Here is a 72,089-nt window from a genome sequence, read left to right on the forward strand (position 1 = left end):
AGCCACCCCAGATCCGTTAGGCTGTGTTTCACTAACTCTATCTGTTCTAACAGAAGACTCTCTGATCCTGCTGCTATTAGAAAGTCGTCTAAGTAAGGCACAACTAATATGTCTTTTAGATGAAGGTCTGCTATCACCTCGGAGAAGACTCTTGGTGCTGACGTAATGCCGAAAGGAAGGACTTGGAATTGATAATCGTGTTACACCGAATTTTGTTGTACTGCAAATCTGAGGAATTTCTGATGTTCTCTGCAGATTGGAATATGGTAGTACGCGTCGGTGAGGTCTAGGGTTGCCATAAAGATGTTTTTTTGTAATAGACTTATCGTGGATTTTATGCTCTCCATCTTGAATCATTTGTAAAGCAGATGTTGGTTCAGTCCTTTTAAGTTTATAATGGCTCTGTATGAGCCGTTTGGTTTTCTGACTAGAAATATAGGAGAACAATAACCTGTTCCCTGCTCTTCTGGGGGAACTGACACTATAGCTTCCTTTTGTAAAAGAATCTTTATCTGATCTAGAATTAACGCTTGAACTGGATTGTTTTTTTTGGTGATGTGGAACACCTCCTGGGGAAGAGAGGAGAATTCCAGTTGTAGGCCTGATGAGATTACATCCAACACCCAAGGGGAGTTGGAAATATTCTCCCAGACTGGGAGGAAGTATTTTAACCTTCCTCCTACCTTGCTTCTGGCGTCATTGTTTTGATGACTTTTGGGAGGAGTCTGAGGGGTTGAATAAAAAACCTCGCCCTCTTCCTCTTCCCGAACGCCACCGGGAAGAAAAATCTTTTCTTTTCTGGTCTTGTCTGCCCCTAGATGTAGGAAAAAATCGTCTTTGATGAAAATTCCTTTGTTCAGAGGGAAATCCCTTCTTTTTGTCTGTGGCCTTTTCTAGGATGTCGTCCTGGACTGACCCGAGCACCCTATCACCTTTGCAGGGGATGCCACAAAGCTGGTTTTTAGATGCCACATCACCTGACCAGGAACTAAGCCACACCGCCCTTCTGGTGGAATTTGAGAGGGCCGTTGATCTGGCTGCTAGTTTTATAGAGTCGACCGAAGCGTCGGCCAAAAAATTTGCCGCCTGCTTAAGAACTGGCAGAGATGCTAAAATATCCTCTCTAGGGGTTCCTGTTACTAGGTGTTCTTCTAACTGGTTTAACCAGATGGACATGGACCTGGCTGTATAGGTTGAGGCTACGCTAGGTCTAAGGATGGACATGGAAGCCTCCCACGACTTTTTTAGTAGAGCCTCGCTTCTCTTATCCATTGGGTCCTTTAGGAGACCCAAATCCTCAAAGGGTAAAGCCGATTTTTTTGTAATCTTTGCTACCGGGGCATCCACTCTAGAACATTTGTCCCAAAAGGACATATCTTCCTCTGAAAAGGGATATTTCCTTTTCAGGACCCTAGAGACGCTCGGTCTTTTTTCCAGATCGGACCATTCCTTACTAATTAATTTTGTAATATTAGAGTGGAGGGGAAACACCCTTTTCCTCTTTTCTCCTAAGCCTTTAAACATCAAATCCTGTATAGTTTTGGATTGTTTAGACTCCTCTTAGTTTAGGGTTGCTCTTATGGTTTTCAATAATGCTTCGGTGTCCTCTATGGAACAGAGAGGCTTCCCAGATTCGTCCTCAGAGGAAAGAGGCTCAGACTCCGAGGGGAGCTCCCCTTCATCTAAATCCTCTTCCTGATATTACGACTCTAAAGTAGCAGACATCTTGGTCATGGAAGTAGAGGGTTTATGGGACGTGGTGGCTAGTCTTTGATCCACAGCGCTGCCTACTTCCTCTTTAATTATATTTCTAATGTTGTCCAATAAGGAAGGGGACTCTTCCGAAACAATTTTCTCCAAACACTTTGAACAAAGGGGTTTCTTATAACCTGACGGTAAGGCTTTTTTACAAATGGAGCATTTTTTGACTCGCTGAGATTCGGTGGACTTCTGAGCTTCCCTGATCTATAGATATAAGTCAGAAAGCTTGTTTAATGAAGGGGGCTGTCTAGTCTATTAAAAAAGGGAGAGGTACAGTCCCTTATCCAGTGCAGTAAAAAAGGTAAGAAAACTAACCCCTCAGTTATCACAGGCTACCCCAGGCATTTTTCATTTCCCCCCAGAGGAGGGTAGCTTACCGGGCTGCCGGTCTTCGATGGATCCGTGGGTCTGCGCATTGCGTCCTCTCCTGATGCCGACATGTTGCAGGCTGAATCTCAGGACGCCGCCGATTCCCGCAATTTTTTTTAAAAATCCTAGGGGAAAGGACGTCACTCTTCTGCGCCTGTGAGCTTACGCTCACGTGACCCGTGCCTTCCTCTCGCGAGAACTGTAACCAGGAAGCGGTGCCCGGGGCTGCCTCCACTGGAGGACTTGCACCTGAGAGACAGGGAGGACCGCACCACAGTCCCGCGATCCTGCTCCCCTATCCGAACTGCCGGCGGTCTTCTGTAGGGAAAAAAGAACTCCCACAGGTGAATCTCCACGCTAGTCCCAGAGGGATAGGAAACAACTGGAGCAGGTAAGGGGAGTATTTAAAGATCTCCACGTTGTTTCTTGTCCCTGGGGAGGCAGGGTATCCTCCTGTCGTGCCACTGTGGGGGCATTTGGAAAAGTGTGGGACACATGCTGGCTATTATTAGGGCTCAACAGGGTTCTTCCTATATAGGGTGTAAGCGAGATACGATGGGCGATTTGATAACGGAAAGTCCAGGCACACGCAAGGTATTCAGTGATTACTATAAACAATTATATTCCAATAGATTGCAGCGTAGTGAAAGTGAGATTCAGAACTATCTCGCGCCTCTAAGACTGCCAGTACTGACAGAAGAACAGAGAGCAAGCCTTGAAGAACCGCTAAGCTTAGAAGAGTTTGAGGAGAGGGTGAAGGGAACTTCCAAATGAGAAGACTCCAGGGTCGGATGGCATACCAGGGGAATTCCTAAAGAAATATAAGGATTTTGTATTGCCACAACTTTTGGCAGTATTTGAACAGGCAGAAACAATAGGCAAATTACCTGACTCCACAGAAGAGGCAATAATAATAGTGTTGCCTAAACCTGGTAAAGATCCTACCTGTCCGGACTCCTATCGGCCCATATCCTTGCTATGTACAGATGTCAAACTTTTGGCCAAAGTCTTGGCTAATAGATTAGTGAGAGCGATCCTTAACCTGGTTCATGGTGATCAAACTGGCTTTATGCCGGGTATGTCTACAGCCATTAATATTCAGGAGACTATATCTCAATCTGCAGATGTCTAGAAGTGAGATGGGGGGGCAATAGAGGTGATGGGTTTTGGCCCTAAATTTATTTCTTGGATACAATTGTTGTATGGCCAATCAAGGGCCCGTATACGAACAAACGGGTTGCTATCTGATGCATTCGCCTTGGAGAGGGGCACAACACAGGGTTGTCCCTGGTCACCCATGCTCTTTGCGTTGGCTATAGAACCCTTGGCCCAGATGATACGTATGGATCTCAAAGTGATGGGTCTAACATATGGAAGTATAAAGAAAAAAATAGCGCTTTACACTGACATGTTGCTATTCTTAGGTAATTTAAAACAATCACTGCCACATGTAAGGAAACTAATTAAGGTTTATGGTACTTATTCTGGCTTAAACATAAATTGGGAAAAATCTGTGATGCTACCTTTAGACCCTGTGACTGAATCCTTCAAAGAGAAGATCGCCCCCTCACAAATAGATACCTTTAAATATTTAGGTAGGCAAAGAAGGAGTATAGGCGTGCTCAAATCCTGTCACACCAGGCATGGACCAGGCCAAGAACCATAGCGTTGCTTGAGTAAAAAGAGAAAAAGGTCCAGCTCGGTTAAAATGTTACCTTTATTTTTCAGTGCAGATAAAAGCCAGTTACAGTCCAGTCTACATGTTTCGGATCAGAGACAGTAGCGATCCTTACTCATGACATACACATACTGAGGAGGGGGTTGGCTATAGAGCACCTCCACTTGAAAAGTTTATCTGCACTTAAAAACAAAGGTAACATTTTAACCGAGCTGGACCTTTTTCTCTTTTTATTTAAATATTTAGGGGTGCAGGTATCGTCTAGACTGCAAGATTATAGTAATATGAACTTGCTTCCATTACTTGACAGAAGCACTAAGAAAGTAGCCAGTTGGTGTAAACTGCCGCTCTCATAGGACAAGCAAACTTAGTTAAGATGGAGCTGATGCCACAGTTCCTCTACATACTGCATGATAGTTCTGTGTGGATACCTATGCGCCATCTATTTAGATCCCTGATACGGAACAAAAAATCTCAGAGAATCAGTTTAGAAACTATACAAAGAGATAACGACAATGGGGGGTTAGTGATTCCTAACCCATGGTTGTACTTTCTGGCGGCACAAGCCCAACAGTGTAAAACTTGGGGTCAACTGGACAGCCTGGGTCCGGTGGGCGAGTTGGTGTCTTATTTGATGGGAGGGAGACCACCTGGATATATACTAGAAGTTTGCTCAGTAATACGTCCCCCAGACAATATCCCAAGTATACATCTCATCTGCAAAGATTGGCAGAAATTGAAAGACCTCACAAAACTTTCGGGATATCATGCCCTTACACCACTCTAGAATAATCAAAACTTAGCAGAATTAAAGGGATTAACTGGTTTTGGTACTTGGGAGAAAAAAGAAATATATTGGATGTCACAGTTGTACATTAATGGCGCAATTAAAAGTTTTGAGCAAATAAAAGCTGAGTTTGATTTCCCAAACTCTGTTTTCTACCAATACCTACAACTTCGACATGCCTTAACACCACAGAGTAAGGTAACTGACCATACCATACATACATCTATGTTGGCAGAACACATTAGAAGAGGGGGAGAAACTAAAGGGGTGATCTGTTTTTTTTATAAACTACTGCTGTAATTTCACCAGGAACATTTCCCATCATCAGTACAGGAGAAGTGGTCTCGAGATCTAGGTCCCTCAACTGATTCACAGTGGTCGAAGGTGCTAATTGAGCCCCTCGTTATGATTGTGCGAGACGCACAGACTTTCACAACTATATTTGATACATAGTGTCTATAAGGTGTGGGTATGGTGCCGTTCAGGGGAGGTCTTTGACCATTGCTGTACCCAACTGGGTATACATTTTTCTTTACAAATTGCAATGTGCTACTGTCTTTTTATTTCTTGTTTATGTATAAAACCAAGAAAATCAATAAAAATGATTAATAAAAAATACCCTAGGTCGGGTCCCTGCTGGCATTCCCATGCGGCCCTTGCAGCAGGGGATGTCCCTCCCCTTACTTCCGGAACGCTCCTTCAGTGTAGCCACATGCATTCCAAATACTGGAAGTTGCGTCCCACAACTTCCAGGTCGCCATGAAAACTCTAAGCCCACCCACTGCCTCTAAGTTGCTCCAGGCGCGGGAGGAAGGCAATGAAAAGGCCCCGGACCTCCTGGACACCGCCAGGAGGATCTAGCATGCCAGCATCACCTCCCGTTTATGCTGGGACTGCCCAGGAACCCCGGCCCGACAGAACACATCCAGAACCCAGAAGGATTGGCCCCAGACTTAGCAGGCGACTCCTAGTAGAGTCTGAAGCCACACCAGGTAACCCTATAAATGCTACACCTGATCCTAGCTCTCCACATAGACGTCCTATCCACAGGACAAGAAAAAAGGAACTGGTGGTATAGGGGCAGAGCCCCTCCTTAAAAGCTCTACGTGAAAGTTCCCTTTTCCTGTTCTGGATGGAGACAGTCTCTCAAGGGTACTGTCATGGGCGTAAGGGAAAATCGTAACTAATCCTAACAATGAATTGAATTCCAATATGACAGAAGTACTGGAGGTTGCCTTCTTCGCCCCGTTTCCCAGGTCCGTTAACACGGAAGGATTCCATTGATTACTGTATTTTTTGCTCCATAAGACGCACTTTTATTCCCCCAAAAGTGCGTGTGGGGTAGTGGCAGTGCATCTTATGTAGCGTATACACAATAGGACCGGGGAGCAGTGAATATATTCACCTCTCTGGTCTTCTGCTGGTGCTGCACTATGCTCTGTCCTGACTGCGTAGACCGACAGAACGTGCACCGGACCGGACGCTGTATTACGTCAGGTTGCAGTGCAGCACTGCAGGAGGGCGCCCTAGATCTCCTGAGAGGTTTGGGGGTCTGATCTGATGTCTGATCTCTTGATGAAAAATATTGTTTTCTTAGTTTCCTCCTCTAAAATTTAGGCGAGTCTTATTGAGGGGAAAAATAAGGCAACTTATAAAGGCAGTATACTTGAGAAAGGCTACTGCGTAGCCTAAACGTCATATTGCTGTGTGTGCACTCTTGGTACCCAATAAAAGTCACACTGTATATGCTGCTGTGAAACCTTTTCTTATCTACCATCCTGTGGATAGGTCATCAGTATCTGGTGGGGGTCCGACACCTGGGACCATCGCCGATGAGCTGTTTGAGACAGCAGTGGCGCTCACAGTAGCGCCACGGCTTTCTCCAGCTTTTCCTAGGCCATGTGATGTAACATTCATCGATCACATGGCCTAGACACTGCTCAGCCCCACTGAAGTGAATAGAGTCAAGTTGTGATACCATTCATAACCACTTGCTCACCGTGCTGGAAAAATATTTTTATAGTCTGATAGTTTGGACATTTTCAGACATGGCGATACCCATTAGGTTTAGTTTTTATGTAAAATTGGGAAAGGGTGCGATTTTAATTTTTAAAGGGGTTATCCAAATTTTTATACTGTACTGATGGCCTATCCTCAGGATAGGTTATCAATATCAGATTGGCAGGGATCCAACTCCCAAAACTCCTTCCGATCAGCTGTTTGAAAAGGCTGCTGCACTCACTGGAGCTCTGGAGAGCACTGCTCTCTCCTTGCAGCTTACCAAGCACAGCGCTGTCCCTTAGATAGCAGCTGTGCTTGGTATTGCAGCTCAGCTCCATTCACTTAAATAGGACTGAGCAGTGTCTAGACCAGTGATAGGCAAACTGTGGCTCTCCAGCTGTTGCAAAACTACAACTCCCACCATGCCCTGCTGTAGGCAGACTTTGCATGCTGGGAGTTGTAGTTCTGCAACAGCTGGAGAGCCGCAGTTTGCCTATCACTGGTCTAGACCATGTGATCAATGTACGGTGACATCACTGGCCTGGAAAGAGGCCTAAGTGCTCACACAGCACCATGGCCTCTTCCAACAGCTGATCGGGTGGGGTGCCGGAATCATTTCAATCAAGTACCAAACTAACAAAAAACTACCGTAGACAATTCAAATTCAGGTAAACATTTAAAATTTATTAAACTTTTTTGGTCAAAATAACTGAACAAATATATACAATCCTGTTGTATAGGCCTACTTGTGTTCTTTAATGTATGTGGTCAGATTTCATGGCCAAAGGAAAAAAAACAAAAAAAATAAAAATTCGCATTTGGAAATAGTGTCACAACCGATATACAAGATTTTACCACCTCCCGCTTCCATATTTTTTCTTTAAATATTTATTTAAAAACTCTGAATTTCAGGTTTTAGCTCAGCCATATGTGAAGAGTGGCATTCTAGAGATTAATCAGGGATGAGGTACATATTTTGTTCTTGCATATTACCATAATTGACCATTGATCCTACTGAAGACTGCAGGTCGACACATCATCTTGTCATCATGGAGTCACAAAACTGTCAAACTTGGTACCAGTTCTTGCTACTGAACTGTACTACCTAGCTTTAGGAAACTGACTTGAGCGTTATGTTTTTTCCCCAACAGTTAAACCCATTTGTTCGTTGTGGCTATCTTTTTATGTTTGAAGGAAAAATAAAAAATAAAAAATAAAAGTTTGGCATTTGCAAATTAAATAGAAACACTGACTTGAAGTGCAATGACAGAAAAGACATGAAAAAATATATATAAAAAACCTAGAAAAATATATAAATCATAAAATAATGCACATTAGGTATGATTTAGTCAATGGTGGTCTACATATTATAACAGTTATGCATAATACTGTGCAAAATCCCCAATTTTTTTTATTTTCATTCATCAGGGTCTATGTAATCTATGTCTACTCAGTAAAGAAAAAAAAAAAAAAAAAAGTTAGTTATTTAATTTTTAAATGCTGACCATGCAGCAAAATGGTTTCCCCACGTGTTTCGGCTATGGCAGGTGTATTCCATAAAGGAACTGCGACTAAATTTTCTTCTGAATAATTGCACATTTGGAATGCAACATATCGTAAAGAAAAACAAAATATAGGTCTGTAATGCCTTCACGTCTGTAGGAGCTGACCAAGGAACATGCAAATGAAAAAAAATGTAAAAGACTGAATACGTAAGACCAAATTTAAAAACACTTTTTTATACTTTGTTATTTTATTAAGTGGTTTCCACAAGGAGGTGTGGTTAATTAATACAGTAAGTATACACTGGACAAAAAAATAAAATAAAACATGAAAACCATAAACTTAAGCCCAGTTTTAAGTGCCAAAATGTAAAAATATCTAAGAAAAAGCCAGAGAAGGAATGTTACAGGCATTAACACTATGCATGTTAAGACCCAATTAATGTAAAGCAGAGGGGGGGAAAAAAAGAAAAAGAAATCCTGTTTTCCCTGCGGTAACTATTGGTCTATGAAATGGGAGAAAGTCCTAGAGTGACTTCCATGTAGAGCACCAGCCTCAATCGGATCTGCACTTTGAGAAATGGACACTGGGCCATCTCTTTCACACCACTGATAGCATAGCGCTACCGTGAAAGAAAATCCAGGTCAGCTTCTACAATTATTTTTTTCCTTTTTTTTTGTTATTCTTTTCTACAGAGGGAAGTGCATCCATGCTCTTTACTGGAAGGACAGCGAGATCTGATCTTTTACAGATAAACTAGGTTTAACTATGCAAGAACAAGACTTCGCCCTCAAAAAAAAAAAAAAGAACATAAAAAAAAAAATAAGAAAAAAAAAATGCCATCTTTAATTAATTTTGTCCTGAAATATATACAAATTATTGGTGGCAGCAACAGTGATAATATTTTCTTTTGGGTGCCATGCAGTGTGTAGAATCTTTTTGTTGAAATCTAGGCTGTCAACGTTGATCTCGTCTTTCTTCCTCTTACCGCCGGTACAGACTTTCCTTGGCTTTAAAATGGCACGAGGTTTGCTACTCTCTCTAGATGCTTCCAAGGTGATATCCCGGCGGGTGTTTCTGTCAAACATTCTGAAGAAGTTGTTGTAAGAGCCAGTCATAATCGCACTGGTGAAAGACACATAAAAAAGGATCATGAGTGGGGGCAAGACCTTACACATTGCATTATTTATTTTAAATCCAATAGTTTTTCATTGACAGAGAATCAAGATGATATTACATCAGTCAGTCATACAGCTTGCCCATCATACATTGCAAATAAATTGAAGACAACTCATTGTGTACTGTCATAGTTTAATCGATTACAAACGTAAAATACACAAACTGCGAAAATAACCCCTAATCACCTCAGAATAGGTCATCAAGATCAGATCAGCAGGGTCCGACACCCAGCACTCCCTGCTGATCAACTGTTAGAGGAGGCCGGGCACACAGTGATCCCTGCAGTCTCTTCCTAGGCCATGTGATGTCACCGTACAATGGTCACATGGCCGAGGTGCAGCTCAGCCCCATTGAGGTGAATGGGGCTGAGCTGCAATGCCAAGCAAAGCCGCTGTACTACATACCGAGTTGTGTTTGAAAGGCTGGCTGTGCTCCCCAGAACAACAAGGGAGCATGGTGGCGACTCCCTACGAAACAGATGATCAGCATTGTGCTAGGACTCTACCAAAAAAGTACTATGTACTATATGCAAGTCTAACCTAGTAGATAACGTATTAGAGCCAAGCCAGAACCAGTGAACGGATGCTTTTTAAGTCATTACTTTTGTTTTAACCCACTGAGCCCTTTCCTAAAAATTATTCCGCACTCTACAACTGTTTGGAGAAAACGCTCGGTAACAAACCTGTCAGATCCATTCCAGCAGCATTCAAACTTGTCAAAAATGCAGTCATTTTCATAGAGGGAACAAAGCTTACTTCGAAGATATTCATGAACCTATTAAAAAATAAAAACATGCATGAATACATCTCATTTATTAACCCCTTAGGGCTCTTTCACACAAGTGGATGCAGTGCATGGAATCCGCTGAGTGTAGGATAGCCAAGCCCCGCTCCGGACAGCAGAGACACGGAGCCGCATCACACAGAACAAAGGCCGCTTTATTTTTTATTTTTACACTGCTAGGCAGAAGCTTCAGCCTAGCAGTGTTCCCAGTGACTTCACTGGCACTAACGGGCAGGCTTTAGCAATGCCCTTGCAGTTTTACAGGCTAAGGGCAGTGCTAAAGCCATCGCATTAATGCCAGTGGTGTCAATAGGCTCACAGATTTATTTTATTTTTTTCATCCTCCAAGAGCTATGTTTCTATTCTTCCATCTATGTAGAGATTTATATTAAAATGTTTGTGGGAGATGAGACAAAAAAAAGTTTTTAGGCATTCATTTTTTTAGCACAAAGGGAGTCCGTCACCACAATTTGACAATATAAACTGCTTACATGGCGCTCTAGCACAACTACACAAGATTCCAATGGTACCCTTCTTTTATTCTTCTGACTTCAACAGCTGAAAAGACTAATGTTTAATCCATATGCAAATGAGGGCTCACAAGTTCCCAGGGACAGGGTTATTGTTGTAGGTGCAGAGGCTGCTCTGCCTTCTTTTCATATTACCCCTCCCCAGCCTCTTGCTGGTCCTGCCCTGTATGGCCGTTTAATCATCCCAAGTAATGTCCGAGATGCGGCGCATGCGCAGTTCACCCCCAGCCCGGTCATGCGCACAGTGATGGGGATATACTTGCCTCTCTCTCGTTCTGCTTGCCTCCGCTCCACCTCCTCGATGCTGGTTTTGCGCAGTTTGCCGGTGCACAACATAAAGCGAAGCCAATGCCCAAAATGGGCATCGCAGTGCGCATGCCCAGGCCACCGGTGAACTGCGCCGGATCTCGGGATGATGAAACGGCCATACAGGGCGGGACCAGCAAAAGGCTAGGCCCATTAGTTTATATTGTCAAACTGACAGACTCCCTTTAAAAAGCAGAACATTTTTTGCATCGCCACATCCCAAGACTCAACTTTTTTATATTTCTTTTGATGGAGCTGTGTGAGGGCTTGATTTTTTGCTGGGCGACTTGTTTTCATTGGTATCATTTTGGGGTACATAACACTTTCTGATCGCTTTTTATTCCTTTTTTGTGGTGAAGAGATTTTATTTTTACATTGAAAATCTTATTTTTTTCATTAATGGAATTGTCAAATTTGTAAGTTAAAAAAAAAAACATTTAATAGTCTTACAAGGGGAATATAATAAGCCATCGCTTCTAAAGTACATTGCAGTTTATTGCCAGAGAGGTACAGTCTGCTAGGAAATTCTGGAGACAGGCCTGCACTGGCATCGGCACCCTGCGATCTCATTTGCGGTGGCACTGATGAGACCAAGGGAGTCCGCGCCCTTTGAAACAACTTACATGCTGCGGGCGCCATTGCCTGTGGCACGTAAGGGGTTAAACAGCCCGGATCGGCGCTCCTGCCAGTTTGGGCAATTAGAGTAGGAGCGTGACTAACATTACAGCCGTGCCCCCATTCTCCGTGGCACAAAAGACCCTTGGCAGCGGTCCAGCCTGAGCATTGCTTTTTACGATGGCCTAGTCTAAGGCTCCTTGGTGACCGCTGTAAAAAGTCGTGTTGGTGGTCACTAAGGGGTTAAGCAAGAAACACAATATCTGTATTAGTATACAAACCTGATATGTTTCTACTGGTCTGCTCTCCATGTTGAGGTCCCACACTTTGACAGACAAGTAATCTCTTGTCATCATATAGCGACCACTGTGACTGAACTTGACATCAGATATCGAAGAGATGATTTCAGAGAAAAATGACCTGCTGCTCGGGTCTTCAGGTTCCTCAAAAACTGAAATAGATAAAAACATATGTATATTTACACTGGAGAACATGCCCAATGTCTTACTGCTTAATTTCTTTAAGCATCTTTAGAATAAGGGTACTTTCACACTAGCGTTATTCTTTTCCGGCATAGAGTTCCATCCTAGGGGCTCAATACCAGAAAATAACTGATCGGTTTCATCCTCATGCATTCTGAAGGAGAGCAATCCGTTCAGGATGCATCAGGATGTCTTCAGTTCAGTCTTTTTGCCTTTTCCAGACAGAGATAATACCTTACACTTTCCGGAATGCCGGATCAGGCATTTTTTCCCATTGAAATGCATTAAATGGCGGATCTGGCCCGAGTGTTCCGGCAAAACGGATACGGCATTGCGGTCTGCGCATGCTCAGACCGAAAAAAAGAAATGCCGGATCCGTTTTTCTGGATGACACCGGAGAGACGGATCTGGCATTTCAATGCATTTGTCATACGGATCAGGATCCTGATCCGTATGACAAATGCCATCAGTTTGCGTCCGTATTGCTGGATCCGGCGGGCAGTTCCGGCGATCGCCCCCGTGTCGCAGGTCAATTCAGACCTTCTGTTTGCGGCTTTACCTGTGGTTTGCGGCGGCGATGCCATCGGGTCCCCATGCGGCTGTAGGGGGGACCCGATGGCATGGAAGGCAGCACGATGCCTAAGGAAGGCATCACACTGCCTTCCGGTGACAAGACTGAGATCCAGCCCCCTGGATCTCACAGGCCGGAAGCTGTATGAGTAATACACACAGTATTACTCATACAGCCAATGCATTCCAATACAGAAGTATTGGAATGCATTGTAAAGGATTAGACCCCCAAAAGTTCAAGTCCCGAAGTGGGACAAAAAAAAAAAAAAAAAGTAAAAAAAAATAAATAAGTCCCCCCCCCCCCCCCCCCAAAAAAAAAATTACATTTCAAGTAAAAATAAACAAAAACTTCATTTTCCCCAAATAAAGTAAAAAAAAAAAAGAAGAAGTAAAAAATAGGGGGGAAAAAAAATAAATATTGAGTTTGGTTTGGCTGTTAACGCTTGCTTTGTAACTAGAAAAAAATTAATAAAATGGAAAATCTGCCAAAAAAGTGAAATTTTTAAATTGTATCTCTATTTTTCATTAATTCTTGTGAAACACCTAAAGTGTTAACGACGTTTGTAAAATCAGTTTTGAATACCTTGAGGGGTGTAGTTTCTAGAATGGGGTAATTTTTGGGTGGTTTCTATTATGTAAGCCTCGCAAAGTGACTTCAGACCTGAACTGGTCCCTAAAAATTGGGTTTTTGAAAAATGTCAAGATTTGTATCTAAACTTCTAAGCTTTGTCACATCCCCAAAAATAAAATATCATTCCCAAAATGATCCAAAAATGAAGTAGATATATGGGGAATGTAAAGTAATAACTATTTTTGGAGGTAGTACTATGTATTATAGAAGTAGAGAAATTGAAACTTGGAAATTTGCTAAATTTATTAACAAATTTTTGGTAATTTTTTTTTAAATAAAAATGCTTTTTTTTTTTTTAAACTTCTTTTTACCAGTGTCATGAAGTACAATATGTGACGAAGAAACACTCCCAGAATGGCCTGGATAAGTTTAAGCGTTTTAAAGTTATCAGCACTTAAAGTGACACTGGTCAGATTTGCAAAAAATGGCCAAGTCCTTAAGGTGAAATAGGGCTGAGTCCTGAAGTGGTTAAAGTAAAAATAAATAAATAGAAACCCCAGCGAAAATCAGAGGCCAAAAGAGTCATTTTGTCCTGCCTTGGGGTTAGAGGAGCCTATGGCTTAGAGTGTCAACACTTTTGTCCATGGTAAACTAGGTAGGGGCTGCATACAAAAATGCCCCCCGTGTGCAGGTACTGTCAAAGTTCATATTCACATTAGTCCTGATGCAAAAAGCTCCACAAAAGGCACGTCTGTACTGCTCTCCAGCCCCTACATGGTGCATACTGCTGACAGACTCATTAGCCTATGTACCAGTGAGTAAGGTAAACGCACATTGCAGCAGCTGTGTGAAAAGACCCTTTGCTCTCGATAATAAGATCATAGTAAAAATGAAAAATGGGCTACTTTCACAGTGGTGTTTGGGTTTCCGTTTGTGAGATCCGTTCAGGGCTCTCACACGCGGTCCAAAACAGATCAGTTTTGCCCTAATGCATTCTGAATGGATAGGAATCTGCTCAGAATGCATCAGTTTGCCTCCGTTCAGTCTCCATTCCGCTCTGGAGGTGGACACCATAACGCTGCTTGCAGCATTTTGGTGTCCATCTGATGAAACTGAGCCAAACGGATCCGTCCTGGCACACAATGCAAGTCAAAGGGGACGGATCCGTTTTCACTGACACAATCTGGAACAATAGAAAACAGATCCGTCCCCCATTGACCTTCAATGGGTGTTCAAGACGTATTATCTTTAACATCGCCAAGATGGATCCAAACGGATGCGTTTGTGCAGATCCATGACGGATCCGCACCAAATCGGAGTGTGAAAGTAGCCTAATCTGTATCTGACAATACATTCCCCAAAACAGAAATCTCTATACTACACAACCCTTGTATTCCCTGCTCTATTATCAAACCCCTTCTGCTGGTGGAACGACAGATTCAATAATATATAAAAACTTATAATAAAATGTAGGTCGACTACAGGTGGATAAATAAGCTCAGAACTGCTCCCAACTGCTATTACAACTTGTGTTAATTTCTGGTTCTAATTTTGTTGCCCATTCATACAGAGCAGCTAATTACGAGGGGCAAGCGATTGTTCAAGACTAGAAAAACATGGCTGCCCTCTTTAACCACTTCCAGACCGGGCAATTTACCCCCTTCCTGACCAGGCCTAATTCTGCAAATCTGACATGGGTCACTTTATGTGGTAATAACTTTGGAACACTTATCAAAGCCATTCAGAGATTGTACTACATGTTAATGGCAAATTTGATTCAATATGTTTTACTATAATAAAATTTATATATATATCTCTATCTACACGGAAATGTGAATAAATTAACTGTTTTCTAAATTTGAATAGTGATGCCTCAAAATATTATTACCCATATGTCTACTTTATGTTGGCATCATTTTAGTAATGTAATTTTATTAGGACGCTAGGTTTAGAATTTTAGAAACAATTTTAGAAATTTTTAAGAAAATTTCCAAAGTCAACTTTAACCCCTTAAGGACACATGACGTATCGGTACGGCATGTTTCCCGAGTCCTTAAGGACACATGACGTACCGGTACGTCATGTGTTGTTCCGATCACTGCCGTGCGGCCGGCTGTGATCGGAACAAGGTGCCTGCTCAAATCATTGAGCAGGCACCTCGGCTAAATGCGCGGGGGGGTCCCGTGACCCCCCCCCATGTCCGCGATCGCAACAAACCGCAGGTCAATTCAGACCTGCGGTTTGTTGCGCTTTCTGCAGTTTCTGATCGCTGCGGTCCCTGACCGCGGCGATCAGAAACTTTAGTGTGGCGAAAATATATATTTATCACCCCCCCTGCACCTCTGAATGATTTTAGCCCGGTGGGAGGTGCAGGGGGGGGGGGGGGGTGTTGCGGGCGGTGGGGGCGGTGCGGGAGGCGGGCAGTGCGGCAGGCGGGATCGCGATCCCCCGCCCGCCTCCTATTGCGTAATCGTTGGTGTACAGTGGGTATACCAGGGTGCCAGCACATTGCTGGCACCCTGGTATAAACGGCTGACATCGGTGATGCGATGTCAGCCGTTTAACCCTTTCCATACAGCGGTCCGTACGGTGCTGAACAGATCTGTGCTGAAAGCATAGATCTGTTCAGTGTAAGTAAAATACAGTGCAGTACCCTATATAGAGTACAGTACTGTATTATACAGACATCAGACCCACTGGATCTTCAAGAACCAAGTGGGTCTGGGTCAAAAAAAAAGTGAAAAAAAAAGTGAAAAATCCAAAAACACATTTATCACTGATTAAAAATTAAATTCCCTACACATGTTTAGTATCGCCGCGTCCGTAACGACCTGATCTATAAAACGGTCATGTTACTTTACCCGAACGGTGAACGCCATAAAAATAAAAAATAAAAAACTATGATGAAATTGAAATTTTGTCCACCTTACTTCCCAAAAAAAGGTAATAAAAGTGATCAAAAAAGTCGCATGTATGCCAAAATTGTAACAATCAAACCGTCATCTCATCCCGCAAAAAATGAGACCCTACTTAAGATAATCGCCCAAAAACTGAAAAAACTATGGCTCTTAGACTATGGAACCACTAAAACATCATTTTCTTTGTTTCAAAAATGAAATCATTGTGTAAAACTTACATAAATAAAAAATAAAAAAGTATACATATTAGGTATCGCCGCGTCCGTATCGACCGGCTCTATAAAAATATCACATGACCTAACCCCTCAGGTGACTACCGTAAAAAAATAAAAATAAAAACGGTGTAAAAAAAGCCATTTTTTGTTATCTTACGTCACAAAAAGTGTAATAGCAAGCGATCAAAAAGTCATATGCACCCCAAAATAGTGCAAATCAAACAGTCATCTCATCCCGCAAAAAATGAGACCCTACTTAAGATAATCGCCCAAAAACTGAAAAAACGATGGCTCTTCGACTATGGAGACACTAAAACATTTTTTTTGTTTTAAAAATGAAATCATTGTGTAAAACGTACATAAAAAAAAAAATAATGTATACATATTAGGTATCGCCGCGTCCGTAACAACCTGCTCTATAAAATTACCACATGATCTAACCTGTCAGATGAATGTTGTAAATAACAAAAAAAAAAACACTGCCAAAAAAGCTATTTCTTGTTACCTTGCCGCACAAAAAGTGTAATATAGAGCAACCAAAAATCATATGTACCCTAAACTAGTACCAACAAAACTGCCACCCTATCCCGTAGTTTCTAAAATGGGGTCACTTTTTTGGAGTTTCTACTCTAGGGGTGCATCAGGGGGGCTTCAAATGGGACATGGTGTAAAAAAAAAAGTCCAGCAAAACCTGCCTTCCAAAAACCGTATGGCATTCCTTTCCTTCTGCGCCCTGCCGTGTGCCCGTGCAGCTGTTTACGACCACATATGGGGTGTTTCTGTAAACTACAGAATCAGAGCCATAAATATTGAGTTTTGTTTGGCTGTCAACCCTTGCTTTGTAACTGGAAAAAAAATATTAAAATGGCAAATCTGCCAAAAAAAGTGAAATTTTGAAATTGTATCTCTATTTTCCATTAAATCTTGTGCAACACCTAAAGGGTTAACGACGTATGTAAAATCAGTTTTGAATACCTTGAGGGGTGTAGTTTCTTAGATGGGGTCACTTTTAGGGAGTTTCTCCACTAGGGGTGCATCAGGGGGCTTCAAATGGGACATGGTGTAAATAAACCAGTCCATAAAAATCAGCCTTCCAAAAACCAAACGGCGCACCTTTCACTCTACGCCCCGCTGTGTGGCCGTACAGTAGTTTACGGCCACATATTGGGTGTTTCTGTAAACGGCAGAGTCAGGGCAATAAAGATAGTCTTGTTTGGCTGTTAACCCTTGCTTTGTTAGTGGAAAAAATGGGTTAAAATGAAAAATTAGACAAAAAAAAAAAATTCTCAAATTTCCTCCCCATTTGCCAATAACTCTTGTGCAACACCTAAAGGGTTAACAACGTATTCAAAATCAGTTTTGAATACCTTGAGGGGTGTAGTTTCTTAGATGGGGTCATTTTTGGGTGGTTTCTATTATGTAAGCCTCGCAAAGTGACTTGAGACCTGAACTGGTCCCTAAAAATTGAGTTTTTGTAAATTTCTGAAAAATTTCAAGATTTGCTTCTAAACTTCTAAGCCTTATAACATCCCCAAAAAATAAAATATCATTCCCAAAACAATTCAAACATAAAGTAGACATATGGGGAATGTAAAGTCATCACAATTTTTGGGGGTATTACTATGTATTACAGAAGTAGAGAAACTGGAACTTTGAAATTTGCAAATTTTTCCAAATTTTTGTTAAATTAGGTATTTTTTGGTGCAAAAAAAATAAAAAATTTTGACTTCATTTTACCAGTGTCATGAAGTACAATATGTGACGAAAAAACAATCTCAGAATGGCCTGGATAAGTCAAAGCGTTTTAAAGTTATCAGCACTTAAAGTGACTCTGGTCAGATTTGCAAAAAATGGCCTGGTCCTAAGGTGTAAAAAGGCTGTGTCCTTAAGGGGTTAAAGGACCAGTTCAGTTCTGAAGTCACTTTGTGGGGCTTACATAATAGAACCAACCGATACATAACCCCATTTTAGAAGGGATACCCCTCAAACTATTCAAAACTGGTTTTAGAAATGTTGTTAACCCTTTAGGTATTCCACAGGAATTTAAGCAAAATAGAGGTGAAATTTCAAAATGTCACTTTTTTGCAGATTTTCCATTTTAACCAATTATTTCCTGGAACTCATCAAGGGTTAACAAAACAAACCTCAATATTTATTACCTTGATTCTGCAGTTTTCAGAAACAGCCCATATGTGGTCTTATACTGCTGTTTGGGCACACGGCAGGGCACAGAAGGCAAGGAGCGCCATATGGTTTGGTTTTTCGGAGGGCAGATTTTGCTGGAATGGTCTTTGGGCACCATGTTTCATTTGAAGAGGATCTGAGGTATAACCACAGTGAAAACCCCTAAAAAGTGACCACATTTTGCAAACTATACCACCCAAGGAATTTTTAAGGGGTGTAGCAAGCACTTCGCTCAACAGGTGTTTCATAGAATTTTTAAGACTTGGGTGTTTTTTTGTTTTTTTTTACAAGAAACCGGTGAGCAATAACTTTTATTTTTTGCTGAATGAGCTGCGTGGGGGCTTATTTTGTGCGAGACACTCATTTTTATTGGCACCATTTTGGCATAGATTTGGCTTCCTGGTTGCTTTTTCTCTCATTTTTGTGAGGTGAAGTCATAAAAAAAAAAAGCTGTTTGGTGTCATTTTTATATTTTTTTACACCGTTCACTTCATGAGGTAGGTCATGTGCTATTTTTATAGAACCAGTTCTTTTATAGAACCGATCCCTTGTTTTTTGTGGGACGAGGTGACGTTTTTATTGCTAACATTTTGGGGTACAGCCGACTTTTTGATTGATGTTTTTTGTGAGGTGACTTTTTTTACACCGTTCACTCGATAAGGGGAAGATCATGTGATATTTTTGTAGGGCCAATTGTTACGGACGCAGCGATATCAAATGTGATTTTTTTTTTTTTACATTTGACATAGTAGCCCCAGTTACAGGGGAAATACACCCCCCAGAGAGGCTGTACAGCAGTATGCTGCAGGACTGATCGAGGTCTGTGGAAGACCCGACAGCTCCTACACCCTCCCAGGCCCGGCGATCACATGACCACTGGGATAGGAAGCCCTTAGTGCTTCCTGATCTGTATACACAGGGCTTGTTGAGCGCTGTGTATACAGCGATCTAGAAGGCAGGGACACAGGAACAGTCCCTGCCTTCTCTCTGGGGTGCCCTGCTGTCACAGACAGCGGGTCCCCCGCTTGGCAGCTGCAGGATAAGCATGCAGCTGCCATCTCTGAATGGACATTCCAGAACATTCATTCAGAGATAAACTGACCGCCCAAGGGAGCTTATAGTCAATGGGTGGTCGGTAAGTGGTTAAGAAACATCGCTATTTTCTTCCATTAAAAGCCTTGTATTCGGCAGGAGAGACTGTAGTATTTGGTGTTGCGTGGGGGCGCTTACATACTTTATAGATTTTTATGGTGGAGCAAATTTAGAAATAAATAATAAATTCTTTATATTGTATACTGTCCATGTTTTAATCTAACCTCTTAATTCTTCAGGTTAAGGTCGCGTGGACAGTCATTGTATGCACAAGAAAATGTACCGTTTTACTTCTATAAATCGTCCTTCATAATCATTTCAAAATTTTTATAATTTTTTTTTATCTCACTAAGGAATTACAGTTAAATATTTTTATTTCACACTTGTGCATTAGCATACCCCTATATACATTATGATGTGGGTCACTACACTGGATCCTAGGGTCCAAGGAACTGACCATGCAGGGATTCCCAATGGAAAAAAAAAAAAAAAACACGATTGTAGAAACCTTATTTAAAAAAGGCATATTGGCAGCTAATGGGGTTGTGCCAACAATAAATGTTATTTCACTATCATTCAGTTTGGAAAAACTTACTAAGGCTACTTTCACATCTGCGCTATGATCTCAATTGCGATGGAAAACGCTTCCCCTTTGTCCCCATTCATTGTTAATGGGGACAAAACTAAATGCACCAGAATGCATTCCATTCAGTTTGGTTACGTCCCCATTGTGGACAGAACAACGCTGCAAGCAGCGTTTTTTGTCCGATGTGGTGCGGAGCAAGACGGAGGAGTCAGGACTCACAATTTAAGTCAATAGAGACGGGTCCATTTTCTCGGACACAAAAGAAAACGGATCCGTCCCCCATTGGACTTTCAATAGTGTGCATGATGGATCAGTCATGGCTAGTGTAAAGATAATACAACCGGATTTGTTCATAACAGATGCAGACGTTTGTATTATCATGACGGAAGTGCTTTGGCTGATCCATGATGGATCAAGCAAAAATGCTGGTATGAAAGTAGCCTAATTTGGTTACAAAGATGCTCCAAGTTGTGGTATGTTCTCTTTACTCCATTATAATCTGTACTGTAATAAGCACATACACCTACCAAGCTCATTGAGCATAGTCACACATGCTCAGTTCCATCCTTCTACTGCCATCAGTTGCAACTACTGATAGATGCTCTGACTGATACAGGGAGAGCTAGACCATAAAGGACACCCCTTGAGTTGTGATAGAGATGCAACAGCAAGGACACCCCCCTGAGCTGTAGCAGAAAGGACATACCCCTGAGCTGCCAGCCTGAAGAGAATCTATTAGAGCAATGAATGGAGTGATCTCTGGATCTATGTAATGTACAGGGCTGCTTTTAGCTTTGTTAGAAAGAGACTCATGTACTAAATGGTGTCTAATTTTTCATTTGAAATCAGTCATAGCACAACCCCTATAAAGGGGTTATCCAATCACCCAGACATCATAAAAAGGACGCTCTTTGGGAACTTACATTTTGAATGTCTATCGCAGAGTGCAGAGTCCCGCATGTCACAAAGTCTAATTGTTCCTTTGCTACTGCTGTAGACAAACACATTGCATTGGTGAGGGTGGAATTCAGCAGCTGTGATGACTTCTGTCAGTTCCTCCATGTTAGCAGGCTTAATATCTACAATGTCTGGCAATGTGGTTAAGGTCTTTATCCTCCGGGCTCGAAAAGAAACATAGGCGGGGAAGAATAATAGGTTTAAAAAGCCACTGGGAGGTGTCGCACGCAGCTTTTGTGTGGCAGTTTGTGCCAAAGCCAGAGGTGGATTAAGAAGGAAGGAGAAGCATCAGTCCTTCCTTTTCAACCCACTAATTACTTTGGCTCAAAAAGATGCATCAAAAACTGCCGCGCAAAAGCAGAGTGTGGCTCTACCCCTAAAGAGATCTACTACTACAAAAAAACAAAACAAAAACACAGGAACCCAGAGACATTACAAGCAAATACAACATCAAGTCAACAGCAAATATAGACAATTAAAATGTGAATTTTGAAGGGTACATATTTTCACAAGCTTCTGGGAATTTATAGTGACACGTTAGATATCTTTCTCCACTCTCAAAGCAATTGGATGTAGATTCAGAGAAATAAAATAACTAAATTCCTGGGACGATACACTTCATCCAGGATCCTCTGTAGAGTCTTCATTTACCAAAGGTGGCAATGTAAAGTGTAAGGAAAAAAAGCTGGAAGCCAAAAGTAAAACAAAAACTTTACAAACGGTCTTCACCAGAAAAGGATACTAAAACTTCTATCTGTAATTTCTAAATGCCATAAATTAATTCTCAGGTCATCTGCAGAGAGGTATGTTTCATGGTCACTATTAACTGAAATAGAGTTTATATGATATGTATGTGCATTTGCAAATATCCTCCGTGGACTTGCTTCAACCATTAGGTCCATGGGTTTCAATATTGGCACCTAGAATGAGAAAAGGGAAATATGAAATAAGTACAAGTGAGAATAAAATCCCTGTACAAAGTTTATTAAATATAACACCTTATGCCATAAATTTCGTCTAGATCTGGGTTCCACCTCTGGGACCTGCAATCTATCCCAAAGATTTCCACCCACCCAACTCCTGGCATTTCACTTCTATGGGAGTTCCATAAAAATAGCTGGGCAAGCTTGCTTGGTTTTTTTTGGAACAGCAGCCATGTGTTGGGGGTCAATGGCCTCCTTTTTGGAGATGGGAGTTATCCCCTCCCTTAAAAAGGGTTATCCGACCCCTGAAATGCCCCGGCCCCTCTCACACAATGTACTTACCTCGCTCCCTGGCAACCTCATTGCTTCTGAAGCCTGCACGGCCAGTGCTGCATCTCCTCGTTGCGTGGATGAAAACATCTGGCGTCGCAGCCAGTGACAGGGACGAGCCTCCCTAGCATCGTGGGTGACGCTAGGGAGGTTCGTCCTCATCACCGCCTGCCATTAAAGTCAATGGGTACGTGAGCTGCCCATGGAGATGAGCAATTTCTAAACATGTGCAATCGCTTACCCGTAGAGAAGAGATTCTAAAGGGATCGCGTAGTCTGCCATCTTCATCTTTTAGGTTGTAACCTTCTGCTCTTTTATCACGTTCACTAATTTTCCACAACTTTATAGTCTTGTCTAGAAAGAAACCATGTTTTATAACAATCTGAAGTGTCTGTATTAAGAGCTCATGTTTGAAACTAAACAAAATCCCTGCCCCATAACTAGATTCTTAACTGACTGAACACAGCATAAATACGTAAAGTCTGTGTAGTGTCATAAGATAAATGCAAGTCTATAACTGTTCAACCTGAGATGCCAAAAGGGCAATACAACATGTTCCTGTGAACTGCGAGACTTACAGGTTCTACGCTGCTCTGAGTACACTGTGAACACAGACAATGAAAACGCTCCATGAGGGTATGGCCACGTGTTGCAAAAATCTGTCACCACAAAAACCTTCAGAAATGAGATGGTTTTTAAGGGTAGCATTGCTGGAGGAAGCACAGCAGGTTTTCAAAAAGGCAAAGGATAAAGGGCATCTGTCAGCAGAAACTGGCTGACCTGTTACATGTTGAAGGCATCTGTGTTTGTCCCATGTGCATGTGTGTCCACATTACTGAGAAAAATGATGTTTTAATATAGGCAAATGAGTCTCTAGGAGCAACGGGGGCGTTACCGTTACACCTAGAGGCTCTGCTCTCTCTGCAGAGCCCTCTGTACTTTGACAGGGCCAGGCAGTGAAAACGTGATCACACCTGGCCCCGTGAAAGTGCAGAGGGCTCAGCAGTTGCACAGAAAGTGGAGCCTCCTGGTGTAACCACAACAACCCTGTTGCTCCTAGACGCTCATTTGCACGCATTAAAACACAATTTATTTTTAAACCAGATGCCTTCGGCTGCCAAGGGCACATGCAGCAGGTCAGTCAGTTTCACAGGTACAGAACTGCTGACGGATGCCCTTTAAAAGGCGAGGGTAAAACCTGCAGCAAGAAATTCCTTGCTACAGATTGAAAATTTGCTGAGCTCCAATTTACTTTTATATATTTTTTGCAGTATGTGGATATTTCTGAAATCTCACTCACTTTGCTTGTACTATAAATGCTGCAGATTTTCAGGTGAAAAATTCCTCAGCAGTGAATCTGCAGAATTTACACCACGTGTGGTCGCCCCCTAAAAAGGTTCATACACTATGATAAATTAACTTACCATTGGTAGAAAGGAGACAATGAGCTGCATTTTGCTGCGGCAACCACCTAATTTTGTTAATTTTCTCTTCAATTTCTAGACTTTTTAAGTAGTCAAATTCAGGTTCATGGCTCTGAAAGGTGCTGTAAACATTGTATTCACCCCTAGAATGAGGACGGCTTTTACTCTGCGTCGGGAAAAATAACATACATGTAAAGTAACGCACATGTAATATATACGTTTTATAAGTTTAGAATTCTATACAGAGCTTAGACAAACTATTCCCCTTCTTGAACACTATTTTTTTTATTATTGCTCCAACACATCTAAAATTACATTTTAAACTACTCTGCAACAGATCTAGAATAAAACTGACGACTTTGCTTTCTCATATGCGTTTTGGTTTCAGGTTTTAAAATCTCAAAACCTGAGCAAAACGGATACGTCTTGACTACAGATCAGTATGCATCTGTTCCGATAGGATGCGGATGTGTGATATCTAAAACAGAACAAACAGGATCGGTCACGAAATACACCGACAGTCAATGGATGACAGATTATTTTTTAGGGTCCTAAAAAACCGGATCCATGACGACTTACACTGTTTTTAGTGACAGATCCAGTTTGTTCTGTTTTGATGACCAGACAAAAGCGCAGCTTGCAGTAAAACGGACTGCTGACATAACATAAGACATCCTGAACGGATCACTTTCACAAAACAGTTTTGGCACGGTTTAGAGATCCTCTGCCAGATCTCAAAACGGGAATGCCTAAACACATATGTGAAAGAAGCTTTAAAGGGAACCTGTCACCTAGAAAATGCATATTAAACCACCAGCAGTACCTTATTGCAGCCGGTAGCATTATTATAAAAGGTGTCTGTCTTTTCTGTACAATGCGCCAAAAGTCTGAAAAAAATAGGCTATGTAAACAATAGTCTTGAAGTCAGGGGGCAGCGGCTTTCTCGCCTGAAGTCAAGCGTGCCCCTTTATAATCCTGCTACAGGCCGCAATAAGGTACTGCTGGCGGTTTAATAGACATTTTCTAGGTGACTGGTTCCCTTTAGGCACATATGCATTTCCATGGTAAGGGATCATTTTTTAGACGAACGTACGGCTGCTGTGCCCATGTTGCGGGCCACAAATAGCGGTCTGCAATACACGGGCACTGTGGTGCGTACTCACTGACTTAAATGATACCGCAATCAACATGTCCTAACTTTTGCAGTGCTGAGGCGAAAGCCCACAGAAGCACTTCCGAGCCTCCGCACCGCAAAAGAAAGATAGGACATGCCCTTTTGCTGTATCCTGCGGACCACGGATCTATTCAAGTCAATGGGTCTACACCGCAGCACGGAGTTCACATGGCTGGTGCCCCTGTATTGTGGATGCCCATGTTGCAGACCGTGAACAGTGGACTGCGGCCATAGGATTGTGTGAATGAGCCCTAAAAGTCAATGGAATAGTTAGATGCTGCAGCCATACTCCTTTCCACCTGGGAGGTAAAGACAGTGACTACAGGATGAGATTACACATTTATTTCAGATATTGTATGTTGGTACAATAGTCTAGGGCTGCAGCTAACGATTATTTGAATAATCGATTAGTTGCCGATTAATTTCTACGATTAATCGATTAATCAGGAAAAACGACAAAATTACAAAACAAAGGTTTATATGATCTTACTTGAAAAATTATGTTCAAAGGCCATATTAAAACAAATTGTGGACGACACTGTTATGGGGAGGATCTGTGGATGGCACTGTTATGGGGAGGGGGATCTGTGGATGGCACTGTTATGGAGAGGGGGATCTGTGGGTGGCGCCGTTATGGAGAGGGGGATCTGTGGGTGGCGCCGTTATGGAGAGGGGGATCTGTGGGTGGCGCCGTTATGGAGAGGGGGATCTGTGGGTGGCGCCGTTATGGAGAGGGGGGTCTGTGGGTGGCGCCGTTATGGAGAGGGGGGTCTGTGGGTGGCGCCGTTATGGAGAGGGGGGTCTGTGGGTGGCGCCGTTATGGAGAGGGGGGTCTGTGGGTGGCGCCGTTATGGAGAGGGGGGGGTCTGTGGGTGGCACCGTTATGGAGAGGGGGATCTGTGGGTGGCGCCGTTATGGAGAGGGGGATCTGTGGGTGGCGCCGTTATGGAGAGGGGGGTCTGTGGGTGGCGCCGTTATGGAGAGGGGGGTCTGTGGGTGGCGCCGTTATGGAGAGGGGGGGGTCTGTGGGTGGCACCGTTATGGAGAGGGGGATCTGTGGGTGGCGCCGTTATGGAGAGGGGGATCTGTGGGTGGCGCCGTTATGGAGAGGGGGGATCTGTGGGTGGCGCCGTTATGGAGAGGGGGATCTGTGGGTGGCGCCGTTATGGAGAGGGGGATCTGTGGGTGGCGCCGTTATGGAGAGGGGGATCTGTGGGTGGCGCCGTTATGGAGAGGGGGATCTGTGGATGGCAGTGGCACTGTTATGGGGAGGGGGATCTGTGGATGGCACTGTTATGGAGGGTGGGATCTGTGGATGGCGCTGTTATGGAGGGTGGGATCTGTGGGTGGCGCTGTTATGGAGGGTGGGATCTGTGGGTGGCGCTGTTATGGAGGGGGGGATCTGTGGGTGGCGCTGTTATGGAGAGGGGGATCTGTGGGTGGCGCTGTTATGGAGAGGGGGATCTGTGGGTGGCGCCGTTATGGAGAGGGGGATCTGTGGGTGGCGCCGTTATGGAGAGGGGGATCTGTGGGTGGCGCTGTTATGGAGAGGGGGGATCTGTGGGTGGCACTGCTATGGGGAGGGGGATCTGTGCACTGTTATGGAGAGGGGGATATGTGCACTGTTATGGAGAGGGGGATATGTGCACTGTTATGGGCATAACAGTGCACAGATCCCTTTCCCCATAACAGTGCACAGATCCCTTTCCCCATAGCAGTGCCATACACAGACCCCCCTCCCCATAGCAGTGCCATACACAGACCCCCCTCCCCATAGCAGTGCCATAGACAGGTCCTCCCTCTCCCCATAACAGCCCCGGCCCCGCTGCTTAGTCGGACTAATCACTGCATCTTTATTTTACCTTTTACAATGACGCTCCGGTAACAACTAACAGGCAGAGCGGACGGCGGCGTAACGTCACTTACTCACGTGACGCACCTGCTCCGCCCACTTAATGAATGGAGGCGGAGCAGGTGCGTCACATGAGTAAGTGACGTTACGCCGCGTCCGCTCTGCCTGTTAGTTGTTACCGGAGCGTCATTGTAAAAGGTAAAATAAAGATGCAGTGACCGCCCGCCCGCATAGCAACGAATCAGCGATTATTCGATGACTGGATTCGTCGACAACGAATCCAGTTATCGATTATAATCGATTACATCGATTAATCGTTGCAGCCCTACAATAGTCAATTGATTGCAAAGGTGGATATAGTCATGACTAGGTTAATACTGAATTCATATGTATTCACAACCAGTACCATAGTGCATGAATCGGGTCTCAGCATGACTTGTTTGCTGCGACCGGAACACACAGAAATCCAGCAGCATAGGAGGCCCCATTAAAATAAGATAGTCAGCTGGTTCCATGCATGGTTCTTATGCATATGGAAGACAAAGGGGTTGTGCAGTGCTAGTAAATTGATGAGTATAGGTCATCAATATCAGATCAGCGGGGGTACGACTCCCAGCAACCCTGTTGATCAGCTGAAGAAGCGGTGCGATCTCTGCGTCCTCTTCAATGTTTACCTGTACACCTAACTTAAAGGGGTATTCTGGTTATATCAAGTTTTGGATAGTGAAAGTGAATGGAACGAGCAGTTGAATTTACTGTACACTGCACCGCTGCAAATAGGTAGAAGTCATCCAGTTAAACACTGAAGAGGAGGCAACATTAGCGCGACAGCTGCCGATACCCCCGCCAATCTGATATCGATGACCTAACCTAAGGATAGGACATCAGTATATTTGCACTGCACAAGCGCTTTAAGTAGTACCTGTCAGGGCACACAAGAAAATGTATTAGTTAGGGCTCTTTCACACTTGCGTTCTTTTCTTCCGGCATAGAGTTCCGTCGTCGGGGCTCTATGCCGGAAGAATCCTGATCAGTTTTATCCTAATGCATTCTGAATGGAGAGAAATCCGTTCAGGATGCATCAGGATGTCTTCAGTTCCGGACCGGAACATTTTTTGGCCGGAGAAAATACCGCAGCATGCTGCGCTTTTTGCTCCGGCCAAAAATCCTGAACACTTGCCGCAAGGCCGGATCCGGAATTAATGCCCATTGAAAGGCATTGATCCGGATCCGGCCTTAAGCTAAACGTAGTTTCGGCGCATTGCCGGATCCGACGTTTAGCTTTTTCTGGATGGTTACCATGGCTGCCAAGACGCTAAAGTCCTGGCAGCCATGGTAAAGTGTAGTGGGGAGCGGGGGAGCAGTATACTTACCGTCCGTGCGGCTCCCGGGGCGCTTCAGAGTGATGTCAGGGCGCCCCACGCGCATGGATGACGTGATCGCATGGCACGTCATCCATGCGCATGGGGCGCTCTGACGTCATTCTGGAGCGCCCCGGGAGCCGCACGGACGGTAAGTATACTTCTCCCCCCGCTCCCCAGTACTACTATGGCAACCAGGACTTTAATAGCGTCCTGGCTGCCATAGTAACACTGAACGCATTTTGAAGACTGATCCGTCTTCAAATGCTTTCAGTTCACTTGCGTTTTTCCGGATCCGGCGTGTAATTCCGACAAATGGAGTACACGCCGGATCCGGACAACGCAAGTGTGAAAGAGCCCTTGCTTAATGTTCCAAGGTGTCCACGCAAGATAGGGATTTCAATAAATGAAAATATTATGACAAGGATGTAAATATGCAAGGATAGGTAAATCTTAAAGTGGTTGTTTTACTTCAGTTAATGGCATTTATCATGTAGACAAATTTAATACAAGGCACTTACTAATGTATTGTGGTTCTCCATATTGCTTCCTTTGCTGGTTTGATTCATTTTCCATCGCATTATACACTGCTTTGTATCCAGGGGTTATTATGACCGCCCTGCAATCCAGTAGCGGTGGTCGTGCTTGCAAACTACAAGAAAAAGCGCAGGCGTATGCACACTCCAGTGATCCTAGCCACCAGAGAGGTTTTTTCCTGTAGTGTGCAAGCACGACCACTGCTGCTGCATTAGGCTACTTTCACACTAGCGTTCGATCGGATCCATTCTGAACGGATCCGATCATAATAATGCAGACGGAGGCTCCGTTCAGAACGGATCCGTCTGCATTATTTTGGCATATAAAAGCTAAGTGTGAAAATGGCCTCGGACGGATCCGTCCAGACTTTCAATGTAAAGTCAATGGGGGACGGATCCGCTTGAAGATTGAGCCATATTGTGTCATCTTCAAACGGATCCGTCCCCATTGACTTACATTGTAAGTCTGGACGGATCCGCACGGCCAGGCGGACACCCGAACGCTGCAAGCAGCGTTCAGCTGTCCGCCTGTCCGTGCGGAGGCGAGCGGAGCGGAGGCTGAACGCTGCCAGACTGATGCAGTCTGAGCGGATCCGCTCCATTCAGACTGCATCAGGGCTGGACGGAAGCGTTCGGGTCCGCTCGTGAGCCCCTTCAAACGGAGCTCACGAGCGGACAGCCGAACGCTAGTGTGAAAGTAGCCTTACAGGGTGGTCGTAAGAACTGGACACGAGCAGTGTATAATGTGAAGGAAACATGAATCCAGCCTGCAAAGGAGGCAATATGGACAATCACAATACATTAGTAAGTGCCTGGTGTTAACTTTCTCTACATGATAAACGCTATTTGCTGAAGTGAGGCAACCCCTTTAAGGATCGGTCAGGTTAAATAAGACAACAGAACAGGGCATTTTTAGTAAAAGACGACAAACCTCTGGTTCCCTTTGAAATATAACGACTCTTCCGCCTTTGTCTCCTGTTGCTAACAAGTCCCCAGAAAAGTTGAATTCAACAGTAGAAATAATATCAGCTGTAAGAGGAGAGACAGTAAGGCGTTATACAACAGAACTGCACAGTTCGTCAGTAGAATCTGTTAGGACCACGCTTACACTTTCTTCAAGGCTTTCGTTTCTGGCTGATCAGTGTAAGGACGCTTGCACATAGTCAGTGTTTGATCAGCGATTGTGAGCCAAAACCAGGTGCGGGTCAATAACACTGAACAGGTGCAAATCTTTGTTATTTTTTATAATTATTTATTTCATTATCTTCTCACTTTCAAAGGGGCGAGTATCGTATTTTATTACATATATAGGGGGAGACCCAAATCTTTATTTAACTCGGGCAACCCCTTTAATGCCACTGGCTTTAGCAAACAAGAGCGAGGGAAAATTTATGAGGAGGTTAAGGGCTCATGCACACGAACATTTTCTTTCAGTGTCCGTTCCGGGTTCTTTTTGGAGGACCGTATGCGGAACCATTCATTTCAATAGGTCCACACAAAAAAAAAAAAAACATTTATATGGATTTTTGTACTTGCCATAAAATCCTTTTCTCATTGGATGTACTGGGGGACACAGCACCATGGGTATATGCCCAGCTGACACTAGAAAGGGAAAGTGTTGGCTCTACCCTCTGCACAGACACTAAACTAACCAGTTGGTACTAAAGAAGCAGGAGCACCAAAATCCAGAGCGAAAAGTAAAGCAAACATGTCCAAAACCAGAAAGAGGACCAATATCGAAGAGTCCCGGGAAAACAAACAAAACAAGGGTGGGATTTGTGTCCCCCAATGCATCCAAAGAGAAAATGTTTTTACGGCAAGTACAAAAATCTATTTTTCTCGTGAATGGTATTGGGGGACACAGCACTATGGGACGTTCCAAGGCAGTCCCCGAGGGTGGGAAGAAACACCCATGCGAAAACCCAATGCACCGCCACTTTCAGAACTTTGGGACCCAAACTGGCATCAGCAGAGGCCAAAGAATGGATGTGGTAAAACCTGGAGGTGGTGTGAACTGAGGCCCAGGTGGCGGCCTTGCAGACCTGGGAGGTAGAGGCCAGATGCCGGACCGCCCTGGATGCCCCGAACTGCCCTAGTGGAGTAAGTGGTCAACCGGAAAGGGGGATCCTGACTAGAGTTGTTTCGATACCCAAATTTTTATTCGGTTTCGATACCATAAAAAATATTGCGATATTAGATAGCACGCACAAAAAAAAAAATGCAGCGTGCATTCAGCATTTTATGGATCGTCCGGCCCATAATCAAACAAACAGTCCTATCCTATTTTTGGGGGGAAAAGGTGACAAAAAAAAAAAAAGAAAAGTCACGCGGTTTGTTTTTTTCTTTTACAGCGTTCACCGCATAGGAGATTTTTTAAATAGGGGGTGATTTATACTTACGGTAATATTTTGGTGTGTTTTTTTATTTAGTAACCATTTCCCACCTTAGTGGCTACAACCTGGAATCTTTTGATCCCTTGTCCTATTTACTAGGGATCGACCGATATTGATTTTTTAGGGCCGATACCGATAATTTGTGAACTTTCAGGCCGATAATTTATACCGATATTGTGGGAATTTTCATATATGAAAAAAAAAAAATAATTCCCACAAATCTGCTGAAAATTAATGTTTTTTATTGTTAATGTGTATTTTTTTTTGTAAATCTTTTTTTCATTTATATTTAATATTTTGGTGTTTTTATTTTTGTAACTTTTTTTTTTTAACTAACTTTTAGCCCCCTTAGGGACTAGAACCCTTGTCCTATTCACCCTGATAGATCTCTATCAGGATGAATAGGAGCTCACACTGTCCCTGCTGCTGTGTGCTTTGTGCACACAGCAGCATGGAGCTTATCATGGCAGCCAGGGCTTCAATAGCGTCCTGGCTGCCATGGTAACCGATTACACTGCTGGGGCTCCGATCGGAGGAGCAGGGGAGAGGGGATCCTGTGGGGGGGCGCACTGCGGCTGGGGTGCGGGGGCGCACTGCGACTGGGGTGGGGGGGCCCTATGCGCCACCACTGGTTAATACTGGGGGGAGGGGGGGCGCACTGCGCCACCAATGCTTAATACTGGGGGGGCTTGGGGGGGGGGAGGCACACTGCGCCACCAATGTCTAATACTGGGGGGCTTGGGGGGGGCGCACTGCGCCACCAATGAAGCTTAATCTCCAATTTATTCATATACAGGAGGCGGGTGCTGGCTGCAGTATCACATAGCCGGCTCCCGACCTCTATGAGCAGTAGCTGCGATCCGCGGCACCTGAGGAGTTAACTACCGCAGATCGCAGCTACAGCTCATAGAGGCCGGGAGCCGGCTATGTGATTCTGCAGCAGCTCCCGCCTCCTGTATATGAATAAATGTGAGATTAAGCTTCATTGGTGGCGCAGTGGCCATAGCTCCTCCCCTCCTCTTGTCCCCTGTCCTTTCATTGGCAGCAGCAGCACAGGGGGAGGAGACACTGCTCCTTCTCCCCTGTGCTGCTGCTGAGGGAACACGGAGAGCGATGTCAGCAGCGCGATCTGTGTTCCCCATACGCTATCGGAATATCGGCAAAATAAATGCAGATAGCGGTCAAAATCCTGAATATCGGCCGATAATATCGGTAAATCCGATAATCGGTCGATCCCTACTATTTACCCTGAATTGGTAACCAATCGGAGCCCCAGGATTACACTGCTAGGGCTCCGATCAGCACTGTCACCAATGAGAGGAGGTGAGGGGACTCTGGCCACTGCTACCAATGATTTTAATACTGGGTAGGGGGAGGGCACACTGCGCCACCAATGTTTTTAATACTGGGGGGTGGGGTGGGGGGCACTGCACCAATGATAACTAACATTTAATACAAATACAGCAAGCGGTAGAAACACATTGCCGGCACCCGACCACAGACAGGGAGCTGCGATCGGCGGCAGTTAAAGGGAGTCTTTCACCTAATCAGATCAGGTTATAGACTCTTTAACCCTCATTACGATCCTACCTTTCTCTTATGTGTCCCTAGCCCAGATAATGAAAATAACACTTTTTAAACTTATGCAAATTACCTTCTGAAGGTGCCCAGGGGCGGCGTTACTGGGCGATGTGCCCAGAAAAACACACCTCCAGCCGGCGGACGTCACGAGCGGCACCAGAGGATGGCGGGCTGGAAACTGGCCCGCACCTGCGCACTGCTCTGCCCATTATGGGCAGAGGAACATCCTTTCATATTGCGCATGCGCCGGCCGCCTGTCTTTAGTTGGCCGGCGCATGCGCAATATGAAAAGCTGTTCATCTGCCCATAATGGGCAGAGCAGTGCGCAGGTGCGGGCCAGTTCCCAGCCCGCCGTCCTCTGGTGCCGCTCGTGACGTCCGCCGGCTGGAGGTGTGTTTTTCTGGGCACATCGCCCAGTAACGCCGCCCCTGGGCACCTTCAGAAGGTAATTTGCATAAGTTTAAAAAGTGTTATTTTCATTATCTGGGCGAGGGACACATAAGAGAAAGGTAGGATCGTAATGAGGGTTAAAGAGTCTATAACCTGATCTCAGCGGTCTAAAACGCTCAGATTAGGTGAAAGACTCCCTTTAAACCCCTGAGTGTTTAATTGCTGCGGACACAGCGCCCTGTCAGAGGTCGGCAATGTGTTTCTACAGCAGACTGCGTTTGTATTAAATGTTAATCATTGGTGGCGCACACGGACGTCATCCATATTTTTTGCGGATCCGTGTTCATGAGCCCTAAGTGATGGCATTTTACATTAAATAAGTCCATCTGAAATCAATAGGGACACTAACAGAGGTCTGTGTGTGCATTTACATGGCACACTAAGGCTGGGTTCACACCTGAGCGTTTTACAGCGCGTTCCTACGCGCTGTAAAACGCACAACAGGCAAGAACCAATGATTCCCTATGGGAATGGTTCTCACCTGGGCGTTTTACAGCGCGTACGATCGCGCTGTAAAACGCCCGACGCTCAAACAAGTGCTTGAGCTTTTTTTTGGGCGTTTGTCGCGTGTTCCCGCACATAGATATTCGGGAACGCGCGGCAATGTGTGCACGCCTGTCTCTGTATGAGCGATTGTAAACGCCCGTACAATCGCGCATACAGAGCGCTCGTTTCAGAACGCTCAGGTCTGAACCCAGCCTTAGGCCTCTTTCACACAAGCAAGTTTTCCATCCGGATGCGATACGTGTAGCGAACAAACAGCATCTGGACTGAATCCTGACACATTCATTTGGGTCTGTGCACATGAACGTGGTGCATCACTGATCAAAAAAGCTTGTTCTATATTGCGCATGCTTCACACAGTCCTGGTTCCACAAGACATCCATATACAATGCGTTTTTCATCAATGATTGCTGGAAGATGTAGATTATTTGTTTTTCTTCACACTCGTGAAAAACGCACCTGGATGAAAAATAAATAAAAATAAACGGGACTGCAGACAAAACTGATTGAACTTGTGTGTTCAGGGAAAAACTGATGGTTTTGCAGATCCTGACACTATCCGTATCCAATTGTGTCACCAAAAGTCTATCTGCCAGTTAAAACCAGATAGCAGCACATCTCATTTTTATCTAATCTGCTTGTAGATTTTTTTTATTTTACTTACTGAACATGATTATGGGGACGGCCATCTTGCCTGACCTGTACTCACAATATACACAGCATTAAAAACAATTGCTTTATGGCAGCCCCATGGTCCATAGACACAATGGTCAGGAGGGACCTCTATGGGAGAGTTTTCTGGGCATGAATCTGTGCTGAGGTCATTGTACAGGGAAGAATAGATAAGATTTGACAATCACCTATTGTGAATGGTGGATCCTGTCTTATCTATACACAGGGGTGGTATCATTACAGACAGGATTAGAATAATATATAACTCCCATAAAGTTATCTGTACAGATCTAGAAGTAGTGCCAATTAGGCACAGTGGGATCCTTTATTCACCCATGCGACGTTTCGATCCACTTGCCGGGACCATTCTCAAACCTTGAGACTGGTCCCAGCAAGTGGATCGAAACGTTGCATGGGTGAATAAAGAATCCCACTGTTTCGTTCTGGATCCCAGCACCGCCTGTATCCACAAATCTCCTCCTTGCTCACAAAGTCAGATCGCCGCGAGCTTGCGCAGTGCCAAAATAGTATTCCTTCCCTGTGCTGGCATCAGCCTCAGGGAAGGAACTGTGCATCACAAGATTACAGCGATCTGACTTAGTGAGCAAGGAGGAGATTCGTGGATACAGGCGGTGCTGGGATCCAGAACGGTTCGTGCAGCCCCTTGGGCTCCTTAACAGGCTGATTATGAGATCTATATCTATCTATCTATATATTTTAAAACCACACAGATATGGAACAGGTATATTGCGGACATGCTAGCAGCGATCTAGTCGTGCATGTCCGCATCTCTATAGGGTAAAAAGAGGTGACAGAATCCCTTTAAACAAAATCCATAAAATCCTGCAGTTTTCACACTGGCCACCAAGTATGACAGGCGACACTTCTTGGTCTGTAGAGATCACTTTACTGCAGTTATCTGCTTATCTGTCATTCTAATCCTGCCTGTAATATCACCTCTGTGTATAGACGAGACAGGATCCACCAATCACAATAGGCGATATCACAACTTATCTACTCCCTCCTGACCTCTGCACAGGTCACAGAGCATGCTTAGAAAAACCTCCCATAGAAGTCAGTGAGGTCCCCTCCAGGTCATGCAATTTTTTTTATGCTTTGTAAATGCTGTTAAAACCAGCTCAGGCAAGATGGCCGTCCCACAATTATGTTCGGAAAATAGAATAAAACAAAAAATCTGCGCTATGTCGCCATCTGGTTTTAACTGGCAGATAACATTTTTGGCGACACATTTCCTTTCAAGTTCTTAATAAAATTATCCTAATTTTACTCCAATGCACTTTAGATTAAAGGGGCTGTCCTGGTTTAAAGCTGAACCCGGACATACCCCCTTCACCCAGGCAGCCCCTCTGAGATGAGTATCGGAGCATTATATGCTTTTTTTGTTTACAAGCTTAGTCTACTTTCACACTGCCGTTTTGGCTTTCCGTTTGCGAGATCTGTTAAAGGGGTTGTCCAGGTTCAGAGCTGAACCTGGACAGCCCTCCATTTTCACCCAGGCAGCCCCCCTGACATGAGCATCGGAGCAGTTCATGCTCCGATGCTCTCCTTTGCCCTGCGCTAAATTGCACAGGGCAAAGGCATTTTTCTGAGTTCCGGTGACGTACCGGGCTCTCTATGGGGCTGACAGGAACCCCGGTGACGTCACCGGCACTGATGGGCGGGATTTGGCTCTGCCCTAGCCAGTAAAACGGCTAGGGCAGAGCTAAAGCCCGCCCCTCAGAGCCGGTGACGTCACCGAACACACTGCTGGGCGGAAGTTACCGCCCGGCAGTGTGTTATTGAAAACACAAGAGCCTGTGCCCTGCGCGATCTAGCGCAGGGCACTGGAGCGCATCGGAGCATGAGATTCTCCGATGCCAGGCTCAGGAGGGCTGCCGGGGTGAAAATAAGGGTATGTCCGGGTTCAGCTCTGAACCTGGACAACCCCTTTAAGGGCATAGTCTTCTTTCTCGACCTGCAAAAGGACCTTTGGTGACGTCAAAGGTCCTTTTGCAGGTCCTGAAAGAAGAAGAAAAACGACGATGCCGGCATCGCGATCAAGTGGATGAGGAGAGTCATGTTTTTATTATTTTTAACCCTCAATTGACATTTTACACTAGTGTAGAAGTCCGGGTTAGGGTCTGGGTACCAAAACGCATTGCACTCACGCAGAAAAAAACTGAACATCGGAATGCAAATCGCAGACAAAACTGACTGCAATTGTGTACCTACTCGCGTGGGTTTCCCGCAACGCACCCCGAACGCATCCAGCAACGCCCATGTGAAGGGGGCCTTACATTACTAGGCAGATGCTTCTGCCTAGCAGTGCTCCCGGTGACATCACCGGTACTAACAGGCAGACTTTAGCGCTGCCCTAACCTGTAAAAACAGCCTAGGGCAGCACTAAAGCCCGCCGATTACTTCCGGTAACACTGATAGGCGGAGGCTTCTGCCTAAGGCCTCTTGCACAGGAACACCCATGGTCGTGCTGCGGCACGCAAAATGAGGCCCGCAATGCACAAGCACAGTCCGTGGGGCAGCCGCAGCGTATCGCGGACCCCTTCCCTTTAATGGGTCTGCGATCCGGCCATTCCGCAAAAAGATAGAACATGTCCTATCTTTTTGCGGAACAGAAGTACGGGACGAAACCCCACAAAAGCACTCCGTAGTGCTTCCGTAGGGTTCCGTTACGCATCTCCGGATTTGCGGACCTATTGAAGTGAATGGGTCCGCATCAGTGATGCGGAATGCCCACGGAACGGCACCCGTGTATTGCGCGTCCGCAATACAGCAACGGGGCGCAGACTTTCGTGTGCAAGAGGCCCAACAGCGATCCGGTACGTCACCGGATCTGCAGAAAAAGTCCTTTTTGGAGCATGAAATGCACCGATGCTCATCTCAAAAGGGGCTACCTGGGTGAATAAGGGGAAAGGTCTGTTCAGCTCTGAACCAGGACAACCCCTTTAATACTGGGGTATGAAACGCCATTCTTGATACTTAACCAGAACGCCGCCGCCCAGAGGACTCTGAGAAATGACACAGCGGCACAGCTTTAAAACTTGTTTTTGCAGGCTAGTGAAATGGATGCTTTTAGGAGGGGCACGATTATATTAAGGCTACTTTCACACTGGCGATTTGGTTTCAGTTTGAGATCTGTTTTGAGGGATCTATCTCACAAAGCGGTCCAAAACGGATCAGTTTTGCCTGAATGCATTCTGAATGGAAAAGGATCGGCTCAGAATGCATCAGTTTGCCTCCGATCAGTCACCATTCCGCTCTGGAGGCTGCCTGCAGCGTTTTGGTGTCCGCCTGACGATGCAGAGGCAAACGGATCCGTCCTGGCACACAATGTAAGTCAATGGGGATGGATCAGTTTTTACTGACAATAGAAAACGGATCCGTCCCCTATTGACTTTCAATAGTGTTCAAGACGGATCAGTTTTGGCTATGTTACAGATAATACAAACAGATCCGTTCTGAACAGATGCATGCGGTTGTATTATCTGAACGGAAGTGTTTGTGCAGATCCATGACGGATACGCACCAAACGCGAGTTTGAAAGTAGCCCAAGTCACCTTGGAGCAGGGATCAGCAACCTGCGGCACTCGGAAACTACAACTCCCAGAATGCTCTATTCACTTCAATAGGAGTTAGACGAACAGCCGAGCATGTCTGCATGCTGGGAGTTGTAGTTTCACAACAGCTGGAGTGCCAATAGTTGCTGATTCCTGCCTTGGAGTTCACACCGAAAAGCTAGCGACAGGATCTCATTATTAGGCTAATTTCTAATGGGTGATGTTCCCGTCCAGGTGCTGTCCCAAGTTTAGCATGAACAGCAGCACCCTGACTAATCGATGACCCATCCAAATGAATGAGCAACTTCTCTTGGCCAATTTCTGTATAGACCATCAGTCCATGTCGAGAATAAGTGCAGCATGTTCTCTAGTCGTCCATTTATCCTGCAAGACTCATTCATTCACAGGAATTAGACTCCGTCCATGTGCACCATGTCCACCATCTGGAAAATGGACGAGTTTGTGACTGGCTGTCTGATAGGGGCCTTACACAGCAAGGAATTATCCTATAAACCAAAGCTGGACCAAAAAGAAACCTCACATGGTCGGTCTGAAAATTTCAGCGCAAGCAGTAGTCCTACAAAGCCAAAATGAAGAATTATATACAGCACTGCAACCCATACGCAAGACCGCGTCACGTTCTAAATGGGACAACCCATTCCTCCACTGCATTGTCCACGGTGGTCGAGGCTGCAGGTCATGGTCCACTCCAGATCCATCCACAATGTCATGCTAAAAGCGTATGATCAGGAGAACAATTATGAAACATGTACCAACAACACAAAGAAACACACCCCAAATGGTGCCGGATAATAACACTCCAGAAATGCTGACCCAGCCAAGTAGTAGAAATAGAGGCGTATTTAATTATATAGATTTAAGGGCTATGGAATGAAAGGCTGGTTTCACCCGAAAGCAGAAGTCACACAATTGTGAGATTAGAGACCTGGATATTTTTTATCATTTCAATCAAAGAACTCAAAGGGAGATCTTAGAAAGACCATGTGCTGAGAACTGAAAGATGCGTAGATATAAGGTGGCTCTCCGGCTGTAGGGAAAGGGCGACTCACCCAGTCACTAAAAATAATTGAAATTGTAAAAAGAAGTTGTCCCTCCACCTCTGGTATCACTACAGAGAATAACTTATTCTGTAGATTATTTACATATGAAGATAAAACCACAGATTAGGCTACTTTCACACTGGCGTTTTGGCTTTCCATTTTGGAGATCCGTTCAGGGCTCTCACAAGCGGTCCAAAACGGATCAGTTTGCATTCTAAATGAAAAAAAGGATCCGCTCAGAAAGCATCAGTTTGCCTCCGTTCCGTCTCCATTTCGCTTTGGAGACTGACACCAAAACGCTGCCTGCACCGTTTTGGTGTCCGTCTGATGAAACTGAGCCAAATGGATCCGTCCTGGCACACAATGTAAGTCAATGGGGACGGATCGTTTTCTATGACACAATCTGGCACAATAGAAAACAGATCCGTCCCCTATTGACGTTCAAGACGATCCGTTTTGGCCATGTTAAAGATAATACAAACGGATCCGCTCTGAACAGATCCGCACCAAACGCGAGTGTGAAAGTAGTCTAAGATAAAACACAATGCACAAACAAACAAGAATACAAAGCTAAAAACCAAAAATAGTTAAAAGCTGAATATCTTACAGCGGAGATTCCAAGCTCGAGGTGTTAACCATTGCTTCGTGGAAAATACCAAATTGTTTAGTATATATCGCACTAAATATTGAGAGTTCAGCCGTAATAGACAATGGTGATTTACCCCTTCAGCTTTATCTCAATTGATATATTCTGCCAATATATATTGGATCTCGAAAATCTTCACAGTTATGCAATCATAGGTGGCATGTACTATATATAATTACTGATGATCCACTTCCCAGTGCCGCCTCTTGTATGATTATATATATTGTTTTATGTTCAGTATTTCTACAGATATATTGTAACACACTCCTCAGGCGTCTAGTATACAGTGTTAGTCATTCCCAGTCAGACGTCTTCAAGTAATGTAGTTACTTATCCGGATAAATACACAGACTTGTGTATACTTAATTCCTTCTATTCAGATCTCACATGTTATGTCCGAATCAGAATATATAGCGCCTCTCATAGCCGTCCATGCAGAGATTCAAATGTCCCTGGTGTGCCTCCAACAATAAGCGCACGGGTTCAGATATTATGGTTCTTACTTAGTTTGCAGACGAGGGATCGGGGTCTAGTGCCTGCCGTGGCGTCCCACGTGGTCTCGGGCACAGAGTTCTTGCCTCCGAATATCCCCTCCTATCTGTGAGCCCGTATGTATTGTATTTCTCGTGCACTGGAGAAAGACGCAGTCGGCGTGCCATGTGGTTAATGGCTGCGGGTCAGCCGGCCTCTCTGCTTTAGGACTCTTTCACACAACCTATTTTTTTTCCTTACGTTTACGGGTAGTTTTTTCTGTTCCGTATACGGAACCATTCATTTCAACGGTTCCACAAAAAAAACTGAATGTGTTCCGTATTTCCATTTTTCCGTTCCGTTAAAAGATACATAGAACATGCCCTATTATTGCCCGCAAATCCCGTTCCGTTGCTCCATTCAAGTCAAAGGGGCTGCAAAAAAACGGAACACACATGGAAATGCATCCGTATCCGATCCGTATTTGCGGAACCATCTATTGAAAATGTTATGCGCAGCCCAATTTATTTCTATGTAAAAACTGTATATGCCATACAAAAAAAACTGAACCAAAACAAAACAAAAAAAGGATCCGGCAAAAATAGCCCACAAAACACTGAAAAAGCCATACGGTCGTATGAAAGAGGCCTTAGACTAGAGTGACCCTGGAGCGCTCCATATACAGTGAATACCCCTATGCACTGATGTACTCTAATAACTAAAACTATATGGAGCGCTCCGGGATCACTCTAGTCTAAAGCAGAGAGGCCGGCTGACCCGCAGCCATTAAACACGTGACACGCCGACTGCGTCCTTCTACAGCGCATAAGAAATACAATACATACGGACTCACAGATAGGAGGGGATATGCGGAGGCAAGAACGCTCTGTGCCCGAGACCACGTGGGACGCCACGGCAGGCACTAGACCCGTGCGCTTATTGTTGGAGACACACCAGGGACATTGGAATCTCTGCATGGACTGCTATATATTCTGATACGGACATAATAATATAACAATAATATGTGAGATCTGAATAGAAGAAATTAAGTATACATTTGTGACAATAAGTCTGTGCATTTATGAATAAGTTATTTTCTATAGTGATACTAGAGGTGAAGGGTCAAGCTCTTTTTACAATTTCAATGTGCTGATAACGTCTTTAATTACTATACCCCTGACCAAATTGGGGTCTTGTTCACATGTTGCAAATGTTCCACTGCAGAAAAGCTTCAGCACGTTAAGATTTTGCTGCAAACTAATTCACGTATAATATAGACCAGTTCCATCCATCTGAATGGGGTTGTTTCTGCAGGAAAAACATGGGTCATGATTTACCATAGACTAATGGCATACGCTGGTCTATGATAACCCCACACCTAATTTAGGACGAGACATACACCTTCTTATAAATTAGGCGCAGTCTTTGGCACTCTGTGCACCTGAAAAGAAAGTAATAGGGGCAGAGTTCCGGCGGCAGCGCACAGCAGGAGGCAGCCGGACAAACTACGACATGCAGTACTTTTAGTCCGGCTGTCTCTTGCTATGCTGCCGCCAGAACCCCGCCCCTATTATAGTCAATGGGGAGAGAGCGGCAGTCCGGAGGCACACGTGAACTAGCGGCAGGATGGATCTGACAGGCTGTTCACCTCAATGGAGCTTGTACAAATCCATGTGCATGCTACTGAAACAACAGATTTTCACTTTGACAATGGGGTCTAATTGTAGTGCGGACCTGCTGCGCACACACAAAGTCAGCCATGGAAATATACGTATCATAGGAAATAGGCCGATTTCTACTGAATCTTGACTTTCCCCCAATACTAATAAAAAATAAAAATAAAGACACAAACAGGCATGTCCGTCGCCTCTGAAAAAGCGCATTGTGGTTTTGCAAAGACAAGACCTGTAGGTTCAATACGACGCACAGAACTAGCACCTTTAATGACTGGCTGAAATCAAGAGGGTACACGCCCTGCTCTCAACATCAGATGGCAGGAATAAACCGCGAGGAGCTCTCCATCCTAACGCCATAAACAAAGGGAATGTGCAGAAAGGAAATAAATTAGCTTTCTGAATATTTCATATTCCAGATGTCCCGGTCTGCAAAACAGTATAACTACACCAAAATGGCGATGCAGACTCTGCTCAGGCTGTTAGGGATCTAAGCCATGTCTGCAGCTAGGACAAAAACCACATCTAAGCCGCGTATGTGCAATCTGCTGCTGGAACATCACGTACATCACGGGCATTTTATATACGGTTTAGATGGTTGCTTTCAGTGGCACTAACGTAAACGGATCCCAATTTTACCGTCAACCCATTAAAGGGGTTCTCCACCTTTATTAGGTGAAGGCCTGTTAGGACAGACCATCACTAGCAGATTGGCGGAGGTCCGACAACCTGAACCCCTGCCAATCAGCTGTTCGGCAATACTTCTGGCGCTGGAAGCAGATGGCTCCGTCAGCTATGTAGCGGACTGAGCTCATCAGTGCAGCGCTGCTCCAACTAAAGGGCCCTTTAAGCCTCATGCACACGTCCGTGGAACACGGACCATGAGATACCGGCCTGGATTCCTGCTGAGTGCAGGAGCGCACAGAGTCATCGGATGCTATGACGCTGTGCGCTTCGTGACGCCGCTGATGTACAATAACACACTTGTATGATCTATACGACTATTACTGTACACCAGCGGCGTGCCGGCGTCACGAAGCGCACAGCGTCATAGCATCCAATGACGCCGTGCGCTCCTGCACTCAGCAGGAATCCAGGCCGGTATCTCATGGTCCATGTTCGATGGACGTGTGCATGAGGCTTTACACAGGCCAACAATTGAACAGATCGCTAACGAGCGATTTGGCAGTGAAATTGCACAGCCGATTACCCGATGAACCAGCGTTTTGCTATTTCATCGGGTAATTATCTCTTGTGCAGCACAACAGATCGTTTCTCAGTGGCAGATCCTGCTGTGTAAACACAATCTGCTGCCGGGACACAACGAGACAGTATGGGGAAGAGCGATGGCATTAGTGACCGCTCCTCCTTATACTCTGGATGAGATCGATGCATGGTCTCCTCCGCCAGCGATCAGCAGATTGTCGGGAATGTAGGGTTGTAGCGGGTATCGAATTATCGATACCCAATCAATTCTTGTGTACCGGTATCTATTTGATACTGGGATTTTACATTTACCGGAAGCAGTGGGGCAGCCTAGCATCAGAGAACATGGCGCATGCTGCTCTCACCGCGCCATGTTCTTCTCAGCAGCACAGGGTAACAGGAGTCTCTCCCTCCCCCCTGTGCTGCTGCCAATAAGAAGAGAGAGGGGAGGTGCTGAGGCCACCGCACCACCAATGATAACTCACCCATTAATACAAATATAGGCGGCACCCGACCTCTATGACAGGGCGCTGCGATCCGGGGTTAACTTCTGCGGATCGCAGCGCCCTGTCACAGAGGTCGGGTGCAGGCTTTGTGATTCTGCCGCTGGCACCCGCCTCCTGCATTTGTATTAAAAGGTTACTTATCTTCATTGGTGGTGCAGTGCGCCCCCCCTTTCCCCAGCAAATTTCGTTGCATAAGCTTAGTACAGTAAAGGGGTTTCCAGAGACTTTTATACCTATCCTGTGGCTAGATCATCAGTATCTCATTGGTGGGGGTGCGACACCCGGGACCCCCGTCGATCAGCTGTCTGAGAAGGCAGCAGGGCTCACAGTAGCGCTGCCTCTTCTCTGCTTACCAAGCACGCCCTGGACTACTGGTCAGACTGGGATCACATGACAGGGTTCAAAATGTAGGAATGCAACTGGGCTGGGACGAAACCAATTACACCAGGATCCTGATCAGTCAGAAAAACGCACTGGAATGCCGGATCCGTCTTTCAGGTGTCATGCCTTTTTTTCAGTCTGCGCATGCCGGATCCAGCACTAATACATTCCTATGGAAATAAAATGCGGGATCTGGCATTAAAGTTTTTTTTGGCCGGAGATAAAACCATAGCATGCTGTGGTTTTATCTTTTGCCTGATCAGTCAAAAAGACTGAACTGATGCATCCTGAACGGAATACTCTCCATTCAGAATGCATTAGGATAAAACGGAACAGTTATTTTCCGGTATTGAGCCCCTAGGACGTAACTTATTGCCGAAAAAGAAAAACTCAAGTGTGAAAGTACCCTTACACAGCACCGACCCTACTATGTAGACGGCATGCAGGTAAACACTGCAGTGGATACAGCACAAGCTCCACGGCCCTTAAAATAGCCGATAGGCAAGGGTGCCAGGAGTTGGAGCCCCACAGATCTGATATTGATGAATAATCCTAGGGATAGGTAATCTACATCACGAAATCTGAATAAACCCTTTAATTATCTCATACAACCCCTCTAAAGGGATCCTGCTAGTATTTCATTCTGCTTATGGTTTAAAATGAGGAGCATCTACTGGGCGCCTTCCCTCCGACTCCTCCTGGTGCGACTCTTGACTGACGAGGTCTCCCCCGAAGGGCTCATGCACACAACCGTGTGTATTTTGCAGTCCACAAAAAATACAGATGACATCCGTATTGCTTCCTTTTTTTTTTTTTTTGCAGATCCATTGTAACAATGCTTATGTTCATCAATAGGACATGTTCTATCTTTTTTGAGGAATGGCCATGTGGACATACAGAAACTGAATGCACATGGAGTCATTTCTGCTTTTTCTGAAGACCCACTGAACAGAATGGTTCCGCATAAGAGGCCCAAAAAAAAAACCAAATATGCTTGTGTGCATGAGCCCTAAATACAAAAGCGAATCTTACAGACTTGATCAGCAGGACATCTGTCATTGCACAACACAGACGCATTTTATTTTACTATTAATTTAAACGATTTTCTAAAGGATAATTGTTGAAATCACAATCAGTACTCTTGCGCCCCGTGGCTGTGCTGTGGCCCGCAATCCACGAACACCCATCGTGGGGCAGCCGCAACGGATCCATTCACTTTAATGGGTCCGCGATCTGCCCGTTCCGCAAAAAGATAGAACATGTTCTATCTTTATGCGGAACAGAAGTACAGGACGAAACCCCCGCGGAAGCACTCCGTAGTGCTTCCGTTCCGCATCTCCGGAACTATTCAAGTGAATGGGACCGCATCCGTGAAGCGGAATGCCCACAGAGCAGGGCCCGTGTATTGCGGATCAACAAATGCGGTACCCAATACGGCCACGGAGCGCACACGTTTGTGTGAAAGAGGCCTCAAACTTTGATTGCGATCTTCCCTGTGATCAACAACCCTACCTTGCATGGCAAAAGTCAAACGATGCGCGTCCCCTCAAACCCAATAATCATGGCTAGACGTGTTCATATCTATCAAATGATTGACCCATCAATGGCGCAGTCATCGGTGTCAGATATCAATCACAATGGTCTGTCTAGGAATGAACCAAATACTGTATTCGTGCTTCTCCTCCGATACTCTCATCTGATCCAACATGGAGGACAGAGAGCCACAATGGACAACTGTACAAAGTTGGAGAGTTTTGCGCATGGGTCATACTATTAGACTAGTACCCATTCACAATACTCGCTGGGCATGGCATGGGTACCTTTACTGTACAGTTTAGCATGCAACTGCCTCACTATCCAAGCCTGGTATCAGATTGGGCAGTAGGACATCAGTGGAGATAGGGCTCGTGCAAAAACAAACTTCCTGCTTCGTGTTTTTTTTTGCGTCCCATATGCAGATCCATTCACTTCATTAAGTCCACATAAAAAACAGAAATTACTCCATGTGAATCCAATGTCCATACATTTGCATGGCTTTTCCGCAAACAAAATAGAACATGCCCTATTATGGACAAGGATAGGACTGTGCGATTAAGGCCCAGATGTTCCATTCCTCAAAATGCGGAATGCACACGTTAGGTATCTATATTTTGCGGATCCACAATTTTCAGACCGCAAAGCATGAGTCCTTAGGGAACGGCCCCACAGTGTGCCGGCTGAATGAACAGGGATGCATGAGACTTAGAATTTACAAATGGCGACAAGACCTGCCGCCGCAGCTCTGCAGTTGAATACAGCGGCGGGGCACCGGAGATGATAGTTCTCTGCCCCGCCACCGATCTTCTTAGCAGCGCAGTGGAGAAGGAGTCTCTCCCTCCCCCTGTGCTACTGCCACCACCAATAAGAGGGACAGGAGGGGCTGTGGCCACTGTGCCACCAATGAAGATAACTGACCTGTTAATACAAATACAGGGGCACCTGAGGGGTTAACTGCAGCGGATCGCAGCTCCCTGTCATAGAGGTCGGGTGCTGGCTATTTGATTCTGGTACCCGCCTCCTGTATTGTATTAAACGGTCAGTTATCTTCATTGGTGGCGCAGTGCGGCCCCCCCAACACCCCAGTAAAATAAACATTGGTGGCGCAGTGCTGCCCCCCCCCCTAAGGGGGCTAATAGTAAGTATAAGTGTGTGTGTATGCCCCCCTTTCCCAATTTTACATATAAAAAATAAATAAAATAAAAACATATTACATAGCGCTATGTCTGAAAAGTCCAAACTAATAAAATTATTTAAAAATATCTCCTACGCGGTGAGCGCCGTAACAGAAATAAATAAAAACCATGCAATTCTCAATTTTTTTTGTCACCCCAAAAAATAGGATAGGACTATTATGGGCCGAACGTTTCATAAAATGCGGAATGCACGTGGCTTTTTTCTCTCGCAGTATTGAGTATCGCAATACCTTTTTATGGTGTCGAAAGCGAATGAAAATTTGGGTATCAAAACAACCCTACGCCGATCTGATCAGTGTAGCGTTGTCACGATACAAAAATTTTGATTCGGTTTCGATTTGTCGACAAAAAAAATTAATTTGGCTCCTAAATTTTTCAGTTCAGGAGCCAATGGCTACTAGGTATTTTTCTTTTGGTCTGGAGCACTGATTAAGCCAAGCCACGTCCACCCAAAGCAACCAACGGCCACAAAGTTTATTGCAAACCCACACTGCCATCGGTTGACGCAGGTGGTCATGCCCTTACACTTTCATAGTGTTTCCCCACCTGGTAGACGCATGACATATAGGATAAGGGGGAAGAGTTATCAGAACTGGCCTAGTTGTCCACAGCAACCAATCAGATTTCACCTTGCATTTTTCAAAGCTCCATTAAAATAAAAGGATTAGTCTAATTGGTTGCTATGGGCAACTAAGCCAATTTTGCTTTGCGCCAGTCTTGATAAATCTCTGTAACCCTGTACCCCTACGTAATTTACATTACAGCACGCAACAAGAGAAGATACACCGCTGGATACAATTCTCCCAGAAGACCGGGATATGCTCTGAATACGTTCTTCAGCGTTTGCCGGGCAGCAGCTTCCCTTGTAAGCTCAATGCCAGCCGGCTGCATCCCTGCAAACAAGCTCAGCGGTGGTCAGCCTTGGAGCGGGCAGAAACACCACCCAGGAAAGCTGCCCCCTATCGAGAGCGATGCTTCTCTGCATACAGTGGTTAGAGAGCCCCCGTCACCTCTCCATGTCTGTTGTAGTCACTAGCTGAACTCTCCATGTAATAATTCTGGGGCGTCTATTCTTATGGCTCCATGTTGTGCTGAAAACACGTTCGTGTACATGAGCCCTCAGATAACGGCGGGGTATGCTACAAAATTAAGGGGAGTCACCAGCGACCTCCCTATCCAACTGCTTGCGTACACTGTGGTTGACCTGATTAAAAGTCTGTTTTTTTTCTGTGTCTGTTTTTTTTTTTTTACGGACCGTATGTGGAACCATTAATTTCAATGGGTCAGCAAAATACAAAAAGTTACTCCGTGTGCATTCCGTTTCCGTATTTCCGTTCTGACAAAAAAAAAAGAACATGTCCTGTTATTGTCCCCATTACAGACAAGGATAGGACTGATTCATTAGGGGCCGGCTGTTCCGTTCTGCAAAATGCGGAATGCACACGGACGCCATCCGTATTTTTAGCGGATCAGTTTTTTGCTGACCGCAAAATACGGTGGTGCGCATGAGCCCTAGCGCTTTCATGATGAGACAGGATCCCAGACTCCCTGTGGCCGCAGAGTACAGTACTTTCCCCCTGTGTGAATACAACCTAAGGCTCCATTCACACGTCCGCAATTCCGTTCCGCATTTTGCGGAACGGAATTGCGGACCCATTTATTTCTATGGGGCCACACAATGTGCTGTCCGGATCCGGAAATGCGACCCGCACTTCCGTTCCCGAAAAAAAATAAAAAAAATAGAACATGTCCTATTCCTGCCCGCAATTGCAGACAAGATTAGACATTTTCTATTATAGTGCCGGCGATGTACGGACCGCAAAATGTGGAACGCACATTGCTGGTGTCCGTGTTTTGCGGATCCATGGATTCGCGAAACACATATGGATGTGTGAATGGACCCTCAGGCTACTTTTACACTGGCGTTTTGGCTTTCTGTTTGAGAGATCCGTCCGGGCTCTCACAAGCGGTCCAAAACGGATCAGTTTTGCCCTAATGCATTTTGAATGGAAAAGGATCCGTTGAGAAAGCATCAGTTTGCCTCCGTTCCGTCTCCATTCCGCTCTGGAGGCTGCTTGCAGCGTTTTGGTGTCCGTCTGACGAAACTGACCCAAATGGTCCTGGCACACAATGTAAGTCAATGGGGACAGATCCGTTTTCTATGACACAATAGAAAACGGATCCGTCCTCCATTGACTTTCAATGCTGTTCAAGCATTGGCTATGTTAAAGATAATACAAACGGATCCGTCCTGAACGGATGTATTATCTGAACGGATGCGTCCATGACGGATCCGCACCAAACGCGAGTGTAAAAGTAGCCTAAGGAATACGAACACAGGTCCAGGACTCTGAAGATCCTTCTACTGACCAGAGGAGAGTCGCTCATGCTGAGGGGGGCTCGGAGCACCCACCTGTCACACCATCACCCACTGGCTTCACTGTATCCATTATAAGACTTCAGCTGAAACATTGCAACAACGGATTGCGACCCAGCAATAAACTACAGCCCCGTGCACACTACTAAGGCTACTTTCACACTTGCGGCAGGACGGATCTGACAGGCTGTTCACCCTGTCGGATCCGTCCTTCCGCAATTTAGCCGTGCCGCCGCTCCGTCCCCATCGACTATAATTGGGACGGGGGCGGAGCTCCGGCGCAGCGCGGCGGAAGGCCGCCGGACTAAAAGTACTGCATGTCCGACTTTAAGTCCGGCGGCCTCTCACCGCGAACTGCGCCGGAGCTCCGCCCCCATTATAGTCAATGGGGGCGAAATAGCGGAAGGGCGGATCCGACAGGGTGAACAGCCTGTCGGATCCTTCCTGCCGCAAGTGTGAAAGTACCCTTACCTGGATCCATGTCTGATCTGCATTGCTTTTGTAGATCACACGCAGATCCATTCATTTCTATGGGTCCACAAAAAATTTTACAGAACAGGTCCTATTCTTGTCCGTTTTGTGGCCGGACACTGGCCATTCCTCATGCTGGAAAGCAGCCAGATCCCATAGTCCAGGGATGCTCCACCAGCGGCCCTCCAGCATGCCCGGACAGCCTACAGCAGGGCATGGTGGGAGTTGTAGTTTTACAACAGCTGGAGGGCTGCAGGTTGAGCATCCCTGTCATAGTCACTAGGGATACAACAATGGATCCAGTGATCGGGAGATGTCCCCCGTTTGAGAGATCAGGTCACGGCTCTTCTGGCTGTACTAGATCCCTCCGCTGCTGTTGGCCATGGTCCTTTCACAGTCCTTAGGATCAGTTCACACAGAGGTTTTTGAGGCCAAAGCCAGAGATGGATCCAGCAGGATTCCTTCCAAATCCTGGCTTTGGCTGAAAAAATCCACAGGAAAACCTGCCTCAAAAGAAAAGTGCTCAGTGTGAACATACCTCCAGATTCAGAGCGTTTCCTCTATAAATGAATGGCCTCATAGCCCAGACCCCGTGTAGATCTGGGGGCATGGGCACCAGTCAGAGGTCACCCATGCCAGCTGCACCCCCAATAGCGCAGGTGGCTCCCATGGGGGCCCCATACCCACCTTCCGCCACATCCTCGTCTATGGCACCTTTGACTTGAGAGAAACACCACTGGAAATCGTTCCCTCCGCCCACTCCTGCAACACAAGAGACAAGAGCCGGTGAGCAGGCCACTAGGCCGCGGCGTGCCCGCTCCCCGCCACGACCACCCCCCAGGCCCGCGGCCTCCCTGCCTCCTCCCTCCCCTCTATCTTATTTACCTGCCATGGCTTCCCTCTAAGAGCAGGCCTCCCAATCCGGGCGTCGCTGAGAAGGAGGAGGAGAAGGAGGACGGGGAGGGTTCGCCCTTCACACTCTCCCCCTCCTGAGTACGTGTGTGTGCCGGGCAGGGCCGCTCCGGGGCTGCGGCGGCTGTTCCGGTGCCGGTGACTAGGGGAGGAGGAGGCGGGCAGGACTGGACTCGGAAGGGGACGCGGTGCTCAAGAGCCGCTCTCGGCTTCTCCGGGATGAGGTTTCAAAATGGCGCACATTGCTCGTCGACATGATTCGGTGACGTCATTTAACCCTCCTGTCGCCGGGCGCGGCACTGAGTCACCACACAGGAGAAGCGGGCGGAAGCTCCTGACCTGCGCGGCAGCGGGAGGGTTAAAGAGTGGAGGAGAGGACACTATGGGAAATATATGCGGAGTCTATACTGCCGGCCCGCTCACTCTCATGACTTCCCCTAGGTCTCTTCTCTGAGAAGAACCACAAGTCTCAGAGAGCGACACACACACACACACACATATATATATATATATATATATATATATAGTGGACAGAACCAAAATAGTTAGGGGAGGGGGGAGGTGTTATAAGAATTACTGAAGTGGTCCCCTAGCAACCAATGAGATTCCAGCTCTAATTTTTCAGAGGCCATTTGGAAAATGAAAGCAGTAACCTGATTGGTTGCTGTGGGGGAAGCATCCATTTTTGATTTGTCCTAGTTTAGATCCATTATCCCTACTGAGGTTGGGGTTGCTAGGTTACAAAATGTCGCTGTCAGACCTGTCAGTTCTACGCTGCATCAATAAAACGTATTTCAGAGGCACATATGGTTTTGCTTCAGTTTGTGGTTTTGGGATGCAGTAATCGGTCACACGTTTTGTTTAGTTTTTTTCTGTTTAATGCAAATTTGCTAAATCATTGCATATCGCAGTAAAACTGATTGTGGCTTTCAAATTAATTTTTTTATGCTGGTAATAACTTCACCTACCCTTAGGCCTCGGCTATAGGCCTCATTCACACGACCGTTGTTTGGGTCCGCATCTAAGCCCCTTTTTTTGAGGCTCGGATACGAACCAATTCACGTTAATGGGGCCGCAAAAGATGCGCATAGCACTCTGTTGCATCCGTTCCGCAGCTCCGTAAAAAAAAAATAGAACATGTCCTATTCTTGTCCGTTTTGCGGACAAGAATAGGCATTTCTATAATGGGCAACCCTTTCCGTTCTGCAAATTGAGGAACGCACACACGGGCGGCATCTGTGATTTGCGGATCTGCAATTTGTGGAACGCAAAACACGGCGCGGTCATGTGCACATAGCCTTACTGTGACTTTTTGTAGTGCGATTGATTGATTTTAACTATTGGATGACCGCTCTAGTCCACAAGATTGCTTTCATCTAAATGCATTTATGTGGACTGCAGCTGTCATTCAATAGTTAAATCAGTCGCGCTACAAAAAGTCGCAGTGTAGCCCAGGCCTTAGGCCCCCATTCACACAGAGTCTTTGACATTGGAATTTTGGTATGGAATCTGGATTCCACGCCAAAAAGTCAGCTAAAGCCGTAACCTTGGCTTTTCTTGGCACGGTGTCCAGACTGATACCGCTGGACGCTGTGGCAGGTGTTAGCGGTTTAGTTCCATTCAATGCCAATAAACTGCCAGCCGGTCCATGGCATTCTACGATGAGAAACTGTGGTGGTTTCTGCTGTGGAACGTGTGACGGATGCGAATGCGGCCTTAGGGCTGCTGTACACTGTGCGGATTTATATGCGGAAAATTCGCACCAAAATGTAGCATTAAAAAAATGCCACAACCCTGCTCTTCTGGTTTACGGAGGGAGGACCCCCCCCCCTCTATGACTCCCATATGCCCAAACAGAAGACGTAGACAATTCCTATATAATGGCCTCAAAACCCAAGTCCATAGAACTGCATGCGCCTATGTTACAGCTGTCTGAAGCTTGCCCGGCATCATGTTCTTTTCATGACCCCGTTCTGTTTTGGGTATGACGAGCGGCTACACTTACGTTCAACTCCTTTGTGATTTCCCATTGCTCTAAACATGCTAAGTATTGTTTTGTAATCCCTTCATGGCCGGTTACCAGGCTCCACCCTGCAGGATCACGTATGACTTGGTTAGGTTCAGATGATCAGAGCCTGGTAGGAATGATACAACCTCGGCAGGAATGCATTAATCACGCCATATGTCATGCCCTCGGAGCTGTTTGATCACCTGTCACACGCATAAGGCCATGCACGGCACATTTTTACTAGATTGAGAGGCGAGTAACCATGCGGGTTTTATATAACCGTAGTGAATGCTGACATAACGAGCACCACTTGCTCATCGACTGTCTGTGACCAGTTCAATACAGGACACGTGACGTGTTTATCATGGGTAGGGACCTGGAATGGAGTTGGGTTGTCTCTTCTCAGCCTTTCAAGGCACCAAGCCCAGGAAGCAGAATACGGCCGGGTTCTCATCACCGTTTCATTTTCTGTTCTGATCTGTCAGAAAAAGAAAAAACTGATCTTGTATTTTAAGCATCCGTTATGCACCCGTTTTAGCCATGTCCATCTGGGATCTGGAAAAAATGGATCTCAGACAGAAATGACCAAAACAGGTGCATTATGGATGCTCTGGATCCATTATTTCTTTTTACAGGATCCGTTTTTTTTTCTTCTTCTTCCCTGTTCTTTTGACGGATCAGAAGAACGGAAAATGAAACGTAGATGTGAACCCAGCCTTAGGCCTATTGCACACGGCCGTATGGCTTTTTCAGTGTTTTGCGGTCAGTTTTTCATGGATCCGTTGTTCCGTTTTTTGTTTCCGTTGTGTTTCCGTTTCTGTTCCGTTTTTCCGTTCCGTTTTTCCGTATGGCATATACAGTATACAGTAATTACATAGATAAAATTGGGCTGGGCATAACATTTTCAATAGATGGTTCAGGAAAAAACGGAACGGAAACGGAAGACATACGGATGCATTTCCGTATGTGTTCCGTTTTTTTTGCGGATCCATTGACTTGAATGGAGCCACGGACTGTGATTTGCGGGCAATAATAGGACATGTTCTATGTTAAAACGGAACGGAAAAACGGAAATACGGAAACGGAATGCATACGGAGTACATTCCGGTTTTTTTTTGCGGAACCATTGAAATGAATGGTTCCGTATACGGACCGTATACGGAACGCAAAAAACGGCCAGTAAACGGGAAAAAAAAACGGCTGTGTGCAATAGGCCTTACAAGAATGGTCGAGCAGCCACTGCTCCGCTGCTTCCATACCTCCTATAGCAGCGAATGGGAGCGACACAAGCAGCGTAACCGCAAGATTCACCATATCCGTAAATCACAAGTTCCCATTCAAAGCTTTGGGAGTTATAAAAACAGCAGAGCGCCGGCTGCTCGACAACTTCCGTAACAGAGGCCACCCTAGGCTGGTGCTTACCATGGGTTATTAACATTTCAGTCATTCAACCCTGATAAAGAAGACCGGTCACCACTTCAGACATGTTCGTTTTAGTAGCTACCTACATTCCCCATGTAATAATTGGGGAGATACTCGACCTTCTGGGACATGAATAGGTAGGTGTGGGCCAGATATGTTATGCTATGGGCCCTAACCCTATCGCTGGCCCTATATCTATCATACCCTACCTATAAACGGAATAGCCACCCCCGATAGGGGCGATCCCGTATCAGGAACCTCCTAAGTGCCCTAGGATGGCCCTGAGTATGGGGTATACCTAATATATGCTGACCAACATTACCGTCACTACACTATGAGTAGCAAAAAATAATAAAGATGATAGATACAAGAGAAAAACAAAAAAATAAAACAAAGGTTATATCCCAATAATAAAGTAAATACGTATCCAGGTAAATGAACCACTTCTATGCATCGATCCTGATGTTCAGAATAGAGTAGAGAACAAGGAAAAGAAAGGGCCGTGTTGGTTCACAGCGTTTCCTTCCAACGCGTTTCACCCGTGCTATAATTGGCCTCATCAGGGGACACTTTAAACCGAATACCTTGCCAGGATCAGATCAAGACATAGATCTGAAGGTATAATAACTTGATCCACATAGAGTTTCCAAATTAAACACCAACAGCGAATATTCAGCATCAGCTCATTTGTATTATGCAGTTTCCCTACATAGAGAAGAACTGCTGAATAAAAACCATTTGTCTACTTGCGTGTCCCTGGGGTAAAAGCCGAGATGCTTTTATGTAGAAGCCAGATACCCCGGTATACCACTTTAAGGATGAAGAGCAGTAGATATATGTCCCGGTCCCGGTAAGGTAATGTGCACGATCATAGCAACCCCCCATGTATGGCAAATGTTACCTGTATATAGATAAGGCACTACGTAAAATATTAATTAAACACACAACCATGTAAGGGCTGCACTGAGTACATGTTAGTAGGGTCCGCCTTGAGTCGCTCATAGTTGTGGTTATCCATTAGAAGAGAAAGACACATTTCCTTATATTGATGGAGTGTAAGAATCGTGATGTTGCCCCCCTTGTCTGAGGGCTTTATCACTATGTTCTTACTGTTACTTAGTTGTTTCAAAGCTTCCATCTCTGTTTGAGAGTAGTTCTTTTTTGTTTTAGTAGGGTACATATGTTCTAAATCCCTAATAACTGATCTCAGGAATAGGTCTATATTGGCCTGGAGGCATTTTAGTGCTTTTATTCCTGAGTGCTGTGAAGGGACCATGTCCCTTAGTTTGTTCCCCCTCATTTAATAATTCAACCAATGTGTCCAACCCCTATAAATCCTCTGTTTCTAATCCTAGCTCAGAACACCTTTTTTGATATATAGACGCAAAAGTTTTTCGCCATCTCAGTTTTCTAGTAAAGAGGTGAAGGTTCTCGACCCAGTCGAAAAGGTTAAAGCGGGTCGTGGGAAGGTAAGATAGATAGCCACAGAAACAAGATAATAATGCACTTATTAAAGCAGATGCAAGCACTATATATGGACTAAGTCCTCACCCTGATATGATAATGTCTGAGACACTTAGTCGATATATTTTGATCAAAACACATCTAAGCCCGCCACCAAGCGTCAAGGTGGTCTCAGGTCAGGCGGGTCCTACGCTAAACCTACCTAAGCCGTTGGGCTTCTATGTTCAGGAGCGCAGACCCCGCAGACATTATCATATCAGGGTGAGGACTTAGTCCATATATAGTGCTTGCATCTGCTTTAATAAGTGCATTATTATCTTGTTTCTGTGGTTTTCTTCAATAATATGGCCAGGGACATCCGCAAATTTGTATCATATCGTGCAGGATGTTTTTATCTTAGTTTTTTCTGTGATTTTTTTGTTTATGTAGCGTTTGCTTGAGGGAGTGGCACCTTCAAGTGTGAATGCGCACCTAGTATCTTGGGAGTAGCATTCCTCTGCACTTTTGCCCCCCTTCTCTATCCAATGAGCGCTTTAATTAGGTGGTACATATGGTTGTGCTTGCTCCTCCTCCCATTGGTTGCTTGATGCACATGGAGGTTACTAGGAGCAGCACACCATATGTGCGGGGTCTGCGCTCCTGAACATAGAAGCCCAACGGCTTAGGTAGGTTTAGCGTAGGACCCGCCTGACCTGAGACCACCTTGACGCTTGGTGGCGGGCTTAGATGTGTTTTGATCAAAATATATCGACTAAGTGTCTCAGACATTATCATATCAGGGTGAGGACTTAGTCCATATATAGTGCTTGCATCTGCTTTAATAAGTGCATTATTATCTTGTTTCTGTGGTTTTCTTCAATAATATGGCCAGGGACATCCGCAAATTTGTATCATATCGTGCAGGATGTTTTTATCTTAGTTTTTTCTGTGATTTTTTTGTTTAAGATAGATAGCCACCTCAGTTTTCGATAAAGTAACCCCTGACAGATTTAATATAGTGAGTTTATCCTCAGTTTGTTCCAAGGTTTTTTGGGGGATGAAGTCCGTCCCTTAGTGCATACGTGTTTGTTGGCATTTGACCTAAAAAAGTAATGGGGTTGGTAGACGAGGAGGATTGTGCTGATGCACAAAAGGAGGCAGATGATTCCTCCACTCCCTCCGATTGTTCTTGTTCCCTTTCTATATTTCTCACCGGATCCACAAACTGAGTGTTCTGAGGGATCCATTGTTTAGATTGATGAGGTAGTGTGGGTTGATTAGCCCTTGAGCTACCTCTAAAATCAGAGTTTCTGTATCTGCCCCTATTCCGACCTCTCCCTCTCCAATTGAGCCAACGATTATAACGTTGTTGCTGTTGGCTTAGTTCAAGATCTGAACTTTCAGCTTCAGAGAGGGAAGTGTCTGTGGCAGACCTCTTCTGACTCAATGGTAAAGTTTCGTACGCTGTTTTGGTACGAAACTCCGTTAGGTCCTTAATATATTGCCTGTGTTTCTGTTCAATTAATGATGTCTTTCAATTACTGTAATATTGTTATTTTCTTGCTCTAACAGAAGTTTCATTAGACGGAGGGAGTTTGCTGTAGCTTCCAATTCCCATTTACTGAGAAGTTCAGGGGTACAAATACGTTTGGCTGGGCGAATGTAAATGCGTAGGCCTGTCGGAACAATAGAGTTTTTAATGTAATTATTCAAAGACTAAATTTCCCACCACGACTTCAAATATTCCTTATGAATGTTATATAGGTCTCTAAATGTTGTTTTTAACGACGGGGTAGGTACATTAGGAAAGATTTTCAGAAAAGATTTCATTAGCTTCTAGTAACCACTTATTCTTATCAAGTTGCGTGCTTAAAAAACAGCCATGTCAGTTAAGCAATAATAATTGGCTCAGTAGGCCTGAAGAGAGCTTATCAAAAGGGATTCACAGTTCAGACACCCGTCTGTGGGTATAATATTACAAAGGTGGTATGGGAAAAACAAGTAGTCACAGACTGCCACCCTTAAAACATAGCCTTTATTCTATACCATTAAAACCCCAAATATCCCAAATAATAATAAATAAAAAAGATGAACGAAAATTGTAAATTAAGTGAGTAGATACTCGACCTTCTGGGACATGAATAGGCAGGTGTGGGCCAGATATGTTATGCTATGGGCCCTAACCCTATCGCTGGCCCTATATCTATCATACCCTACCTATAAACGGAATAGCCACCCCCGATAGGGGCGATCCCGTATCAGGAACCTCCTAAGTGCCCTAGGATGGCCCTGAGTATGGGGTATACCTAATATATGCTGACCAACATTACCGTCACTACACTATGTGTAGCAAAAAATAAGATGATAGATACAAGAGAAAACGCAGCAAACATACAGCGCCTCATCCATACACCGGTATTCTAAGGGACAGTTTTTGCCATACAGGGGGAGCAGTGTATAAGTGCGGGTTGACATATACTTTGCACATTACCTCATAGGTGGCTTTTTTATTTATCATTATTTGGGGTTTTAATGGTATAGAATAAAGGCTACGTTTTAAGGGTGGCAGTCTGTGACTACTGACTTTTCCCATACCACCTTGGTAATATTATCCCCACAGACGGGTGTTTGTCTGAACCGTGAATCCCTTGTAATGAGATAGTGTCAGACTGCGCAGGGACACCCCCCTACTGGTAACATCCAGGTGGACCTTTATAGCAGAATGCAGGCAATTTATTCACTAGCTGGAATAATAAGAGGAATGACACAAAATAGAGTTATATGAAAAGATGTTCCAAAATGATTACATGGAGAATCCACGTAATTACCAAAGCCTCTTTAAGAGGCCAAGAGATAACCCTCGAAGAGGCCGGAAGCTGGTACATGCATGCTCCGCAATGCAGGAGGAGACATAACTGTTATTGGACTGTATCAAAACCCCAAATCGATTTGTACAAATGATATTCTTTAAAAATCAGCCTCCTTGAGTAGCGAGGGGCTCCTCCCGCAGCCCTAGAGACTGCCCCTCCCTCTTGATTCTCGCATCTGCGCCATTGCTCCGAGTAGCGGTGCACGTGCAGAGGATCTGCTGCTGTTACCTGAGCAGCGCAGATGCCGGCTGTGCATGCGCTGCTCACATCTGGGTAAACCCGGACGGCGAGATGTTTGGTCCTGTCAATCATGGCGGAGTCTCTTAAGCAGTGGGGCCAGCGCCTTGATGTTGATTCCTATGGACTAGATTTACTCCGAACACATTTAATTTTCAATATAAATTCTTCCCTCTTTTTAGGCCATATTTTCACTTCTGTAATGTAGACGCATTCTAGCAACCCAAACCTACAGCATCCTAGATGTGCAGCCGCAAAACTGCTTTCTGAATGAGGCCTTCATTTTGGTTCTTGTGGATGTAAGGTAAGTTCACACGTAGCAGAGTGGTTGCGAAACTTTCTGGAACTGAAAGCTACAGTGAGTGCATGCGGTTATTTCTCCAACTGAATGGGAAAGTTTGTTGCAACAAATCTGCAGTGTGAACTTAACAGGGTTTGTGCACGTTTAGGGTGTTGTCGACGGAACTGCCTGCCGGAATCCTCTACTGCAACTGTGAAAGTACCCTTACCCCCTTCCCAACGCCGTCTCCCATCTCCTTCCCTCTCTGGCCTCCGCTCTGGTCCCTGAATGTGAACTTCCAGTTTGGCACCACTGCAGCCAATCCCTAGCTGCAACAGTGACCCGCTCCATTGGCTTCACGTGACCATTTGACATGACGCAAGAGGAGCAGGTCACAGCGAGTGGCAGCAGTCGTGTCTAACCGGAAGTTTGTATCCAGAGACTCGAGAGAAGCAGCGGTGGCTGGAGGTACGGTAAGTATGCTTCACTTCACTGGTCTGCCCAAGAGGGGCAAGAGGGTTGCCAAAAACCACCCAAAACGTGCACAACCCCTTTAAAGACATATTGCTAGGATATGCCCCCCATTGTCTGATAGGTGCTGGTCCCACCTCTAGGACCCGTACCTACACAGAGAACGAAGCCCCAAAAGTTGTGTAGGGTGCACTGCGCATGTGCAGCCGCCCTCGATTCATTTCTATGAGGCCGCTGTGCACCGCGCGCTCCCATTCAATTCTATGCGGAGAGCGCTTGGTGGTTCTCGATATAGGTGCGGGTCACAGAGGTGGGACCTATCAGACAGTGGAGGCATATCCTAGCGATAGATGGGAATACCCCTTTAAAGGGAACCTGTCATCAGCTTTATGGTGACCTCACTGAGGGCAGCAAAAAATAGTGACAGAAATGCTGATGTCAGCGGTGTGTCACTCATGAGCTAAAAGTAAGCAGTTGCTGAGAACCAGCATCATAATCATTGCAGCCCGGGCCTTGAAAAGAGTCAAATCTACTGGAGAAGAGTCCTGGTTATTCCTAATCTCCTGCTCTCTCACCCATCTGCTGATGATTGGCAGTTCTCTCCTAAAGAGAAAGCGAGAAAACTAGGTATTAGACTGTCAGCCATCTGCAGGTGGGCAGGAGAGCAGGAGATCATGAATAACCAGGACTCTTCTCAGGTGGCCGGGACTCTTTTCCAGGCCCAGTCTGCAATGATTGTGATGTCGGTTCTCGGCAACAACTTACTTTTAACTTAGGGTACTTTCACACTTGCGTTTTTCTTTTCCGGCATAGAGTTCCGTCACAGGGGCTCTATACCGGAAAAAAACTGATCAGTTTTATCCCCATGCATTCTGAATGGAGAGTAATCCGTTCAGTTTGCATCAGGATGTCTTCAGTTCAGTCGTTTTGACTGATCAGGCAAAAGAGAAAACCGCAGCATGCTACGGTTTTCTCTCCGGCCAAAAAAACTGAATACATGCCTGAACGCCGGATCCGGCATTTTTTCCCATAGGAATGTATTAGCGCCGGATCCGGCATTCAGAATACCGGAATGCCGGATCCGTCGTTCCGGCATGCGCATGCGCAGATCGGCAAAAATGTGAAAAAATGTACAAGACGGATCCGTCTGTCCGCATGACAAGCGGAGAGACGGATCCGTCCTTGCAATGCATTTGTGAGATGGATCCGCATCCGGATCCGTCTCACAAATGCTTTCAGTCAGCGGCAGATCGGCGGATCCGGCTGCCAGTTCCGACGACCGAACTGCCCGCCGGATCACACTGCCGCATATGTGAAAGTAGCCTTATAAGGCCCCATGCACACGGCCGTGTTTCACGGCCGTGTGCGGGCCGTGGAACCGCGGCCTGGATCCCTCCTGAGAGCAGGAGCGCACGGCGTCACTGGTTGCTATGACGCCGTGCGCTCCCTGCTGCCGGCACAGTACAGTAATACACTGGTATAGATCATACCAGTGCATTACTGTATTGCGGCGGCAGCAGGGAGCGCACGGCGTCATAGCAACCAGTGACGCCGTGCGCTCCTGCTCTCAGGAGGGAACCAGGCCGCAGTTCCACGGCCCGCACACGGCCGTGAAACACGGCCGTGTGCATGGGGCCTTAATGACAGACCGCTGAAATCAACTCACCTGTCTCTACTTTATGCTGCGGTTAGTATGGGCAGCCTAAAGTTGATGACGGGTTCCCTTTAAGCTTTGCTGTAGCTCACACAATGCTGAATAATCAGTAGGAGTACGCTACACGCAATCTCTCACTGAATGAACCGTTGTATCCAGCGAGATCTGATAAATCTGATTTGTTCCTGTAGTTTTTATTAATGAAGTCTGAGCATAAAACGAGCTCTAGAAAAACCGAGGCTGTTTGTCATTGTAGATTTTACCACGTCGGATCTTTTAATAAAATGTCTTGTCCAGAAATAGAACAGGTTGTTTTTAATAAGCTAGCAGAGCCGGCCAAGTTTCACTGCTTCATTGGCAAATGATTCAGCTTCTCCCAGATGACAGCGCAACGATCGTAGTTTCATCATATTATAATAATATTCGTACGTTCACAATATTTACATGTCCCGTACGATATTGAGGGGAAAAAAGCACGACAATTCCTTTAATCCGGCGTCACTGTCATCTGATATGTGCCGGATTGTAAGGTATTCTGGATTATCCATGGGGCATGGAAAATGTAGTAAAATTAAAGGGGTTGTCTCTCTTTGGCAAATAGTATTTATTATGTAGAGGAAGTTAATACAAGGCACGTACTAATGTATTGTGATTGTCCATATTGCTTCCTTTGCTGGCTGGATTGATTTTAACATAACATTATACACTGCTAGTTTTCTAGGGGCTACGACCACCTTGCAATCCATCAGTGGTGGTCGTGCCTGTACACTATAGGAAAAAGGTCCAGCCTATTTGGTGGCCCAGACTGAGTGCACATAGGCTAATGCTTTTTCCTATAATATGCAAGCTCGACCACCACTGATGGATTGTAGGGTGGTCGTAACCATGGAAACGTGCAGTGTATAATGTGATGGAAAAAATGAATCCAGCAAGTAAAGAAAGCAATATGAACAATCACAATACATTAGGAAGTGCCTTGTATTAACATCCTCTACATCATAAATGCTATTTGCTGATGTGAGACAACCCCTTTATAACACAGAGGGTCATTTACAAAATCTCTGTCCCCCTCCTCCTCCTCACTGTCCTATGTCTGGGTGTAAGTCATCTGCCAGGAGCAGGAGCATATTGTTAGGCCCTACCCCACACCAGTCAGCGATTACAGATATCATCGCCTGCGTTATCTGCAGGATTCCTACAAGACTGTATGTGTCAGGAAAAGGGCTCATTTATGTATTTGGGAGCGTAAAAAAACAAAAAAACGCATGACATGCATGTGATGTCCGTGTTGCATTGTTTTTTTGTGTGGATCCATTGTAACAATGTCTGTCCTTGTCCGCAAAATGGACAAGAATAAGACATGTTCTATTTTTTTGTGTGGAGTGGAGATACGGACACAGAGTCATTTCCGTTTGTTATCAAACCCCGTTGAAGTGAATGATTCCGCATACGGACCTGTAAAAAGATGGAACGGAAATGGAAAAAAAATACGTTCGTGTGCATGAGCCCTAATGCAGAAAATGCGGCAGACTGATATAGTGGGGGTAACTATATGTCTTGTTTACTTTTACCATTCCTTTTTAGGTTTACTGTTCCTTTAAGTGGGAAACTAACTGATTGGATGCAGTTCATGGTTACGTATAAAGCAGCACAATCAACTCGTGTGTAATTCCCCTGCGGCAATGAAGCAATACACTGTTCCCTTGGAAAACAATGGGCTGTCTGTGTAATATACCACATGGAAAGGATTCCAGCAGCACGTCCTAAAATCCTCAATCTTTATTTGATCATATAAATAGCAGTAACATCCAGGTAAGTGCATGATTTACAGCCAACGCGTTTTGGATAGATACCTGATATCCTTAGTCATCGCATTTCCTGGTTTACGCTGTCCCCAGAGTTAACCCCCTATGCTCCTGTCTTGTCCTGTTCAGTTGTGCTCCTACATACATATTATAACAAAAATGCCATATATATGACTAGCTCTAGTGTTGAGTGAATCAAAGTCCATGAAGTGGTCTTTGATCCGAATTTCAGGGAGAATTTGTTTTGCCCAGAAGCCGAATTTCCTCGTGCTTCATGGTAGTGAATACATTTTCCCTGAATGGCGGTAAAAAAATAAAATAAATCATACTTACTTCATCCATTTGATTGCGACGAGCCGGCCATCACCATCTTGATTGAAAAGCTCGCACAAAATCCCGTGCGCGGTGACGTATGGCGTCACCACGCCGGACAACATGATGACGCCATCACGGGCCGTGCAAAATTTTCAATTAAGATGGCAGCAGCCGACTCTTCGCGATCAATAAATGAACTAAGTATGATTTTTTAAATTTATTTTAGGCCTCATGCACACGACCGTTGTGTGCATCCGTGGCCGTTGTGCCGTTTTCAGTTTTTTTTCACGGACCCATTGACTTTCAATGGGTCCGTGGAAAAATCGGAAAATGCACCGTTTGGCAGCCGCATCCGTGATCCGTGTTTCCTGGCCGTGAAAAAATATGACCTGTCCTATTTTTTTCACGGCCAACGGTTCACGGACCCATTCAAGTCAATGGGTCCGTGAAAAATCACGGATGCACACAAGATTGTCATCCGTGTCCGTGATCCGTGTCCGTTTTTTCCTATCATTTCAATGGCAAACTTGACTTAGATTTTTATTTCATTTTTCATGTCCGTGGATCCTCCAAAAAACAAGGAAGACCCACGGACGAAAAAACGGTCACGGATCACGGACCTACGGATCCTGTTTTTGCGGACCTTAAAAAAAAAACGGTCGTGTGCATGAGGCCTTACACTGTGTTATTACTGTCAGATGCTGTGATCAGCTATGAAAAATGGAGGGGTCCTGGTTATACACAGTTGGCTCTGATCGATGTGAGAGCACTAGATGCAGAACGCGTCGCTCTCAGGATATCTGTGCATTTACTATGGGAGCAAGATATTCCATTAAAGGGGTTGTCTGGGCTTTTAATATTGATGACCTATCCTCAGGCAAAGACCATAGACCACAGCGGTGAACAGGAAGAGAGAAGGGAATGCACGTGCACAATGCCGACCCGCCGATCCTGAGGATAGGTCATCAGTAGTAAACACCTAGACAACCTCTTTAAGTCTTTTCTAAATTGTAGTATGACCCATTTGGCATATTTTATGATGTGAGACCAATGTAAAAAACAATATGTTAGGTCCACAATTTGGTCACTCCAACAATAGGATATCTGAATATGTGAATGATACCATAAATACAGGAATCAAAAATATCTCAGTAGTTTTGCGACCAACATGGTGGAGATTTGACTTGCCTCAGAGTACAGTGGTGTGAACGTGTGTCCAAACAACAGACGGGTGGAGAATGGACACATTAAGTCCACACTAGGACATTTTATTGGATCCTGAGGTTGGGCACACCTTCCCTAAAAGGTTTTGACTAGAGTTGAGCGAACACCTGGATGTTCGGGTTCAAGAAGTTCGGCCGAACTTCCCGGAAATGTTCGGGTTCGGGATCCGAACCCGACCCGAACTTCGTCCCGAACCCCATTGAAGTCAATGGGGACCCGAACTTTTCGGCACTAAAAAGGCTGTAAAACAGCCCAGGAAAGGGCTAGAGGGCTGCAAAAGGCAGCAAAATGTAGTTAAATCCCCTGCAAACAAATGTGGATAGGGAAATGAATTAAAATAAAAATAAAATAAATAAAAATTAACCAATATCAATTGGAGAGACTTCATGTCATAGCAGAGAATCAGGCTTCACGTCAACCACCACTGGAACAGGCCACTGTCAGATATTTAGACCCTGGCACCCAGACAGAGGAGAGAGGTCCCATTGCAGAGAATCAGGCTTCATGTCATAGCAGAGAATCAGGCTTCATGTCATAGCAGAGAATCAAGCTTCATGTCATAGCAGAGAATCAGGCTTCATGCCATAGCAGAGAATCAGGCTTCACGTCACCCACCACTGGAACAGGCCATTGTCAGATATTTTTAGGCCCCGGCACCCAGACAGAGGAGAGAGGTCCCATAGCAGAGAATCAAGCTTCATGTCATAGCAGAGAATCAGGCTTCACGTCAACCACCACTGGAACAGGCCACTGTCAGATATTTAGACCCCGGCACCCAGACAGAGGAGAGAGGTCCCATTGCAGAGAATCAGGCTTCATGTCATAGCAGAGAATCAGGCTTCATGTCATAGCAGAGAATCAAGCTTCATGTCATAGCAGAGAATCAGGCTTCATGCCATAGCAGAGAATCAGGCTTCACGTCACCCACCACTGGAACAGGCCATTGTCAGATATTTTTAGGCCCCGGCACCCAGACAGAGGAGAGAGGTCCCATAGCAGAGAATCAGGCTTCATGTCATAGCAGAGAATCAGGCTTCATATCACCCAACACTGGAACAGGCCACTGTCAGATATTTTTAGGACCCGGCACCCAGACAGAGGAGAGAGGTCCCATAGCAGAGAATTAGGCTTCATGTCATAGCAGAGAATCATGCTTCATGTCACCCAACACTGGAACAGGCCATTGTCAGATATTTTTAGGCCCCGGCACCCAGACATAGGAGAGAGGTCCCATAGCAGAGATTCAGGCTTCATGTCATAGCAGAGAATCAGGCTTCACGTCACCCACCACTGGAACAGGCCATTGTCAGATATTTTTAGGCCCCGGCACCCAGACAGAGGAGAGAGGTCCCATTGCAGAGAATCAGGCTTCATGTCATAGCAGAGAATCAGGCTTCATGTCATAGCAGAGAATCAGGCTTCAAGTCATAGCAGAGAATCAGGCTTCATGTCATAGCAGAGAATCAGGCTTCACGTCACCCACCACTGGAACAGGCCATTGTCAGATATTTAGGCCACAGCACCCAGACAGAGGAGAGAAGGTCCCATAGCAGAGAATCAGGCTTCATGTCATAGCAGAGAATCAGGCTTCAAATCATAGCAGAGAATCAGGCTTCATGTCATAGCAGAGAATCAGGCTTTACGTCACCCACCACTGGAACAGGCCATTGTCAGATATTTAGGCCCCGGCACCCAGACAGAGGAGAGAGGTCCCATAGCAGAGAAACAGGCTTCATGTCATAGCAGAGAATCATGCTTCATGTCACCCAACACTAGAACAGGCCACTGTCAGATATTTTTAGGCCCCTGCACCCAGACAGAGGAGAGAGGTCCCATAGCAGATATTCAGGTTTCATGTCATAGCAGAGAATCATGCTTCATGTTACCCAACACTGGAACAGGCCATTGTCAGATATTTAGGCCCTGGCACCCAGATAGAGGAGAGAGGTCCCATTGCAGAGAATCAGGCTTCATGTCATAGCAGAGAATCAGGCTTCAAGTTATAGCAGAGAATCAGGCTTCATGTCATAGCAGAGAATCAGGCTTCACGTCACCCACCACTGGAACAGGCCATTGTCAGATATTTAGGCCCCGGCACCCAGACAGAGGAGAGAGGTCCCATAGCAGAGATTCAGGCTTCATGTCAGCAGAGAATCAGGCTTCATGTCATAGCAGAGAATCAGGCTTCACGTCAGCCAAAACTGGAACAGTCCATTCTCAGATATTTAGGCCCCGGCACCCAGACAGAGGAGAGAGGTCCCATAGCAGAGATTCAGGCTTCATGTCATAGCAGAGAATCATGCTTCACGTCACCCAACACTGGAACAGGCCACTGTCAGATATTTTTAGGCCCCGGCACCCAGACAGAGGAGAGGTTCATTCAACTTTGGGTTGCCCCGCAATAAAATGGTAAAATGAAAATAAAAATAGGATTGAATGAGGAAGTGCCCTGGAGTCCAATAATATATGGTTAAGGGGAGGTAGTTAATGTCTACTCTGCACAAGGAATGGACAGGTCCTGTGGGATCCATGCCTGGTTCATTTTTATGAACGTCAGCTTGTCCACATTGGCTGTAGACAGGCGGCTGCATTTGTCTGTAATGACGCCCCCTGCCGTGCTGAATACACGTTCAGACAAAACGCTGGCCGCCGGGCAGGCCAGCACCTCCAAGGCATAAAAGGCTAGCTCTGGCCACGTGGACAATTTGGAGACCCAGAAGTTGAATGGTGTGGAACCATCAGTCAGTACGTGGAGGGGTGTGCACACATACTGTTCCACCATGTTAGTGAAATGTTGCCTCCTGCTAACACGTTCCGTATCAGGTGGTGGTGCAGTTAGCTGTGGCGTGTTGACAAAACTTTTCCACATCTCTGCCATGCTAACCCTGCCCTCAGAGGAGCTGGCCGTGACACAGCTGCGTTGGCGACCTCTTGCTCCTCCTCTGCCTTCGCCTTGGGCTTCCACTTGTTCCCCTGTGACATTTGGGAATGCTCTCAGTAGCGCGTCTACCAATGTGCGCTTGTACTCGCGCATCTTCCTATCACGCTCCAGTGCAGGAAGTAAGGTGGGCACATTGTCTTTGTACCGGGGATCCAGCAGGGTGGCAACCCAGTAGTCCGCACACGTTAAAATGTGGGCAACTCTGCTGTCGTTGCGCAGGCACTGCAGCATGTAGTCTCTCATGTGTGCCAGGCTGCCCAGAGGTAAGGACAAGCTGTCCTCTGTGGGAGGCGTATCGTCATCGTCCTGCGTTTCCCCCAGTCACGCACCAGTGATGGGCCCGAGCTGCGTTGGGTGCCACCCCGCTGTGAACATGCTTCATCATCCTCCACCGCCTCCTCATCCTCGTCCTCCTCGTCCTCCAGTAGTGGGCCCTGGCTGGCCACATTTGTACCTGGCCTCTGCTGTTGCAAAAAAACTCCCTCTGAGTCACTTCGAAGAGACTGTCCTGAAAGTGCTAAAAATGACCCCTCTTCCTCCTCCTCCTCCTGGGCCACCTCCTCTTCCATCATCGCCCTAAGTGTTTTCTCAAGGAGACGACGGCTGATAACGGCGTCATCGCCACTGGCCATGTTGGTGGAGTACTCGAAACAGCGCAACAGGGCACACAGGTCTCGCATGGAGGCCCAGTCATTGGTGGTGAAGTGGTGCTGTTCCGCAGTGCGACTGAACCGTGCGTGCTGCAGCTGAAACTCCACTATGGCCTGCTGCTGCTCGCACAGTCTGTCCAGCATGTGCAAGGTGAAGTTCCACCTGGTGGGCACGTCGCATATGAGGCTGTGAGCGGGAAGGCCGAAGTTACGCTGTAGCGCAGACAGGCGAGCAGCGGCAGGATGTGAACGCCGGAAGCGCGAACAAACGGCCCGCACTTTATACAGCAGCTCTGACATGTCGGGGTAGTTGTGAATGAACTTCTGCACCACCAAATTCAGCACATGCGCCAGGCAAGGGATGTGCGTCAAACTGGCTAGTCCCAGAGCTGCAACGAGATTTCGTCCATTATCGCACACCACCAGGCCGGGCTTGAGGCTCACCGGCAGCAACCACTCGTCGGTCTGTTGTTCTATACCCCGCCACAACTTCTGTGTGGTGTGGGGCCTGTCCCCCAAACATATGAGTTTCAGAATGGCCTGCTGACGTTTACCCCGGGCTGTGCTGAAGTTGGTGGTGAAGGTGTGTGGCTGACTGGGTGAGCAGGTGGAAGAAGAGGAGGAGGAAGCCGAGTAGGAGGAGGAGGCAACAGGAGGCAAAGAATGTTGCCCTGCGATCCTTGGCGGCGGAAGGACGTGCGCCAAACAGCTCTCCGCCTGGGGCCCAGCCGCCACTACATTTACCCAGTGTGCAGTTAGGGAGATATAGCGTCCCTGGCCATGCTTACTGGTCCACGTATCTGTGGTTAGGTGGACCTTGCCACAGATGGCGTTGCGCAGTGCACACTTGATTTTATCGGATACTTGGTTGTGCAGGGAAGGCACGGCTCTCTTGGAGAAGTAGTGGCGGCTGGGAACAACATACTGTGGGACAGCAAGCGACATGAGCTGTTTGATGCTGTCTGTGTCCACCAGCCTAAATGACAGCATTTCATAGGCCAGTAGTTTAGAAATGCTGGCATTCAGGGCCAGGGATCGAGGGTGGCTAGGTGGGAATTTACGCTTTCTCTCAAATGTTTGTGAGATGGAGAGCTGAACGCTGCCGTGTGACATGGTTGAGATGCTTGGTGACGGTGGTGGTGTTGGTGGTACATCCCCTGTTTGCTGGGCGGCAGGTACCAACGTTCCTCCAGAGGCGGAGGAAGAGGCCGAGGCGGCAGCAGCAGAAGAGGCCGAGGCGGCAGCAGCAGAAGAGGTAGCAGGGGGAGCCTGAGTGAGTTCCTTGTTTTTAAGGTGTTTACTCCCCTGCAGTTCATGCTTTGCATGCAGGTGCCTGGTCATGCAGGTTGTGCTAAGGTTCAGAACGTTAATGCCTCGCTTCAGGCTCTGATGGCACAGCGTGCAAACCACTCGGGTCTTGTCGTCAGCACATTGTTTGAAGAAGTGCCATGCCAGGGAACTCCTTGAAGCTGCCTTTGGGGTGCTCGGTCCCAGATGGCGGCAGTCAGTAGCAGGCGGAGTCTCTTGGCGCGGGTGTTCCGCTTTTGCCCACTGCTCCCTCTTTTGCTACGCTGTTGGCTCGGTCTCACCACTGCCTCTTCCTCCGAACTGTGAAAGTCAGTGGCACGACCTTCATTCCATGTGGGGTCTAGGACCTCATCGTCCCCTGCATCGTCTTCCACCCAGTCTTGATCCCTGACCTCCTGTTCAGTCTGCACACTGCAGAAAGACGCAGCAGTTGGCACCTGTGTTTCGTCATCATCAGAGACGTGCTGAGGTGGTATTCCCATGTCCTCATCATCAGGAAACATAAGTGGTTGTGCGTCAGTGCATTCTATGTCTTCCACCGCTGGGGAAGGGCTAGGTGGATGCCCTTGGGAAACCCTGCCAGCAGAGTCTTCAAACAGCATAAGAGACTGCTGCATAACTTGAAGCTCAGACAGTTTCCCTGATATGCATGGGGGTGATGTGACAGACTGATGGGCTTGGTTTTCAGGTGCCATCTGTGCGCTTTCTGCAGAAGACTGGGTGGGAGATAATGTGAACGTGCTGGATCCACTGTCGGCCACCCAATTGACTAATGCCTGTACCTGCTCAGGCCTTACCATCCTTAGAACGGCATTGGGCCCCACCAAATATCGCTGTAAATTCTGGCGGCTACTGGGACCTGAGGTAGTTGGTACACTAGGACGTGTGGCTGTGGCAGAACGGCCACGTCCTCTCCCAGCACCAGAGGGTCCACTAACACCACCACGACCATGTCCGCATCCGCGTCCCTTACTAGATGTTTTCCTCATTGTTACCGTTCACCACAATAAGAAAAATATTATTTGGCCCAATGTATTGAATTCAAATTCAGGCCTTTTTTTACAGACACCTAACACTATCTGGCTATCTATTTAGGCACCGTATTACACTAATACAGGCACAGCAGTAACGACAGATTTAGCTGAATATAAATTGTAGGCCCAGTATTTAGGCGCTGGGTGACAGGTATACAGTTACGGACAGAATTAGACTTGGAAATGCACGGTAGCGTGTGTGTGAAGTTATTGAGAATGACCCTATCCGCACCTTCAATCTAATATACCCTTTTATGGATAGAATTAAAGTAGGCCTGATACAGCAGAAACCACTAATTTAGGGAATTGCTAAGTTGGGAATTGTATTTCAACCCAGAACAAAAACTGTGCTTTGGCGGACACTAAATAACTCGCCCAGCCACAGCAATAAACACAGATTTAGCTGAATATAAATTTTAGGCCTAGTATTTAGGCGCTGGATGACAGGTATACGTTTACGAATAGAATTAGACTTGGAAATGCACGGTCGCGTGTTAAGTTATTGAGGATGACACTATCCGCACCTTCAATCTAATATACCCTTTTATGGATCGATTTAAACTTGGCCTGATACAGCAGAAACCACTGATTTAGAGAATTGCTAAGTTTGTAATTGTATTTCAACCCAGAACAAAAACTGTGCTTTGACGGACACCAAATAACTTGACCAGCCACAGCAATAACCACAGATTTAGCTGAATATAAATTTTAGGCCTATTATTTAGGCCCTGGATGACAGGTATACGTTTGCGGACAGAATTAAACTTGGAAATGCACGGTAGTGTGTGAAGTTATTGAGGATGACACTATCTGCACCTTCAATCTAATATACCTTTTTATGGATCGATTTAAACTTGGCCTGATACAGCAGAAACCACTGATTTAGGGAATTGCTAAGTTGGGAATTGTATTTCAACCCAGAACAAAAATATATCCTTTGCCAGACAGCAGACAGTATTACAATTGGCTGGCCACAGCTGAAACACCAGATTTAGGGTACTGCTATTTTGGCAATTGTATTTCACCCCTCAATAAAATAGTAAGCACAGCCAAGCCCCTGATGTAGGATATAGCAAAAAAAAAAAACACTATTGATGGTTAAATGGACTTGGTGGCAGCTTGTGCTGGGCGCACCACAAGACACAAAATGGCCGCCGATCACCCCAGAAAAAAGAGACTGAAAAACGCTCTGGGCAGCCTAAAAACAGTGAGCAATTGAATAGCAGAAGATGAATGATTCACAGCTGTAGATCAATCACTTCATTAAGTGTTTTTGCTGAGTAAATCTCTGTCTAGTGCCTAATCTCGCCCTAACAGCACCAGCTGCATCCTCTCCCTACACTGATCAGAGCAGAGTGACGTGCGGCGCTACGTGACTCCAGCTTAAATAGAGGCTGGGTCACATGCTGCACTGGCCAATCACAGCCATGCCAATTGTAGGCATGGCTGTGATGGCCTCTTGGGGCAAGTAATATGACGCTTGTTGATTGGCTGCTTTGCAGCCTTTCAAAAAGCGCCAAGAAAGCGACGAACTCCGAACCCGGACTTTTACGAAAATGTTCGGGTTCGGGTCCGTGTCACGGACACCCCAAAATTCGGTACGAACCCGAACTATACAGTTCAGGTTCGCTCATCCCTAGTTTTGACTTATGCTTTCATTACTTCTGCTATTCTGTATTTTAATTAGGGAGCTAGATGCTTTTATGGCATTTTTTGGGGTATGAAATGTATGTAGGAGCAAAACTGAACAGGACAGGTGCATAGGGAGTTAACTCCATGAAGCAGAAAATGGGGATGGACCAGAGAATCTTTTAAGTTGGTGTGTAATGTAGATTTTTAGTATGCGATGACTAAGGATAGTAGGTATCTATCCGAAACGAGTTGGGTGTAAAGCATGCCCTTACATATGGAGAAAAACTCACACACCAGAAAATGTCCTCCATTACAAATTTATGCTAGGAACCTATAACTCTGCCCTGCACCTCGCCAAATAGATCTATATAGGCTGTCCAATAATAAAAAAAACCTCTTTGACACTTTTCAGTGCTAAAGTGCAGACGCCTATCACAGATCTCTGTGCTGAAGACCTAGCCATCTACTTCACAGGGAAAATAATAAACATCCGGCAT

At 45.6% G+C, this 72,089-nt stretch overlaps 1 protein-coding gene across 1 annotated transcript; it reads right to left on the reverse strand.

Annotated features, from left to right (window-relative positions):
• Nucleotides 1-7,259: 7,259 nt before the first annotated feature.
• PPP2R2D (protein phosphatase 2 regulatory subunit Bdelta) lies at nt 7,260-50,712 on the reverse strand. Its single transcript, XM_044297506.1, has 10 exons — nt 50,272-50,712; nt 50,074-50,148; nt 29,619-29,716; nt 23,765-23,930; nt 22,582-22,694; nt 21,830-22,007; nt 21,054-21,218; nt 11,794-11,963; nt 9,961-10,052; nt 7,260-9,224 (listed from the first exon to the last, which is right to left on the reverse strand). The coding sequence occupies exons 1-10, from the start codon at nt 50,276-50,278 to the stop codon at nt 8,945-8,947; spliced, it is 1,344 nt and encodes a 447-aa protein (XP_044153441.1). The 5' UTR covers nt 50,279-50,712; the 3' UTR covers nt 7,260-8,944.
• Nucleotides 50,713-72,089: the final 21,377 nt, after the last annotated feature.

Source organism: Bufo gargarizans, chromosome 6 (assembly GCF_014858855.1).
Source record: "Bufo gargarizans isolate SCDJY-AF-19 chromosome 6, ASM1485885v1, whole genome shotgun sequence".
Taxonomy (NCBI): Eukaryota; Metazoa; Chordata; class Amphibia; order Anura; family Bufonidae; genus Bufo; species Bufo gargarizans.

Coding starts and splice junctions, on each gene's coding strand:
- PPP2R2D (XM_044297506.1), bottom strand. Junction 21,219..21,829: donor AATTACAGATAGAAGTTTTA/GTATCCTTTTCT, acceptor CCACATTGCCAG/ACATTGTAGATATTAAGCCT. Junction 9,225..9,960: donor TGCTGGAATGGATCTGACAG/GTTTGTTACCGA, acceptor GTCTTTCACCAG/TGCGATTATGACTGGCTCTT.